The 72,089-nt window shown below is 46.2% G+C and overlaps 2 protein-coding genes across 2 annotated transcripts; both read left to right on the top strand.

Annotated features, from left to right (window-relative positions):
- Positions 1-3,605: 3,605 nt before the first annotated feature.
- Positions 3,606-16,993, top strand: LOC8039789 (papilin). The gene is made up of 6 exons (XM_040214178.3): positions 3,606-3,677; positions 7,659-7,844; positions 9,333-9,536; positions 12,292-12,459; positions 16,150-16,390; positions 16,829-16,993. The coding sequence occupies exons 1-6, from the start codon at positions 3,617-3,619 to the stop codon at positions 16,848-16,850; spliced, it is 882 nt and encodes a 293-aa protein (XP_040070112.2). The 5' UTR covers positions 3,606-3,616; the 3' UTR covers positions 16,851-16,993.
- Positions 16,994-36,314: 19,321 nt separating this feature from the next.
- Positions 36,315-54,073, top strand: LOC8039790 (cytochrome P450 2C28). Its single transcript, XM_042289673.1, has 9 exons — positions 36,315-36,347; positions 37,236-37,462; positions 40,533-40,657; positions 44,937-45,043; positions 45,538-45,842; positions 46,350-46,465; positions 47,300-47,558; positions 52,475-52,665; positions 53,889-54,073. The coding sequence occupies exons 1-9, from the start codon at positions 36,315-36,317 to the stop codon at positions 54,071-54,073; spliced, it is 1,548 nt and encodes a 515-aa protein (XP_042145607.1).
- Positions 54,074-72,089: the final 18,016 nt, after the last annotated feature.

Here is a 72,089-nt window from a genome sequence, read left to right as displayed (position 1 = left end):
AAACGAATGCCGAACTTACATGAATAAATAACTCAAGTAAACTATTTAGAATCGGGCGGTAACTTGCGCCCCCTAATAAAATTTCTGGCAGCCTATGAAAAAAAAAAAAAAATTACCGCGCCTGTTTGTACGCTGCAAACGATCACGAGTAGTCAGCAACCCTATATACATCGCAGACAACATGAGCATCCTATGTTACAAAGCACCGACGAAGACGTATACAGAAACACTACAACCGACACTGCGCCCGACACTTCCTACTCGACATTAATTTCTCCCCGAGGTGCACATAAGCTTGACATGTGCGGGTCAGCTCTTTGGTCGCTGACCGTTACAGATTTATAGAAGACACAAAACACGGCGCGATAGACAGCCGTGTGTAAAAACTGTTTGAATTTAAAAAAAAAGTATAAAGGCCAAACCTATAATGTTAGTCTGTTGCGACAAATAACAATGTATTAACAATAAACATTAAACCTGTCATGAAAAAGTGCAAATTTTTGTTATTTTCTTGCTTGGCCAGTGTTATGAGCAGTCCGACTAGCTTGAATCAGATAGAAAAACAAATTATAGCAATTTTGTCATTATGTATTCAATAATAAATGGAAATGATCCTTGCACAAAGCATTTTTTTTTATATATTCTTGCGAAGGACATCCGGCTGATGCGTTTTTTCTTATACCGCCACCACCCCGAACTTTGAAGCTTCACGGGTCCGTGGCACTGCATTATGCTGGATCGAGAGCTCCACCTCTGTTGACGTCGCTTTCCTGGTACCACTCGCGGAGAGTGCAAGCGTTTAAACAGTGTGCACGGTCTAGCCTACATCCCCGGGGACGTACTCGACCTCTTGAAACTTATTGCTTCCGTCATTTTGGAGTACGCAAGGTACTCTAAAAGGCTCTGGTTTCTCTGGGTTCCGTTACAAAAGCAAGGCAAAACGCTCGTAGTTCCCGCCCTCAGTACACTTTGGACGTGTTCCACACTTTGACACCGGATAACTGGATGAACGAGGATTTACATTTACTTCAGAGGTCACTCTCGCCGCTTCCTCACCGTCGAGCAGCAGAATCAGCTGGCGACAAGCCGCGGATGAAAGGCTTGAGCATCAACAGCCCAAGTGCACTCGGCGCCGATGCGGGCGATGCGAGTTTCTGTCAACCGGTAGGCCATCACAAACCCTGAGTCCGTGACTGTTCCAGCTCTTCGTCATGACACAGTGTTGCAGAGAGCGGGGTAAAATATAAAAACACGGACCATCGAAGCAAACGCACTGTTATCGTAAAATCTTTGCTTGTGATTGCGCCTTTGTAATCATCTTATTCGTTTTGCTGGAGAGACGTGAACGACCGGCATAACAGAATCGTTTGCATATTCCGCGTACCTCGCAAAAGCACTTACCCAATCACCTAGCGAAAAGCGGGAAACACGAAGTCCGCACCGTCCTGACTTCCAAGTCTTTTACCTACTTTAACTGAAACTTGAAACTAGGGGCAGTGCTAGAGAGAAAAGAGACAAAGTATGGATAGCTTGCTCGCTCTCCCCAATATCTCAACTCTCAAGTAATTGTACCAATAAATGTACCAACGCCTCTTCCCCAAATAAAAAAAAGCACTATGTTTGCACTATGCTAAAAAAGCACTATGCTAAAAAGCACTATGCTAAAAAAAGCACTATGGGCAGGGAGGAAATCTTGCCCTAATTTATTCCCACTGCATGATGAGCACAACAAACTCACACGATGTTTACAGGAAAATATTGGTGGTGACTTAAGTTTCCCTGATATTCTGTATAACCGGTCGTTTGCATGACCGAATCATCTAGTCGAGCAGTGTGCGTCGCTGTGCAAAAACGTCGCTGTGCAAACGCAGTTCAGCACGAAGCATAAAAACGCCCGATTAGGACAAAAATGCGGAGTCCATTGTTCAACTAAAAAGACGTAATTTTGTTGAAAACGCCCGCAGCTTTTTACTCACGGTATGCGTCGCGAATCTTCCATATTTTCAAACGGAACGAAGGAAGATTTACTTCTAAAAACGCTCGCTGCGTCCTCCCGGACCAGCTGGACCGGATCAGCTGACGACGACGGGGCTGAACCCGTCCAACGCAACCCCACAACAACCAATATGAGCTCCGTGTCAGTGCGGGTTTCTACCTCCAAGCACCGCACCACACACCACGAACGTTTCAGGTCTTTGTCGCATCGCCGTGTTGCACCAAACAGAACGAGATCCCCGAAGTCAACGCAGCGCTGTCGTGAACCTTGGCTTGTGGTTGCGCACTCGTAGACCCTGTGACTCCCTTCGCTTTCAGAGCACACACGACGATTACGGATGATACTTTCCGTCTTCCGGGAACATCACAGGGGCACTTCTCCGGTCACGTCTTCGCTACATGTGATCGCAAACCGCGGAGCGTCTCGTGTCCCGTCAAACCAAAACACTACCGGCGTTGTTGCCAGATTTTCTCCGACCAAACAAAAACAACGAAAGCAAAACCGGCTCTAGCTTCCAGCGTACATCGGCGTTGCGCCGTGACCAGATTTTTTCTGTCAGTTCTAACTTAAAGGTAACCCAGAGATGCAGCAACACTGATATAAAGTTTTAATATGGCGGCCACCACGGAGCGCCGTAAAATCTGAGTATAGGGTGCATGAAAAGCAACGGCACAGGTACACAGCACGACACTGCTAATGCAAGCATGCGATCGACTTTTTTTCTTTTCTTTGCTAGAACAGAAACGCTGACATCAAACTGCTCTAGTGTGACGGAAAGTGTTCACAAGTTATGGCACAAACGTAAGCGGTGAAGGCTTGTGACCACCAATATTATTTCGATCTAAATGTTCAGGGAAAACCGCCGATATCGCGTCTGCGCTAACTGTGGCGCACGGTGTACGTCGTGGCGTGAAGCAACTCCGAGGCTCAGCTGCGCAGACGCTAGGAGACATGCTCCTGTAGCTCCGGCAGCGAGGTCGATATCCCGCACCCACCCCGGAAATGATTGCGGCTATTTTCAGCGACCTTTGGCCGTACAAGAAAAATTGGGAGCTACGACTTCCTGATAAACCGTATGGCTTAAGAGCTTAGCTGCATGGTCCGTATACGTATACGACCACTTTGAATGGAAAAAAAAAAAAAAAATACACACTCGGACGTGCGTAAATAAAATTAAAAAAAAAATTAAATATGAGTGCACTAGGTCCCTTCACCCACTGACAGTGCGGTGGACGCTAGCGCGAGCCGGACCAACCAGCCGCCTCCTATTCGTACACCGGACCCCTCTCTCTGTGCGTGGGTAATTGCGAGAGCGTCATCCCTGTGCGAGCAAGCAGCTTTCACGTTCCACCGAACTGTCAGGTTATGGATGAACAGAGCATAAACAATGACATTAGGATCGGACAGAAGCTGCGACGGAACCACAAAGAAACTCCGCTCCAGCGTAAAAAACATAAAAAATAAATCAATAAAAGTAAATAAATACAGGTGTGAGGCAAGTTGCGACATTTCCCAACACGGAAACGGATCTTCTGTAGCAGACCACTCAGGTCGTTCCTCCCTCTGCTGGAAATATTTAAGGGCTGAGGAACAATTTTAATTTGTTTGCAAGAAACCAGGATGGAGATTTGGTGGTGTCGACTTTTTGTTTTGGTCATCGTCGCCGCCGTGCAAGCTAGAGGTGAGCCTTTTATGAAACGCCAGTATACTGTAGTGGAGTCGCTAGAGGGAGATCTAGAACTGGCTTATAGGTTTGAGATATAGCATAAATATGAAGTGGAGGTATGCAAATAAATGACGTATAGTGATATGCCGCCGCGATTCTTTTTGCTGGGTCGAGAAAGATGGAGATGTGCTTCATTCTAATTTTTTTTTCTCTATTAAAGAATGCGACTTCCTTCATTTCATCCAGTCTTGTACGCCCATTCTCCATCATTGGCTAAATTTCCTAGACGTATCTTGCCCTGATAATTTTTTGTATATTTATTCAGATCTAGAGATTTGGGCTGTACACAAGCAAAACAAAGCCAATTAGCCTTTGAATACAACAAATTGCTAAGCAGTACTCAGAGTTGTTTATTAAAAAATCTACAATGTTTGCAATTTGTTGGTAAAGAAAAACAAAACAAAACAAAAAATTCAAACGTGTATTTAATCCAAATCTGGTTTGCTGCAAAAAAAAAAAAAAAAAAAAAAACAAGGAATCGGTTATTTACGGGTTAAAAGCTTCGTGTGGGGAATTTTGAAAAGCAAACGACGAATTCAAGCGAACATAATGTGAACATAAAATAGCAAAATGTGAGAAGATGATTTCAAGCAATTGTAAGTAACACGAAAAGCTCTTTTTATCAACAATTAATGTTGTCTGGCGTTTAACGTTCAAGGAAATGCATGCTTTCTTCTTTGGCAGCCATGTTCAGTGATTTGAAGAAAGTGCTTCATATGACTGGCGCCTGGTCGTCAATTTGACGTTTGTGCATTGGCGTTTACATATGTTGGCGAGGATCTTAATGCACGATATTTGCGAGTACGGAGTGCCGTAATTACGTCAAACGGGCGACATTCTGCACGCGCGAAACCGCGCATTTGTCACTAGAAGTCTGGGATGTTCGCAACGCCAATGTGGCTGTCTTAACATAGTATATAGAGTATGTCTAAAATGCATATTGCGTATGGTCTTAATCAAGATATTAAGGCATATTTTTTTAAGAAAAGAAAAAAGTGGTAGCAGTAGGTTCCTGCTTGATGCAAATCTTGTGTCAGCAATAAAAATAACAAAATAAGTGGAAACATGTTGTATCATCTCAGAAATTTTCGCCACCCTCAGGAAAAAAGAACAAAAAAAAAAAAGAACAAACGTTTACTGCTGATCAACGGCGTAAATTGTAAATTCAGAAGCGCAACAGCTAAACGCACTGTACTAAAAGTACGATATTATAGGTTAAGTTTCGTCAGCTACCGTTAGTTGTGAAGAGTGCAACAATAAATTCATTCTTACAGAAATACTAGCACGAAGGGACCTGCAATGGGGCTTTTTCCGTGGCGCCTGCGCGTGTGCGCAGTTGTAGCAGACGTGTCTGTCCGCCATATTTGGTGGCGCCTACGGGACGGTATCGGTAAAGCCCCTCGATACCGAAAGTAGCGCTTTTTTTTTTTCCCTCGAGTTCCTCGAAAATCTCTCGCTCTTTCCTCCTGTACGCGGATCTCTCCCTATTTCATTCCGACGCGCCTCAGGCTGCCCTTCCGTCGAACGCTGCGACAAGTGACTGCTGGCAAACCCTCGCTAGATCGGTGTTTTCTGCATGATCTCTCAAAGGTATGAGTGGCCGACGTACCCCGACATCTAGGCTCCTTAGTTTTTGCATTGCTTGACGTCTGGAGCAGGCATGCGAGCTTTGTCGAGGCTTCGGCCGCGCATCTGCTCGGATCACTCGGTTCGAGATCAGATGGCATCTTTCGCTTCATAAACGTTCATATAATAAAATTGACCGGTGAGACAGATTGTCCTCATTTCCTCTTCAGGAGACAGGGGAGCCAGGGTGATAACCCCGCGAAATAGCACACGTTTCTGTTATGGAATGCAAAGCCGTGATCTTAAAGGGGCGATAAAACAATTTTTGCATTTTCCGCAAATACCGCTTAGAACGGATCCCCGACGTTAACCTATGAAACACGCGTTCGTTCCCCCCCCCCCCCCCCCCCCCCCCCCCCCACGCAATGGAAGTCCCAGAAAAAAAATTAAAGAAAACTGAGCAGCGTTCAGGCCCTCAACTCGCAGCCAGAACAAGCGGCCACGTGTTCTGAAGCCGATTATATGCCGCCAATGTTGATCATAGCTACGCGCTGGGGGTGGCAAAGCACGGGACACGCTCTGAGTTCCAGACATTGTTATGGCTCGGCTATTGTCGTCGTTGCAGCGATTGGACACGGGCCACTGCCCGAATTCTTCTCGAGCTATCGAACATCACGAGCCCAAATCGATTGCCACGCAATGCTCGGGTCGAATCTATGAACCGAATTCAAATATCGTGATTGGGGCGTACTGCGATCCCCACGTTACGTCATCAAATTTTGCAGAGAAGAGATTGAATGAAAATGATCGCTTTTGTCCTTGAAGTTACACCGCAACGAAGGAGTTCCTTGGTCAGTGGCGTTGCGTGCGAGTATCCTTGAGTCCCACTAGTGCTAGTAAGCTCGTGTAAAGTGAAAAACATTCCAGTTGAATATCGTTGCACCGGTCCTTTAAGGCTCGTTCACACAGTTGCGTTTGACTGCGTTAAGACCGCTTGCATCGAGCTGTTGCTATGGCGACCCTTACGACGGGCCAGTGGGGAGGCGCTCTGCTGAACGACGCAACGCAACGCTACGTATTCGACGCAACTGTGGGAACGAGCCTTTACGCTGCGAACGGAGCAAGCTACACCGCAGTTTCGTTGTCGCCACTGCTTGTGCCTTTTTGTTTCTGCCTTTACACACCGAAGTGACGGCGAGGTGAAAAACGTGAACCAGCTTTTTTTTTTTTTAATACGCGCAAGTGATTTAGTAACGCCTCGTCATGGTGGCAGTTCAATGTCGTTTCCAAAAAGCAAAACACGCGGCATACGCTCTACGGATAAAAAAAACAAAAACAAAAACAACTTCGATGGGCAACCTCAGCGTAGTATGTATTTGCATGCACGCCGTCGGAGAATGCAAGGCCGCGACACGGGAGGGCACAAATGACGGACGGAAGTGGGGAACCGAAATTGGACGGACAGCCGACAAATCAGTAATAGTGGCAAAAAAGAAAAAAGCTTAGGAGAGGAGGAGGAGGAGAATTTTTCTGGAGTGTGAGAGTGTGTCGGGCGATTAATCAGTGGCGCTTATTCACTGGCGGTCATAGCTGAGCTCGCTGCTGCTTTCTTACCACCGGGGAAGAGAGAGAGAGAGAGGGAAAAGACGCTTTTGTACGAATTTTGAGTGGCAGGTTAATCTTCTATAATCTTCTAGAGGGAGAATAGCGACGTTTGGGGAAGCCTGGGACCTACAAAGGAGAGTCCCGGTGGTAAGAGAATTTCTCCTTCCCCTCTTCTCTTGCGGTTGCCCGTGAACTGACGGGAAACTCTTCCCGGGCATGCGCTGTGAACAGTTACCTCAAATATGGCGTCCAGTGAATACCCCCTATAGAGGGGCTCTAGGTATTGGCAGTATAACCGTTTAAGCAGGAGTAAGCTCAAGGATTTAATCGCAACACGCCACAATTATGTTCAGTCTTTATTTGCAACCAACTCAGGCGTAATGGCATGTTACATTTGTTCAGAAGGCCATCAAAACGCTTCCCGAATTGTCGATAGGTGGCGCCGAACATTTGCGGAAAATGCCCATTACAGATCTTGTATGACACCGAATTAGTACTTGTAATAAAAATCTAGCGAAAATTTGAATATATATTAGAGAATGTCTGCGCCTAATAAAACGTCGACATTATGTTATTTGTATCGTTTATATTTTGCCATTTTGACGCATTCACATACTACGAATACCCAATATTTGCACCTGTTTTTACAGGTAAATACATTGCATAATTAACGTCACAAATACAATTCGGTTAAGTACGGTGACATTTTAGAGAAGCTCAATTTAAGTGTTGTAATTGTTTCACATCAACATTCTTACTTCTTAGGAGATCCAGGAGTTCCGGACACTCCCTGCGAAGATCGTTTGCCTAATGTCGCAACTTGCAGTGAAGGTGCAAGTGAGGCATGGTACTTTGACTTGGAAGAAAAAGTTTGCAGATCCATTATCGGTTGTAACTACAGTACTAATTACTTCGAAAATAGTACAGAGTGCGAGAGCGTCTGCACTCCGGGTAAATATAAAATCTTTTCCATTTACACCGCGTTTTGTTGGACTAAGTACCTTAATTCTTGAGATAAACCAAGTTCCTTTGAGGATGTGTTCAACGGGAAGTGATCATTTCGCTGGACATGTTCTTAGAGCCTCAGCGCGCATGAAATATAGCAGAAAAGAATGCATAGTAGTGTAAAATTTAGCTACACTATTTTTCTTCAGATTTTATTATTGACTTGAAGTTCAAGCAATAACCTTTGGATATACTTCCTTAACTTCTAATATGTAAAAAAGTTCAAGTATATAGGCGCCCTGATTCATTTTGAATTTCTCTATTTACCGCGTATATCTGTATCAAAACAACAAAGTTTAGGCTTGGCACCCTGATAAGACATCAACTGATTTATTATCACTCTTAGTTGTATTACTAAGTTAACAAAATAATTGACCAGTGTAGAAACCGAAGTAGTGCGTGCCGCGTCAGAAAAAAATAGAAAAGAAATTAAACGCCGCTTAAACTTGACAATCTGTTCTGCAGTGCACACCAATGGAGTAAAAAAATGGCGCTAAGAAAGGTATGATGCGTTTGACGACGTTTGTTGGGTTAATACTTACTGCGAAGAGAGCTAAACACAAACAGGAGAGAGAGGCAGACACGTACAAGGTCGTACATGTATGGCTCTCTCCCCTGTTTGTGTAAGAAGGGTCTACGGCGATCGAGTGTTCCGAGATGCGCCTTTGGCGCATAGAAACCCTAGGAAGAGCGGGCCAGTTCAAGAGTAACATAGAGAACGCCCAGGGACTGGTGCGACGACGAGGCAGCCAAGCGCCTGCTGTCATTGGTTGAGGTTGGGGAGAAAACAGAAAGCACGTGGGCACATTTGGTGGGTAAACAAATGCACGAGGTGCGCTTGGAGCAGACGAAGTTGCACGTCGTATACCGTCTGACAACCTAATAAGCTTAGGGCTGGACTTGTTACGTTCATGCTTTTTTCATTCGTTCTTCGGCGTTCTTATGGCCTAATGTCGTTCGGCTCGATCAAGCAGTTTCCGTCTCACGATGTGCGCCGGCGTCACGCAGGCACCTTAACAACGGTGAAATGTTTAACTTCGATCGGGTAACTAATAAACACGTATGTGATAATTAGTTCTATTTACACGATATATATATATATATATATATTTTCATATGTTCCCGAGAGCTCAGGAAACACAGGGCGTGACATGTCCTGAGTATCTCATGATCATCTCCGCAGCCAATGAGAGAGCTGCATTAGCCCAGAAGAGCGCCGAAGAACCAATCGCGAGGAGCCAGAACACTATCACACCTTTCTTAAGTTGTCGGTGATCATAGTGTTACTTGATCAATCAAGAGCTAAAAATTTAACGGGCTATAAAAAAAGTGTTGGGAGGATTTGTTTAGTAAGTTGTGAAGTGCAGTGGCGCAAAGCAGCCGTGAGACATATCATATATTGTTTCTAACATGGTTGCCTTTCTATTTTATCAGATAAATACTGTCTTCTAGAGAAACCACAGGAACCTGTAGATGCGTGCGTTGATCCAGAGAAGAAAACGGAACCGAATTTGGATAACCAGAAAAATTCTTCTCTGTGGTATTTTGATAAAAAGCTCCGAAAATGCGTCGAAACCGACGAGCTTTCAAGAAACACCTTTCCCTCGCAACGACACTGCCAGGCATCGTGCGCAAAATGTAAGTTCTTACAGAAATCACAGCTGCCGCTTCACTGCTGGTATTTTGCAACCTTCTGATTTGCTATGTTCGAAAGGTCCGAGTAACAAGAAGAAAACCCGAATGACTCCAGTTTAAGTGTGGGGATATAATGCATACCCCCAAAGCAAATTCGCCAGAAAAGACAGTAGTCTCAGGGTACCCACGTTAAGAAAACATGACTTTTTATGTTTATCGGGGGGAAACATATAGGAAAGCATTCACACAACTGTTGCTCAGCCAATTTGCATTCGTGGGCATGCCGTGAAAACAAAACAAAACAAATAAAGTTACGTTAATTATTAAATAATAAATGACTGAATACGGAAATAGCTATGATTATTATTTTTCATATTTAACTATAGACCTAAGGACGAGTGGGAAATCGTTACCCGAGTGTTTTAACGAGCCGCAGCTAGGACCACGTGGAGCGTAAGCTCACGCTGCAGAACCCAGGCAAATACTAGGGGCAATACAGAATGCTCTCATTTGCTTTAGACAAAACGACGGCCACGCCAAATCCTGCCCTGGTGGAGTGGTTTACCTGGCGTCTCCTCTTCCACCCCATACCTCCTCTCGTCGCCAGAGCACGTGATCGGGCGACGCCTCGGAACGCGGTGCGGTTGACGGGGTCGCCGATGCGAAGACGGTACCGCTGCCGCCATCGCGCGTGTTTCCGCGATTCTTCGTTGTCGTTCTTGATGTATTCATCCTCTTTCTCTGCAAAGAGCGTGTAACAAGTCACATGTTTCGTTACTTTTTTTGGGCAACGCTTATAACATTAGTGGCTTCCGATGGGCCCACTTAGTGACGCACAGTCGCGGACGATATTAAAAAAAAGCCTAGGCGAGCGCGTGGCTTAAAAGGCCTACCGCGCTACCTATATATAAAAAAAAAAAAAAAAAAAAAAAAAAAAAAAACTAATCTATTGTTGAGGTTTCAGCGGCTGTTGAATTTTTGACGCCACTCCCCGCTTGACTCTGTCGCTCAGTTAAAAACTGATTTCGCCGAATATGAAAGTGTTCCGCGAGAAAAAAAAAAAAAAAAAAAGGCCAAGTTAAGCTAGGCTGAGTCCACCGGGTCGCCAGGTGGAGCGATCAGTTTTCGTGCGCTTAAACTTCGCGGGATAAATGAGGAGAAACGGTTTTTGTTTTATTTAATCGAGCACTGGGAATGGGACATGTTCCTAATTCAATAAAAAAAAAATCAGGCGTATTTGTTTTTTGTGCGCACCAGTTACACAATTTTTTTTTAGATTTCTGTTTGTCTTTTGTCCCTCTTGTTCCCCTTCTCCGGGCATTATTATCGTTACACTACTATCATCGGTATTGACGCAGCAATTGTTTGCCGACCAAGTGGGGAGTGACGACAAAAATCGACCAGCTACTGAAATGCCGCTGCTCATTCAATAGTTTCGATGATAACTCAGTTTTTCTCGTTATATTGCGCTGGAGGCCATAGGAACTACGCGCTCGCTTAAACTTTTTCTTTTCTTCTTTTTTTTTTTTTATAACGTCCGTGACTGTTTTTAGCGTTTTGTCGAAGTAATCGTTTGAATGAGTTTTGAATAATTTTGCGTTTTTTTAGTGAAAATAATCGAATGTTCTGAAACAGACACTTACTCAGCGCCGTGAGAAAACCATTAAACCGTTAACTAAAAAACAAAACAAAATACATTGGTGTATGAACGTTTGTGTTACAGTTGCAAGATAGCGGAGTAAAACTGCAGATGCTAAACAGCAAAAGCATCACGTGGGTGCGTCAAAGTTGACTACATTTTCGGGACCCTAAAGAAACAAAACAAGCGCACACCAGGGCTTTCTAAAATTGATCGATTTAGTTGTTTTTTTATAACGTCCAGCAAGTTTCTGATTAAAACTATAGGTTCCTTTGTACAACGCTTCTTGAGAGCGACTGTTGCGATACCAATTTTATTTCTGTGCGGTGTGTAGTTTTCACATGCAAATTATTGTCGATATTGGGTGAAATACATTGTATATATTCCGCTCTTCGCTATTTAATATGGCAAATATTTTAATATTTTAATTAACAAGATTACTTTTTATATCCAATTCAGAGATTCAGTGTCGTTTGTCTACAAAAATGGCATAAATTTAAAACAATGATTTAAAAACCTTATACATTAATACCGATTTCCGGTAACACTGTTAAATATACTTTAATTAGAGAAAGACATCATACGAATTTCTAGGCCTCTAATTAAAGTGAATTACTTTAATTTGATTGATGTAACATTCATTATTTATAACTTTGAGTTGAGTGACGGTCCGAGTTGAGTGACGGTTCATCCGAACAACAAAGTATGTATATATATATATATATATATATATATATATATATATATATATATATATATATATATATATATATACTTTGTTGTTCGGATGAACCGGTGGATACCGTATAAAAGATAATTGGATAACGGCAGCGGACCAATACGTTCTGATCAGACAATAAAAAGTATTTATGGTTATTTATTATTGTTAATGCAGACATGCGACGTACATAAGACCTAGGTCTGTTTAACATGACACTGGCGAGTTTAAAACATATTTAGAGTAAATTTAGACCTGCGCGTCTGGACAGTTTTTGCCTGTAGGAAGCGTTTTATGTTTCATGTTTTATGCCTTCTGGGACCTTCAATGAACCAAAATACAGGTTCTTATATATATATATATATATATATATATATATATAATTGTTTTTTCTTTTGCAGATTCTGTGTGTTACGCTGAAGAAAGTGCATGGAATCAAAGACGGTGCAACCCAGAGTTAGTATGGTATTTCGACCCTATCAGGAAAGATTGTTTTTATGGAAAACGCTGCGGTAATTCAACAAACCGTTTCGCGACACGTGAGGATTGTCTTAGAGAGTGCCCATACGGTAAGAAGTTCTTCCAAGAATCTTGAAATGTGGTTTGAAAAGAGACAGCAAGAGTCATAATAACCGCACGTACACATATACGTCCAGAAAATTGGCGCACACGTGGTCCGTTGTCCTGTCTTTTTTATTCTTTTCTTGTACATCGTGCCATTGACACGCTTTTCAGTCCAATATGATGTCGGAACACACTAATATATGTTTACGTACGGTAGTGAATTGTGAACGAAAAACAACAACGCCGTTGTAATTGTAACTAGCGGGAAAATTGTTTGAAAAATGTTAGAGCGATCTGGAAATTTCTTGTTCGGATCACAATTATGCTTTCTGCCCCCAAGCTCTTGTTTTCTTTTATCTCATGAGTTAATAACAGCCTACGGTTAAAAGGGCAATAGCGGTTGGTGCGGCCGCTCGAGTTACCTTCTTATGCCAAAGTTAGCGAGAAAACTGCACTACGTGGAAAAAAAAAAGAATTTACTAAGGCGAAGTACACTATACACTCCGTGCGACGCGACTGGCGCGCCGCCGCGCGGCCGGTGCCGAAGGTAGGCATTGAGAACCCGAGAGAAAACGAAACCGAAACCACGCCGCGTACGTTGGTACGCATTAAAGTCGGAGTGGTACGGTTGCGCTGGGTTCACAGCATGAAGTGCTGCCGGTGCTGCGTCATTAAGTGCTTTAATAGTTATGCGTCGTATCTCGTGGAGACAAAGTTTCACAGTTTTTCACCTCGCCGATGTTTTGTGGGACGGCGACAACGATGGAGCCGTGCCGTACACGCGAGAAATTTGGTCTCCCGATCTTGTCTGCCATTGTATCGGCACGGCTGACATATTCTACACTGCCGCTTTGCGCTCTGCGTTTGTTTTCGTACCAGTAACGCCTACATGTGTCAGCGCCGATGGAACCAACTGAAATGCCATCCCACACTCGCGGGTATGCAGTGCCAATTTCGTTGGAGGAATGCCCTCCAAAGAAGTTTCGACCCCATCGTACGTGTCGATGATATTTCCGGACAAGTATGGCACGGAATCTGTACTTCATGAAGAAAGATTCGAACGGTAAAAAAAGTGACAAATATAAATCTAAAGAAAACAACAATGAAACTCGGAATCACTGGAGAATCGACGTTGGAGTATGGAAGTTTATGTGGTGTGCTTTCTTTCTTGATCAGCCTCCTTTTGGATGTGGAAACGCTGACACCCCGAGTTCTGTAGACAACAATTTTTTTTTTCTCGGCTTTAAAGCCACCTATCGCAAAGTGGTTCGAACTGGAAGTACCGTCCACTGGCCCCTTCCTACCTCTAAACTGTGCACCTCCCACGATGAGTGGTATTATCTGACAGCCTTTGACGGTCAAAGCCAGTTCCCATTTAGTTACGCCGCCCAAACTAAATTCCCACCTGGTTTCGCTGTGCCAACTCTTTTTGCTATAATAAGTGTTGTGCCAAGTGACGGTCATGTCAAAGTACCTGTGCGCCGAAAATCAGCACCTCGCACAACAAGTTATTACACACCAGCTGACCGCAAAAGCCCTTGGCGGCCAAACCGTGTGTTGGCCGACAACTTTGTTTTCTCGGCTTTGGAACCACCTTTCGTAAAGTTTTTTCAATTGGAAGTACAGTCCACTAGTCCCTTCCTACCTCTAAAGTCTCCACTTCCCCCAACCAGTGGTATTCCCTTGACAGCATTTTCTTGGTCAAAACCGGTTTCCATTGAGTTACGCCGCCCAAACCAAATTTTCTCGTGGTTTCCCTATGCCATTTTTTTTTGTATAATAAGTGCTGTGTCATGTTACTGTCAAGTCCAAGCACCTGTGTGCCCAAATCTGCACTTTGCACAGCCCGCTATAACACAACATTTTGGGTCCAATATTGGATATCCCGTACAGCTTTATTTCTTTATTCGTTAGAAACATAACTTTCACACCTGCTGTCTTAAAGAAACTTGGCACTCTTCGTGCACAAACTTAGTGAACATCTCACTCGCTTCCAAATATTATCGTTCCAACAGTCCTAGGTTTACAGCGACGAGCGAAATAAATTTCCCACTCAGAGCAATTATGGTGGCGGCCGTCTTGTTTTTCGGAAAATTGCTCCAACTCCTTTTTCGGCCGCAACTAGAGAAATTACCCCTAATAACGACTCAAACTCAATATATAAGAAGTGGAGAAAAGCTATATGCCCTTCTGCCCCAGCACTCGTGCAACGTCACCCTCAACTTATCGGCTCAAACAGCAAAAGTTTCGTCCGTGCGCGCTTCCGCCGCCACAGCTTGGCATGCGAAAAGGCGCCGCAGGCTGCTGAACGCGCCTCACAGTCGAACGCCAGCTCCTCCGCTAGCGGCGCTGCGCGCGTTTTTGAAAGCGCCCCCTATAGTTCCCGCACGGAGTGTATAGGCCGTTGCAGCTCAAGAAGGTTGGGCGAGAGAAAGGAAGGCCGTGGAGAAGAAGCAGACGGAACGCTGGAAAGAGGAGGAACTTTCCCCTTCTACTTTCCAGCGTTCCGTCTGCTTTCTTCCCTCCAGCCTTTCTTTCCCTCAACCTCCCTTCTAAGTACTCTAGCAGTTTTCTTTATGAGGCGTTGTTGTGTTTTTTCCCCCCTTTTCTCGTCATTTTTTGTCCTCAGTTCTTTTTTTTTTTGTATACAGGAGGACAAGGTGTGACCTCACTCACGTTGCTCACACATCATACAAAACGCGCGAGGTTCAGCGAAAACATACATACAAAAGTGTGTGCGCACATGCCTCACGCATGTTCGAATTAAGCGGGTTTTCGGGATATGTGCTTCAAACAAGTCTGCAGACATTTTTTGCATGTCCAATGTGACAGAACAGAGGAAAGAAACACGCCTCAGTCAGTGTCTGCAAGCTGCCTCTTTTTGTATGATGTATTAACAGCGTAACGGCGGCTTTTGTGTACTTCGCCAGTTGCAAAGCATGCACGCGAGGGTACATGCATACGCATTAACCGTTTTCAGCACATCCAAGCATGTAATATGCTCTTCACTATCATACGCGTTTCTCACCAAAAAAAGAAAGACAAGAAAAAGAGAACGAATGAGAGAGAGAGAGAGAGAGAGGGAGAGGAAGGAAGGAACAGATGGAAATAGAGATAACAAAACAAAGGCAAATGCTGAAAGTGGTTGGTGTGTTTGAATCAATCGGGCGTTTTTTTTGCATTTCATAAAACCAGCGAGTAATCTAACTTTCTCGGAACACAATCTATACGCCTCACTATCTAACAGATATTGCCCTGGGCGTGAAGAAAGCCTCAATTTTAATGGCAATTAAATCGGCGCTGTTTATCAGCGGCGCTATTTATCAATAGCAGAAGTGAAACATTTTTTTAGTTACTTTACGCCGTCATTTTTTCCCGTATTTATTTCAGTTGTTTTTAAGTTATATGGTAAAACATATAAAATAGCGCAACAGGAACAAGGACAAGAAGTAAACAGGACAGGCGCTATTTCTTGTCCTTGTTCCTGTTGCGCTATTTTATATGTTTTACTAAGATGAACCAACTAGCCCAACAACGTACCTTATTAAGTTATATGCTTTGCACAGTTCTGAAGAGCAACAGAATATTAGAAACACTTAACCTCACTAGAAATTTTGTAGGGCTTAGGTACCGCCATAAATTATAACGAGTTCACATCTTTTTTTTTTTTTTTTTTTTTTTTTTTTTGTACACAGCGGGTGAGATACCTGAATGCCACTTGGAAAAAGATTATGGTAGCTCTTGTCCTCCAGCTGAATCCGGTCGCGAATGGGGTGGGTCATGGAAAGCGTTCCCACTCGCTCGTGCCAGTCTGAGATGGTACTACGACTACGTCGACGGAGTGTGTAGGGCATTCATCTACCAAGGATGCGGCGGGAATGAAAACAACTTTCCAACGAAAAGAACCTGCAATGCAATTTGTAGGCACCGCACCAGGTAACTAATGTTCGCACTGAGGGTGCCTCGTGAAACGCTACCTCTTACGTGACGCTTGTTCTCTTAAAATGTGAACTAAAACTATCTCTCTTCTAACAAAATATCAACTAAAACTACCAGTCTCATATTAAAATATTCGCTAAATTATCAGTCTTGTACTAAAATATAAACTAAACTATTAGCCTCTACTAAAACTACCAGTCTTCTGATAAAAAATTAACAAAAACTATTAGTTTTGCGATTATCGCTCTTTCGTGAATTTCACGTTAAAACTACCCCTGAGGGGTTAAATAAAGCCCGCGTTTTCAGCTGCAATGTCACGTAATAAAAACTACAACATAAGTATCCGACCGTTTCTATCCGGATTATCAAATAAGAAACTGAAACTGGTATACTGAAATCGCTGTAATGAAACGCTTTTATTATGTGTTTTCTTAGCGTCATCACAGGTACTGCTTAATCTGCACTCAAAGAAAGGAAATTCCACGTCAAGTTTCCTGTCACATCTACGAAAGGCCACGCGTGGCCAGGGGGAGGCACGACATTATGTACTATTTGGTCTAGAGTAGACCACTCAAATAAAACTTCATGTCTACAACCAAATTTTCCTTGAGTTGATTATATGTGTATTTCGGTTGAATGATAAAAACTAATTTTAATAAAATAAAAACAAGCGTGTTTCAAGAAAAACAGCTCACACCAAGCAAAAATAATCATAGTCTCTAATGTGGATATTTGGTTTGTGGAATCCCGAGGAAATAAAACCAGTGCCGTTTATAAATGGTCCAGAAAGGTTGGTTACACAGTAGAGAGAGCGCGCCATTTTGAATGCTGTGCACTGAGAACACGTGCTACCAGCTGTAAATGCAGTCAATCTCAACAGTGTAAAAGTAGCAAGTGTTCTTGAAGGATTCACGAAATTTTGACGCAAATGAGGGAGTACATATATATACATTATCCAGTCCTACCCAATTGGACGCTTTGTGGTGCCACGCGGTGCCAGGAGCTGGCACTTGGAGATTAAGTTTCTTCGTATTAAAGCTGTCCCGTGGCACCCCCCCCCCCCCCAAATTGAAAAAAAAAAAAAAAAAAAAACTTCAGAGTCACTCGATGTTTTATAAATTATATATACACCACAAAACTGAATGAAAATTTCCTTATATCACAAGCTAGAACAATCGCCGAAAAGCATCGGCTAGCCCCTTGAATCAAAATGAACACATATTTTATACTTCGTGATGTTCATTCATTTATCAATATTCAGCATTGGTAGAGCGTTTGCCTCTCGGGTTCCAATCTCTGTGGTGTATGCTGAATACAAGTAACCTTACTTGCCAATGTCATAATAAAAAATAAAAAAAAAGCCAGAAGAACATATAAGAAGCCAGTCTTGCACTAGAGATGGATCCTGTCTGTCACGCTGTCACAAACACCGTAGATATAAACCGCCGTCAATCCTCTCCCTTTGTAGGCCTTGTTTGCATCTAGTTTTCGGAGCTTTCAGTTTTCAGTCGACGCCGTGTCGGTGACAATATTTTTAAACAATTATTGTTTATTTTTTAAAGGTAAAAAAAAATGAAAGACGCGTTTACAGATCTCTGTAATGCGAAACTAGAGCGCAGCTTTTGAGGAAGAGGAGGGGAGCGGACGGAGGGGGAGGGCTGCCCCTTCGCCTCCTCCGTACCCTCAACTCCTTTCCCCATCCTCCTCCTCCTCTTCTCCTGCCGCTGAATGTGTTCATGAGTGACGTGACGAGAAGTCGTGACGTCATTTTCCCTGCTAAGTTTAGCGGGGAAACTGAATTGGTGTTGAGGTCACGTGACGTCAATTTCCCCGCTAAATTTAGGAGGGGAAACGTTTCATAATGCAACGCGCGCGGTTACGCCGACGCGGACGTTCACGCCGCTCAACCCGGAAATGGGCGCCCAAGAGCTGCGCTCTAAAATAATTTATGTATGTGGAGCAGTTCACCCCTCAAAAAATCAAAGGTAAAAAAGACTTGGGCACATGTGGAACACATTTGCAGTAAATCGCTTGAAATTCAGGACACGCGAAAGTCGTTTTTTGTTAATTTTGAGAAACCAAGGTATTTATAGCACAAAAATGCAATGTATATGGTTTCGTTAAAGCCATATTTAAGGTTACATGCAGGTCGATGGATATCAACCCGTGGTTCATTTTTCAAATAGGGACTACTTTTATATCTCCCAAAATTCGTGCGATTTCCACATGTTTTTTTTTTTTTTTCAAATGTGTTTCCACCCGGTTTATATGGTGCTATTTTGATTGCAATTTCTCAATAGCAAAATCACTCGTGCGGCGAAAAGAAAACGTTTGGTGGAATCCGCGGTGTTTAACGCCGAAAGAAATATTGTCACGGGTGGTGAGTCGTGAGCAATAAACAAGAAATAAATGAACGTTTAATGTGGCGAACTTGTGCCAAAAATAAAGAAGGAAACAGAAGAAAGCAGAGCGTCGCGGACGTCGAAGTCGGCGTGTCAGCAGAATCGAGCGCTAGGGCGAGACTGACTCGACAAGGTCCCGGGCGGCCTCTTATCTAGAGTGCGTCGCTATCTCGAAGATTCGGCGAAAGCGGCTCGAGCGTCGCGTGATCGGGCGAGAATGAACACGCACTTTCTTGAAAACAAAAGCAGGAATAAATGATAGAAGTTACATGCGGTACATGAATAAACGAGAACTTTCTGGAGGTCCGTGACCGAGCGTTGCTTTCTCAGCCCTGGGCGCGGCATTATCCCCCCCTTTAAAGTGCATCGTCCCGATGCAGCACAAAAACGGAAAACAAAAAACAAAAGGACAGCAGAATTGCTAGCCGGAGTTCACAGTCCACAGTTCACTCGTCTACGACAGTGGAGAGTGCTATCGTTCGTAATACGGCTTCAGCCGGACGACATGCACCACCTCGGGTCGCGGCTGACGTCTTGCAGATGGGCGCGTTCCGTCGGGTAGAACTTCGTAGTTCAGATCGCCGAGGCGTCGGATGATCTTGTAGGGCCCAAAGTAGCGCTTCAGGAGTTTTTCGCTGAGACCGCGACGACGAATCGGCGTCCACACCCAAACTCTGTCTCCGGGCTGGAAGTGGACGTCGCGGCGGCGAAGATTATACCGGCGAGCGTCGACATGTTGCTGGTCTTGAATTCGTAGTCTGACTAGCTGGCGGACCTCTTCTGCCCGTTGAGCAACCACCTGGGCGTCATCGCTCCCGTCGTTGACTGACTCGTGCGGCAACATAGAGTCTAGCATAGTCGTCACCGCCCGGCCATACACCAGCTGGAAGGGCGTCACTCCTGTGGTCTCTTGCACTGCTGTGTTGTAGGCGAACGTGACGTAGGGCAGCACTTCGTCCCAGGTCTTGTGCTCCACGTCGACGTACATAGAGACCATGTCGGCGATTGTTTTGTTGAGCCGCTCCGTCAACCCGTTGGTCTGCGGATGGTATGCCGTTGTTCGACGGTGTTCCGTGTGGCTTAGACGCAGGATCTCTTGGGTCAACTGTGCCATAAACGATGACCCTCGGTCTGTGATCAGTACTTCGGGGGCGCCATGGCGGAGGACGATGGACTCGATGAAGAACTTGGCGACTTCGACAGCAGTCCCCGAGGAAAGGGCTTTCGTCTCGGCGTAACGAGTGAGATAATCGGTGGCGACGATTATCCAGCGGTTCCCCATCGTCGACGGTGGAAAAGGACCCAGCAAATCCATTCCAATTTGCTGGAAGGGCTTGGTTGGCGGGGTAATCGGCTGAAGGAGACCTGCTGGCTTTGACGGTGGTTTCTTGCGTCGCTGGCACTCATGGCACGATCGTGTGTAGAGGTGGACGGTCTTCGGAAGCTTTGGCCAGTAGTACTTGTCACGAATCCGGGCAAGGGTCCTGCTGTAGCCGAGATGTCCGGCCGTTGGGTCGTCGTGGCACGCTTGAAAAATTTCTTCTCGGAGGCTGGCGGGGACAACCAGTAGCCAGGGGGTTTCGCTGGTTCCGAAATTCTTTCTGAAGAGCACGCCTCGCCGCAGGACAAAGCTCGGTAGGTCCCGAGAAAAGACCCGTGGGACAGAGCCTCCTCGACCTTCGAGGCTGTCGATCACGGAGCTAAGTTCCGCGTCGTCGCGTTGCAGTGCCCTCATGTCGGTAGCGTCAACTGCGCCTAGAAAACGGGCGTCGTCATCGTCGTCCGCGCCGGAGATTGGAGGTTCGACTGGAGCCCTAGACAAACAGTCAGCGTCATTATGCTTACGGCCGGACTTATGCACAATGGTTACGTCGAATTCCTGCAGTCGAAGGCTCCAGCGGGCGAGGCGTCCGGACGGATCCTTGAGGTTTGCGAGCCAGCAGAGGGCGTGGTGGTCTGTGACCACGCGAAACGGGATCCCGTACAAGTACGGGCGGAACTTGGTTATCGCCCAGACGACAGCAAGACATTCTTTGTCGGTCGTTGAATAATTTTGTTCTGCCTTAGACAGCGCCCGGCTTGCGTAAGCGATTACTCTCTCTGCCCCTTCTTGTCGCTGAACGAGTACCGCACCGAGACCGGTATTGCTGGCGTCCGTGTGGATTTCAGTCTCCGCCGACTGGTCGAAATGTCCGAGGATAGGGGGCGACTGGAGCCTTCGCTTGAGTTCGTCGAACGCTTGCTCTTGCTCCTCTCCCCACTGGAACTGCACGTCGTCTTTCGTCAGATGCGTCAGCGGTGCAGAAATTTGCGCAAAATCACGAACGAAACGTCTGTAATAGGCGCACAGCCCAAGGAATCTTCGAACGGTCTTCTTGTCCGATGGCTTCGGGAACTCGGCGACAGCGGACGTCTTGGCGGGATCAGGGCTTACACCCTGAGCACTCACGACGTGGCCCAAGAATTTGAGCTCACCATAGGCGAACCGACACTTGGAAGGCTTGAGGGTCAGCCCAGCAGCTTTGAAGGCCTGTAGAACGGCTCGCAGTCGTCTCAGGTGCTCGTCGAATTCGCTTGCGAAGACCACAACATCGTCGAGGTAGACGAGACAGCTTTGCCATTTCAAGCCGGCAAGGACGGTGTCCATAACGCGCTGGAAGGTTGCCGGGGCTGTGCACAGCCCGAATGGCATTACTTTAAACTCATACAGTCCGTCCGGCGTGACGAAGGCCGTCTTCTCACGATCTCGTTCGTCGACCTCAATCTGCAGTACCCGCTCTTCAAGTCCATCGACGAAAAGTATCGGGCGTGGCGTAGTCGGTCCAGGGTGTCGTCGATGCGTGGCAGTGGGTAGACGTCCTTTTTGTTACGGCGTTCAGTCGGCGATAGTCCACGCAGAACCGAAGAGTCCCGTCTTTCTTTTTCACCAGGACTACCGGTGAAGCCCACGGACTGCTTGAGGGCTGGATAATGTCGTCGTCAAGCATTTCTTGTACCTGCTGCTGGATGGCTTCCCTTTCTTTCACGGAGACCCTGTACGGCGGCCGATGCACAGGGAGTGCGTCGTCATCAGTAATTATCTGATGTTTCGCAACCGTCGTTTGGCGCACTTTCGACGAAGTGGAGAAGCACTCAGTGAACTCGGCGAGAAGGTCACGAAGTTGTCGTCGTTGTGGGGCTGGGAGGGATGGGTCGATGTCGAGCTCTGAGGACGTGATTGTCTTGTTCTGCGTCGGAAAGGCGTCTTCTGAGATCACGGCGATCGCGGCTGAGTCTTCGATTTCCTCGACGTAGCCCACAGTTGTACCCTTTGTAAGGTGCTGCGACTCTTGCCGGAAATTGGTGACAAGGGCTACGGTACGCCCGTCCTGGAGCTCGGTTACGGCTCTTGCAATGCCAATCCCTCGTCCGAGGAGAAGTTGGACGCTTCCTTCGAGCAGTGCTACACCGCAGGTGGCTCCTTCGGTCCCGACAGGCACAAAGACACTCGACAGCGGCGGCAGGTTTACGTGGCTGGCGAGGACTCGCACTGCAGCTAACGTCGGTTTGGTATTTTCCACCGATGGGGCAGGCTTCCGAAGCGTCAGCTTGTTCTCCGCAAGGTCGATGATGGCGCCGTATTCACACAGGAAGTCCATTCCGAGAATGACGTCCCTCGAACAGTCTTGCAGAACGACGAACTTCACAGGGCACGTCTCACCGTGGATCTCGACGCGGGCAGTGCATCTCCCGACTGGTGTAATGAGGTGTCCTCCGGCGGTTCTTATTTGTGGTCCATCCCACGGCGTCATGACTTTTCGAAGGCGGCGGGAGAGCCTCCCACTCAAGACTGAGTAGTCTGCTCCGGTGTCCACGAGTGCGGATGCGTCGTGGCCGTCGATGACGACGTTTAGGGTATTGGACACCACTGCAGCGGCGTCGTTTTGGTCTCTGGTGGCGTTCGAGTGGGGGCCCCCCGACGTTCGTGGAGGATCTTGGCGTCGGTCGTCTTCGGCAACTCCACCTCCAGGGGTTGCCGCGCCTAGTTTCCCCGGCGAGGAGCGAGGGGGGACAGGCTTTCACGTCGCGGTCGGTGTATCGGCGAAGCTGGACGTCGCGGTGACGGCGACCGGAACTCTCGGCGGGACGCAGGCTCGGGGGACTGAGGTCGTCGCAGGTACTCGTCGATCTCGATAGGGCGTTCACCATGACGGGGGCGCGGGTCGTTCGGGTGGAACCCGCGTAGCCCGAGTCGTCGGTATGGGCATCGGCGGTAGGTGTGGTCCGCTTCCCCGCAATGGAAGCACAGAGGGCGTCGGTCGGGCGTTCGCCACAGGTCGGTCTTGCGGGGTGCGCGAGGCTCCGGGCAGGCGTACTGGACCTGGTCGTCGTGGCATCGGTCGTGCTGCGGCGCAGGAGACTGACGTCGGGGCGGCGTGACATAGGTGCGGCGAGGAGGCGGTGGCCGTCGGGCCACTGCGGCGTAGGTCAGGGCGGGCTCTTCGGGTGGTGCCACGCAGGCAGGAGCCTCCGGTTGAATTGCCCGCTGGACTTCTTCGCGCACCACTTCGGCGATCGACAGCTCAGCCGGCTGGTTGGCAGCAGGCAGCAGCTTGCGGAGCTCCTCCCGGACGATGTCGCGGACGATTTCCCGAAGGCCGTCGACACCGGTGGCGTTCAGGTCTAGTCGGCAAGATGCGGCGGTTCGAGGAGCAGGCACGCCGGCGAGTCGATGGTAATGGCTTGCTCGGGCCGACAGCGCTCGCTCGATGTTAGTGGCTTCAGCCACACAACCGTCGACGGTTGTCGGGGGATGGCGGACAAGGCCCCCAAAAATTTCAGCCTTCACGCCACGCATGAGGACGCGGAGCTTCTTCTCATCGGCTGCCTCCGGATCGGCTCGGGCACATAGGCGCATGACATCCTCTACGAAGCTTGTCACGCTTTCGTTGGGGCCCTGCACCCTTGTTTGGAGAAGGTCCTCCGCTCGCTGCCGACGGTGGTGGTTGGGGAACGTTCGCTTCAACTCCGCGGCGCAGGACTCCCACGTAGTGAAGGACGCTTCGTGGTTTTCAAACCAATGCCTCGCAGTTCCTTCAAGCGCGAAGTAGAGGTTGTGGAGGTATTGTTCAGTCGTCCATCCGTTGTGGCGGGCTACACGTTCGTAGTGTTGCAGCCAGTCTTCAACGTCCTCGTGGACGTCTCCGTGGAAAGGCGTTGGAGTCCTGGGTGCGATCGGCAGGTACACAACGGCAGAAGCGGCCGGGGTCTGCGCCTGGTTGGCCATCGTCGTCTTCGGCTTGGTCGTGGGTGGCAGAAGTCCGTGTTCCGGGGGTAGACCTCGGATGCGGCGACTTGACCGGGTCTCGATCTGGTCTTCGTCGGGTCCTCCGGAGCTGGGGTTTGGACTTGTACTGCGGGAACTCGGAGGGCTGCGCTGCACGGACATGCGGTACCCCGCACCTCCACCAGAATGTCACGGGTGGTGAGTCGTGAGCAATAAACAAGAAATAAATGAACGTTTAATGTGGCGAACTTGTGCCAAAAATAAAGAAGGAAACAGAAGAAAGCAGAGCGTCGCGGACGTCGAAGTCGGCGTGTCAGCAGAATCGAGCGCTAGGGCGAGACTGACTCGACAAGGTCCCGGGCGGCCTCTTATCTAGAGTGCGTCGCTATCTCGAAGATTCGGCGAAAGCGGCTCGAGCGTCGCGTGATCGGGCGAGAATGAACACGCACTTTCTAGAAAACAAAAGCAGGAATAAATGATAGAAGTTACATGCGGTACATGAATAAACGAGAACTTTCTGGAGGTCCGTGACCGAGCGTTGCTTTCTCAGCCCTGGGCGCGGCAATATCATACCATGTGAAGCAAGCGGAAACACACACGTGCGAAAAAGTATGCGGAAATTGAGCAAACATTGAAACATAAAGAAGATATATATACATATATTTCCACGCCAGGAAAAAAAAAAAAGCGAATGACGGGTTGGTGTTTATTGCGCAGAGACCTTAAATGCTTTCAACAAAACTATATAGTATTTGATTTACGTCCAGTGAAATCAAATTTCTCGCACATCCGTTCCAGCCTTTAAAAAACCGCATCAGCGAAAGACTGACGATTTGTTTAAACCGCTTACTGCTAGACTAACCCCTGTACCTTGACAAGAGCATCGCTCCAATCGAGATGTTGTAACCCCAAGGCCACTTTGCTAACCAACAACTCTGACACAAAGAACAAGTCGCGTGGCTTTGGCTAAAACGTGCCTTTAATAATTAGGCGGCACGCAACATGTACTGTGTGTCAGAGTTGTTGGTTAGTAAAGTGACCTTGGAGTCAAAATTAACATCTTGATTGGGACGACGCTTTTGTCAAGGTACATGAGTTAGTACGGAATTGAGTGGTTTAAATAAATAGTCAATCTTTCGCTGGTGCGGTTCCTGCTTGTTAAGAGCATATTTAAGATATCTGTGCGATAAACACAAACCTGTCATTCAATATTTGTTTTCAAGGCGTGGAGTTTTAACTTTTATTTCTATTTTCGTGCGATTTTCGCATGCTTTTTCACACATGTGTTTCCGTCTGCGTCACATGGTACGATCTTTCTTGCGATTTCGCAGTTGCGATGTTGAGGTCCGCAGCTTCCACCAAACTTTATTTGCAGCACAAGTGACTTCGCGACTGCAACCTCGCAATCATAATAGCACCTTATAAATTTAGCGGGAACATATGTGCAAAAAAAAAAAAAAAAAAAAAAACAATGCTGAAATCACACAAAAACAAATAAAAAAAAAAACGCTTTCTAATGATTAATTTTAGCCCAAACCGCGCGACATGCTAACACTGGGGCTTATTAACTTGCTTCGCGCCGTAGCAATAATTTAATGACACTGCCGTTCTGTCCTTGAAAACGTGGCGCGATTGTTATCTACATTAAAATGCTTAACGAGCGCGTAGGTAACGGCAGCGACAGCAGGAAAGAATGAACACTCACCGTTGCGTGTCTATTCTTTCCTTCTGTTGCTGCTATCTAGTTTGTAGAAACGCAATGGCACGAAGGAAACTGGCGGCAAACACCGCCTAACAAAAAAAAAAAAAAAAAAAAAAAAAAATAGAGGGGAAAATTAATTCACCTCATTAACTCATGAGCACATTAACAAGAGGTCATTGGACCCGATAATATTGTCCGATAAAACGATATAATAGCGATTGCAACTGATTCGCATCCGCGTCACGTACTTCTCCTTTATGCGATCATCACCACGTATACGTAGACTGTGGCAAGGAATTCCAGAGGCATTATGATCGAGGGTAATTGAAGAGTTTTCAAGAATAATAGGGGGGGGGGGGGGGGGGGGGATGGCATCACGGGCGGCAAAGAAAGCGTGGCCGAAGCACTCTCACTGAGTGCAGAGTCCGCTGTGTTTTCGTATTTGTTTTCATGGTTTTCCCGCATTTTCACCTCCTTCAACTTTTCTCTAACTCGCCACCTCTCCCCTTCCTTCGTACACGTGATATAGTGAGTTGACCCCTAAGCTGAGAGCGCGGTAAGAGCGACACGCTCGCCGCTACAAGCAACGCTCTACCTTTCATCACCTGACCCTGCTCTCTGTGCATTAGCATGGCTGGGAGCGAGAACACATGGCGAAGGATAGACGTACGACATGAACCAACGAGCAAAAGGGGTAGAGAACTGACAACCTTTGGATCTTTCCACGAGCTTTCTGATTGGCTGTCTGGGGAGTTCCTTCTCCTTTCCCTGAATTCCACCCTCCTCAATTACGGCGCTGCGTATTTCCGTCACAAAGCAACTTATTTCACGCTTGGGTGGACTGAGGTAAACCACTACGGAGGTTACCAGTCGTCTGAGCCAATCGGCTGCCGAGTGCGCCGTGACACGTGACCTTGCAGTGAGGCGCAGCGTCTCGTTGAACACGAGGTCACGCGAGACACTCTCGAGGTTGGATCGGCTGCGGTGGTTCGTTACGACAGCGGTTGTCCACTTGGGAATGGAAAACGAAACTGTTGATGCGAGGCGTCGTTAATTAGTGGGGACGAGCTGTGGTGGTTAAGTGTGTGGCAAACAACAAACTTCAAGGCAGTAGGAGAGGCTAACACAGTCTCCAGTTCGCTGTCGCAGAGACAGTGTATGACGGAACCGCAGGCCAAGGAGGAGAAAGCATGGAATTGACTGCAAAGTTAGCGCATGCTTGTATGGTACGTGCCGTTTTCAAATCTGCTTTGCTTGGTTTACGCACTGCCGCGGTTTTTAGATTCGCAACTTTCAGCGATGGGGGCGCCGCGGTGTGAGAATCACGCTCCTATAGCTCCTGGATGGTCGGCTTCAATTTAGAGGTGTTTGCTTGCACCTTCCTGACGCGGAAAATATGACTTAATTTGGCTCTCACATCGCTCGTATTTAAAAAAACTAGAATTTCTTACGCGAACTATAGTTGAGCCGTTCTTCGAGAATCATCCAGATGACAGCCATTTTGATAGGGGCTAGAGCGGCCGCTATACGGCGCGAAAGTTGCACATTGTTGGTGACAGGTTAAGAATTCGGTAGATTCTCTGCCTCCAGCGCTAGCTCTCTGCCTTCGATAACGCTCCTTCGCATGCTCAGCCAAAGCACGACGGAAGGCAGCCAGCGCGTGCTAGATATGGTGCTTCTACTCAATTCTTGGCCTGTCACCGAGTATTGGTGACGTGCGCGATTGAAAGCGTCGCTGTGGTCGACCTGTCACGATTGTCTGAATGCCGACTATGACGTCAGCAAAGGATTTCTCTTCGGCGGAAATGAGAGGAATGTAAGAACTTTAATTTTGACGGTGTTGGCAGTGTTGCTCTAAGAGCGCAATGATTTCAAGCTTTCACCATGCTAATTACAAACACCATCCAACTTGTTGTTCGCAAGGTAATGACGTCACGAGAGGGAACCACAGGAGGGCGCCACCAAAACATCTCGCCGCTAATACACAACTTGCACGCGACGCGCTGGTCGCCTTCCTATTTGTTCTTGCACTGAAATACAAATTCGACGCTGCGAAAGGTACGCGATCAGTAGTAAGGTCAATACAATGGTAGTTAATATTACGTCAGATGCTGAATTGAAAAAGAGGACCCCTAAGATGAATTTTTTGACGAGCTAGGTTAATTAAAAAAAATAAATAAAAATAAACTGCGTGGGAACATTTCGTTAAACGGGTAAACTTTTCAAAATTTATAATCGGTACTAAAGCTAATAGCGAAGTCGTTAGGTGAATTTTTAAGCCTCGTTTTTGAGGCTTGTCAGCTATTGTACATTTCTGACGATTGAGAGCCATTAAAGTATATTACGCTAATGTTACTGATCGAGGAAAGCAAAAGTTACACGGGGGCTTCCCACTTTGAACGGGTCTGCCACTGGACGTGCTTGCGGAGAACAGGCGACAATGAAGGCAAGATTTTGCTGTTTTTTATTGCGACTACCTTGCGAAAATATTACATACGCAAAGAAAGGAGAGGCTCAGGGTTCGAAGAAACGCCACGTAGTCGGGTTTAGATTGACCTCAAGAAAGCGCTTTTTGCGCTTTGAAGATTGTTAGTTTTCAACATCTTTTTCTCGTCGTAATGACTGTTTTCAAGATCAATTCTAACACTCATGTAGCCCTAGTGGACGATCTGAGGGCCGGACCTACATTTAGTGATAAGTGCACAGCTCAAATGAGATGCTTCGATGGAGTACACCGACAGTTCCACGTTGAGTCAGGCGCGTCACAGTATGCCACAATCTAACCAGGAAGCGTTGCGAAGAATAAATGAAATGATGAACAGAACAGCGCACACAAAGACAAGGAACATGCAGGACACACAAGCGCTGACTCGCAACTGAATTTATACACAAAAGAAAGAAGAAGAAACCTTTTCTCTGTCCTTGTCTTTGTGTGCGCTGTTCTGTTCATCATGTCATCATACCAACTCGCCCAACTTACAACACTTCTGGAATAAATGAAAGCTGGTACTCTACACATTGCATAAGTGAAATTAAGGCTTCGACTCATTTGTATTTACGTTATAATGTTTCGGTTCCGCCACCGCTCTGAAACAAAGTACCCGCCGTAGCAAATGCAGCGGCACGTGCCTCAGAGCTGGCGAGTCACTCACAGTTCCACGAATACCTTATCGATAACCCAGAGCTCGAGGAACGCCACTGTAAAGGCCTGCTCACAGTAGCGTTTTAACTCCGATAGTCTACAATGCTCTTGCGGCTAACGTCGAGATCATCAATATCGATATCGATCATCAATATCGATTTGACGCACGCGCAAGTACACACGCACGCAATCATGCAAGCTCTTGCACGCCTGCATACACACACAAGCACACATAATACACACGCGTGCGCAGACACATACAGACGCACCCAAACAGATACATGCACTCACACACAAAAAACCTTAATTTTAGAAGGATTCTCAAAAGGTGACTGATTGAGCCGAACACATAATGGGTTCGACTACCTGTCAGCGTCAACTTCACTCGACACTAATGTGCAATAAAACAACATCACGAAGTACTGATCACAAGAGTTATCTGTTACGTCCCCTGCGTCGAGGAATAAATCACGAATACTTTTGATTGCCGCCGTGACAGTAAATCCTTCCAAGTCGAGGTGTGGATCTTGATTGCATGATATTAAGTAGCCATGTCTCGCTGATACGTACCCTGTTAATATGGGTACTCCGTTACAGAGACGTTTCTGGGGACGAACTGTACAAATGCATGCATTTTTGCCTCGTCATCATAAAAAAACTCATATTATGGACGTTTTTTGGGGGGAGCGGAGGTGTTTATATTAAAGAAACGACACCGTAAAAGCAGTTTCTCAAGGGGTATTCACGCGGGGGACGCTTTTCGGGGAAGGACGTGCATGACGTCAGTGATCGGCGAAACCAGCGGGACTCCCTCCCCGGCTCCAGCATTCACACGAACTGCGGGGATGGATGGATGAATGAATGCTAACGGCTGTACTTTTTATAACGGATGGTAGCTTGCGCCACCTAGGGGACACAAGAAGGAGGTCAGCATTAGATGACGAATTTAACGGTGGCACTCTCGACAACTGGGAACGTATACGCTCAGGGAAGTCCAAAAATGGAGGCGTATACATGAAACCCCGATACGTGATTATGACGGCAGGGCTGTTAGATGGAAAGGACAAAAAAAATACTTTCTGCTACTTTTAGCAGAAAGCATTTTTTTGCTTTCTGCTAACTAAGGACGTGGAATCAAAAACCAGTGGTGCGAGGAGCGGCTTGAGGCACACCGTGGCTTGAGGATAGCATTGATGAATATCGAAGATTCCTTCGGGTGCCTCGTGTGACATTCGCACTAGCGCAGGCCACAACAAGTTAGACGATCCTGATGCCACTGCCGGCATCTTGTTGAACAAAAGTTGCCAGACACGCAAAAAAAAAAAAAAAAAGAACAACCGCCAATTGCAAAGAGGTTTCACGTTTGTGCAGCCCGAGCAAAAGCTCCCTCATCCCCCGGGGATGTCTACGTCAGCACGGCTCCGCGCAAAAGCGTGACGTTGTTACCACGTGATGCGCATCCCGGAAAGCAAAGGAAGGGATTTCTTCCTCGCGTGAATACCCCTTAAGGTTCGCGCTACTGCATATGGTGATTTTTGTAGAACCAATTAGCTGCTTACCTAAATAAATAGATATCCAGTCAGGCGCTGCTATTATAGACACCACACTACATGTAAACAAAACCTTTCGGGACCGACGTGTCCCTATACAACTCTGCCTCGTTAATGAAAAAAAAAATTAAGGTTTTAATTTACGCTAACTAAACCAGTGGTTGAGCACACGGGGAAATTCGATGACTTGCCCGCCACGTTTTTGTCTTACCTGGCGAGGAACGCATAACTGAAAAGCTTCATCACACCTCGCAATGCTTGATTTAGATTCAGAGCGCAATATTCAGACCCGGCACGTGTCTAAGAAACTTAATAAGCCGTGCAAAGCAATGGTTCGTGAATCCTAAGGAAGGTCACACGTAACGAGACCCAGTAAACAATGACTTCGTTGAGCTCTCTATACCCCTCTCTCTTTTTCTCTTTCTCCCACATGTAGACAAACATAGCGGGGATATTTTCCTCACGGGCACTTACCAAGAATGTCACTGCCGTTGGAGGAACTTCTCTCCCTGTTATGCTGCGCTAACGACCTACCGGCTTATTTACTTTAATGATACGCCTCGCCACTTTTTAAATACCTGCTTTCGCTGACTAATTCTCTTTGGATAATTACATCTTTTACGGTGTCTTAGACACCCTTAATAAGAATTGAATAAGGCCAACGTACCGTTTACAAAGAAGCCGCCACCAGGTGTGGGCACATGCGCGTGAGCAGGAACCAGATTCGCGTCAAGTAGAGCGTCTGCGCACGTCAAGGCCGCGTGTTAATGCATATAGTGCCAACCTCGTAATAATTAGGAATGTCACGAACCTACCCAGGTTCGATTTCGACCAAGTTGGAATCTCGATTTTTCGACCATGTTCGAACGAGCTGGAACAATCTGGAAGAGAAAATGTGCAATATTTGTGCTTATTGGCTGCTTATTGGGTGCTTATTGGCTGGGCGAATGCGCCCTTCTATCACTGTTTCACATTACTAACGAACGAAATTATTAAAAGTGCGTATTCTTTCTTTTATACATTGTGTAAACATTAGTAATCTATTTATAAAAGATAAAATGAACTACTTTCTAACTTGCGTGTTTCTCAAAAATCGAGATGTTTGTTTAGAAGCCGGGAAACCCTCTTCTTGAGTCGAACTTCGTCGAATTTTGCAAAGAGGTTGAAGGCTCGGCGAACAGGTCGAACCCCAATGTTCGAAATCGAACCTCGGGTTCCGCGAAAGTTCGCAACGTCAAAAGCGCAAGGCCTTTTCTGTTTAGGGTATTCACACGAGGGAGAAATCCCGAGGATTTCTCCCCGGCACGCGCATTCCACGACGAAAACGTCAAGCTTTGCGATGGGCAAAAGCCTCGCGTTTTCATCTCGTGATGCGCGCGTGCCGGGGAGAAATCCCCGGGATTTCTCCCTCGTGTGAATGCCCCTTTATTCGCTTAGCGATGATAGACAACGCGCAGAAACATAACAAACACCATGATGGTGTGGTCTTGACGCTGTCTGTTCGTTACCATTAGCTCGTAGCCTCGCCTGCATCTCAACTTAAAGGCCAAAGACTAGACTCGACATTCTGCAAGGCAGAACATCCTCCTCACCATTGGGGGAAAATTGGAAAGCGCGAACTGGTCGTTGGTCTTGAAGGTGAAACGTAGTAATATTGTCTCGCGGTTCGTTCTGAAGCTTTGGCAGCTGGTTCAGAGAGCGAGCTACATTTGGGCGGGGAATGAGCGTTAGGCAATGCTCCTTTAATTTTTGCAGTATAAAAAAAGAAAAAAAAAAAGAACGCGCTAGTTTTATGGGACCAGCTGTACTGAAAATGTAGATACGTACATACAGTATAGCCACATTTATACGTAATCATCGGACCTAATTAGGCACTTCTAATAACCTCGCGCGTGCTTTCGGATACCTTCTTTCAAAAACGCTCACACCCGATTTCTCGGTCATTTCATGAGGCGTCAGCAAGACCGCCAGTCGCTCGCTCCAGACGTACACAATGTATGGAGGAAACGTCGCCAAGTAAAGACGCACAGACGACCTTGACGATGGGGGTCGGGGAAGAACGCCCGTGGCAACTGACAGTCTTGGTGAACGCGTGAAGGAATGATTGAGAACGCGGCTAGGAGGCAACATGTTTTAAAGATGTAGTCCAAGCGCCTGTGCCAGGTCACAACAATTGTCCAAATTTGTGCAGTGAGTGCGAGTAGACGTAGCTACTTATGTCGATAAATTTTGTGTATACTATGTGTTTCTACCTCAGATCGTGCGGTGAGGGTCCGGGTTATATTGTTATCTTTATGTAAACAAAAATATATGTTAAGGTCATGTACTTGGCAGGAGCATTCAACTGTACGCGAACGCCATATGTAATTTTCTTCCGAAGGTATAAAATTTCGAAGCTGGAGGCGTGGACATCGCCATGGTTTCGCCGCGGTACTTTGCACAGCCGTCAATTTCACACCGAAGCATACACGTAGTAATAAATATCTATACTTATTTCATGAAAGGCTTGCGGTATCTGCACAATATAATAAAAATTACAATAAAAATTTATATGCAAAACAAATTGATGAAACATGTTGAAGGAATTTGTTTCAGAGTCATATTAACAAATTATTTAGTAACAAACTACTTCATATAAAATGACACAAATATATTGAAATAATCACCTTTTGAAAGAGGTTTACAAGTATATAATAAAGCTGTGCTTTGCAAATATTGTAGCTGGGTTACTTATTAAAGCAAAAATTCTGCTGACTTCAAATCTGGCAAAAATTGGACATCAATGTTAAAAAAAAAAAAAGAACACGACATAACTTTTTTTTTTTTTTTTAACTCTTTTTAACCGTTTACAGCGACTTTAACAACCCTCTGATTTCAAAATCTTCAGTAACAGATGACCTCCTTGAGAAAAAAAACAACAAAAAAAAAAAAAAAAAACGACAAAAAACCTTTACTCAAATTGAGTTAGCTCGTCTTCGTTGTAGGGGCTCCAAGGATACATTTTTTTTTACAACCGACATAAGCTCTGCAGCTGTGCTGCTCTATCGTAAAGCGTAAAACGTTATGCTGTCCATAGTTTCGTTTTATATGTGTTTTCTTGCGTTGCCTCCTACCGCCCCTTCCCTTTAAAAAAAAAAGAAAAAACACGATCTATCGGAGTGTATTTTACGAATCACAGTAAAAAGCTGCGCATGCCTTATATATGAATAATGTCGATGGATTTAATAGTTTTCAATTATGCACACCATATTTGTAATTGAAATGGCACCTTTGAATTGAATACTTATAAAGTTAATTAGAAATTGTAATTATTAACGTAATTACATTCAAACACTTATTTTTCGTCTAAATTTGCCCTTTGGCAGGAACCATTAATACATCCAACTCTAAATTTGCCCTTTGGCGGGAACATTTATTACATAAAACACTTTTTTGTGCTATGCGTACTTTCACATGAACGATTGAGCCCGAGTTTCGAAACACATACTGAATGCCTCTGCCACGGACAGGCCTCTCTTATAATATGTATTTTACTAGAATATATATCAACTGACATAGAAACACTCAACAAAATTATTGCGGTTATGAAGTTCTATCTGTATTCCTTTGGGCGCGTATGGATACAGAAAGGTTAAGCTGGCTTGTATGTCGTCACACAATTTTGAACACCGAGACACCGAGTCGCCAGATCCTACTCCCCTCGCATTGTTTTCGCGGTAAGAGTAGACCTTCCTCGTGTGAGGGCCTTGGGCTTCGCGGTAACGACCCGTGGAAGAGGATGTGGGGAGACGTATTCTTAGGAGGCAACGCGAGGAATCCCAAATATAAAACTAACGAAGCGAGAGACGGCATGACTTTCTATAACCTACGATAGAGCAGCACCGCTGTGCAGCGTCTGTCGCTTGTAAAAGATGGCACCTTTCAGCCGACGTGGTGCGGCAAAGCCCCTATCACGAAGACAAGCTAGGTCAATTTGGGTGAAGGTTTGTTGTCGTATTTCTCTTAAGGAGGCCGTATGGAACTCAATGTTTTGCCATCACAAGTTAGTTCAAATCACTGTAAGCGGTTAAGTATAACTAAAATAAAAAGGGAAGTTTTTTAAACAGTAACGTGCGATTTTGCCCCATTTCGTGAAATGACCTGCGTCTCTGCATCAATAACAGAACTAGAATAACGGACAAGCATATTTTTTCTTCTGTATTCGTAAAATGCATTGAAATATAATAATTTTTTTTATATTGTGCGTTGTTTTATTGAAATAGTTTATTGCTAAATTATCTGTGAATGTTTCTCTAAAACGAGGCTATTTGACGTGTTTCGTAAACATTTCGCATAGAAATCTTTTTTTTTTTTTTAATTTTTAACATTTCGTGTTTATGTCCTAAACCTTTCATAAAATATACAAACAAAAATGACTACTATATGCACGCTTCGGTGTGAAATTGATGGCTGTGAAAAATACCATAGCGAAATCTTAGCGACCTCCACGCCTGGAGCTTCTAAATTTTATATCTCCGGAAAAGTATTAGCTACCGCGTTCGCATATAGCTGAATGCTCCTCCCAAGAATATGGCTTCAACATACATCTTTTATGTAAATATATAAAAACAATTTTGACCCGGGTCATTATTGCGCGACATGACGTGGAATCATTCTTTAAACAATTTTCACCATTTATGTCTTTTTCGCCTAATTCCTCGGAAGTTAAAAACAAAACAAGACAACCCTCAGATTCTAAGCCCTCTTATGATCGATCTGAGAATACTGCAAAGTGGCGTGCGCAAAAAACACCAACAAGGTTGCAAGCCTATAACTGATATAACACTCACCTCCAAGAGACTCTATACCAGGAGGGCCGAATAAGGCTCTTCGCAGGACCAAGTGCGGCACACGGTTCGCTGGTAAGCGTGCCCCCCTTCCCCTCCTGTGTCCCCAAGACAAAAAAAAAAAAAAAAAGTAATTAAAAAAAGTACAATTTTGGCAGTCTTGTATTACGCTACGTTTTTGAGACATGGATGCGTTTAGTGACCCTGTTTCTTTTACTGATCTAGAGAGAATTTCGAAACGTGTATCCAAAATGCACTCTGAGAAAAAAGTAGTATATTCTTACACCCATTGTCACATATATTACATCCTAAAAAAACTTCAATTCGACGGACAGTGCATTGACGCCTAACCGACTAAACCAAATTTCACGAGCTGCTTGATAGCCGAGTTCAATAATTCATTGAAATAGTAAATCCACGTGTGACTGTTTTGCAAAAAAAGTAATGCGGATTTTTTTCCCCTACTGCAAATGCAAATCCTTAGTGTTTTTTTTTATTTCTGTAGTTTGTAAAACGAACTTTAGCTGTTTAATGTGTTAGATCGCACCTTTATGAAATTCTTAGTAAGACGAAATGAAGTTCCGGGGTGTATTATGTGACAAAAAGCGTAAGGCTACACACTCCTTTTTTTAAAGAGTGCGGGCGTCAGGGGCAGTGACTGGATAGCGAATCATGCATTCATTTTTGCTTAGCGGTTGAAGAAACGTTCTACTGCCTGGTGTTATTTCTCGTAGTCGACAATTATACTTGTCCCACTTTGGAAAGGACTGTTCCTTTCACGTAGTTACTTACTAAATTTTAGCACCCCCGCCCCCCCCCCTTTTTTTTCTCTTTCTTTTTGTTATTTTCTTTTCTGCGGCTTTCTGAACTTTTGTGGTTTTACCTGCGGGTCTAACCCCGTGTCCCTCTGGCCATCTCTGCAGTATACAGTTGGTATATTTTCCAACTTTATTGTGTCTTTTGCGCACGCCACTTTGTATAGTATTTTCAAATCGACCGTTAGAGGTTGTAAGTTTCGAAGAGGCTTATCAATATGGTAAAGTCGGCCGTAATTTGTTTCAATAAGGTAAGCTTTCTCTTTTTCTTGTCCCGTTTTCCTCTTAGACTAGTTCGTGAATTTCGCGGGATTCGTATTTTCTACGTACGAGTTTAGCGCTTCAACCTTAAAGTGCACCGTCCTAATTACTGATCCTCTCTCGGCCGCTCTGACGAGGGCTCGTCTTATTGCACTCGGAACACAATTCTGCGGCATTTCAAGAGCCTAGCTTTAATCGGAGCTTTAATGCGCGCTCTTATACAGCAAAAAAAGAAAAAAAAAAGCGAAAACAAAGCAATTGTTTTTTGGTTTTAATTTGGTCGTTTCGGACATCAGTCATCATATCGAACGATTTCGCCTGATGACGATCAGCGGCTGGTGAGTGCTTTTAAAGTGGTGGGTACACAATATATGGACTAAAAGCAAGAGCGCGAACGAGCTGGCGCAAATAGTAAATCTACTTCAATTACAAAGAACCCATAGGCATCCTAAACACGAAGACTCAAATGTATCTGAAATTTAGACGACCAGAAACTGCTCAAAGAGTATCCGAACACAGAAGAAAAGAAATAGAAAAAAACCTTCCCCTGCCCGTTTTAATCTGGATGAATTAGCGCATGAGTTCTTTATGAAATTGTGCATGCATACTGCCTGCTGCGCGTTCAATACCCTAGGCTGGTCATATCGTACTGCAGCGGTGAATTTCTCATCTACGCTGAGGACACCAAAGGCCCATTGGGGCAGACCAACTTCACGACGTCTAAACATACACACAAGACAATTCTTTATTAGAGTAAGCGGGGAAAAAAAATTTTTTTTTTTTACACAGTCGGACCAAAATCGGCCACTTCAAGCCGTACCTTCGATGATTGAAGGGCTTTACATCAAATTGATTTTTTTTTTCACATTTTTTTGCAGGTTCCTAGCGTAACGGCAGGAAATCCCCTGCGTGTCGTTGTGGTCTCCGTCCTGGCATGTCTGCTCCTCTGGCTCGTTTGGTCGAGAAGTAGAAGGCACCCTAACTGGAACAAGCTTCCGCCAGGCCCGAAGGGACTGCCTCTAGTTGGCAACTTGCCGTTCCTCAGCAAGTGTTTCGATCCCGCTCAGTGCAAGGCATGGGCCGAGAAGTACGGGCCGGTCTTCAGGTGAGAATACTCACATTCGTTCGGATTATTAACCTTCTCACAAACTTTATAAAAAATGATGTATTCTTGGGCACCGTTAATCACCACTTGTGGTTCAAAAATTCCGGAAATTCCTTATGACTAGCACACAAAGTTTCCTTTTCTCCTAAACTGACGTTACTTTATAAAGCCACGCTCTCGTGCCCGTATCTTCTAAAATCCTACAACGCTGCACGCGACTCTTGGAATAGCGCCCCCAAAAGAATGAGCGTACACGTTTTCACTTCTCTAACAACGAACCAACCTTTTGCTGCAACATTTGAACTATCTGTTGCCACATCAAAGCAGCGTGAGGGGCCCCACGCACAAACAAACAACTCCTCTCAATGCCTAAAGGCCCGTTCACACTCTTGCAACCGAGTACGACCGAGAGAGACCAGACCGGTTTTTAAGCCTTTTGCGACTTCTTAGGACCGGGTGCGATGCAGCGGAGCTGGTCCTAAGAGATCGCAAGAGGCTTAAAAACCGGTCTAGTCTCTCTCGGTCGTACTCAGTCGCAAGAGTGTGAACGGGTCTTAATATTCAAAGGCTCGTTGGGAATTAAACAAAATCCAGGTTTTCCGCGAAAAAACAGGGTATATATTCGGGGCAGTGTAGGCTTCAGAAATCCAAGTTAGGCATTGGTCGGCAGAAGGGAGGCCATAGGTATACGCTTTACGCTATAGTCTTTATCACAATAAAAAAAGAAAAAAAGAAGAAAACAAGGACAAACAAAGCAAACTTCACGACTTCTCGCCGACTGGTGTGAGTGTGACTACCGTTCTCTCACATCTGGTCCCCAGATTTCCGCCTGATGACGTCATAAACGTGTCACGGTGTTGCCTGTCGCGACCCTGCATGACTGTGCGACAGCAGAGGAGACGGAGACGCTGCGACGACAATGACTCTCCCGTTCGCTCACCTTTCCTGGCTCAAACCTCCACAAACCACACCGCAAAAAAAAAGAAAAAAAAAAAGAAAACAGCAGGAATTTTTTGTTGCTGTGACGTCATTTGTTGCCACTCCGGGACCACTTTCGACGAGGGGGCGGTACGGACGCCATAAACGTACCAGTCAAAAGAGAGTTTTAGCGAATCGTTTTTGCGCATCCGATAGGGTACGATATACCCTCCGGTACGAACTGTGCACATGCGAGTCTTTTGGGGTACAGCGCATGCGCAGTTCGTACCAGAGGGCCCATCGTATTCTATCGGATGCGCAAAAACGGTTCCCTTAAGCGCGATCCAAACCAACGCTTCTTTTTGCGCCTGTAGGTCGTGCGGCTGCGGATGTGACGTATTTTCGTGACGTCGCGCCGCTTCTTCGCTCCTTCCGGGCGCGCACAAAAAAGTTGGTTGATTTCAACTTCTTTCTCAACGCGCACAAAAACGCGCGGTGACGTATAGGGCGCTCCTGTGTCCCGGCCAATCGGTGGAGGGCAAGCTAGTTCCGGCTCCGCGTTTCTCGCCGTCTGGCTGCCCTCTCCTCCCTCCCTTTTATTCTCTTCCAACATGACAACGCGATCTCTCTTTCTCTCTTTCTCTCGCCGTCTGGCCGGCCAGTCTGTCGCAGTTGCACTTTGCTTGTGCGCTCGTGCCTGCGTGCGCGCTCGCCCGAAGTTTCGCCCGTCCAAACCAAAGCGCACGGTTCTGACTCAGAAAGCGCGCCCGGAAACAGCAAAAACGCCACGAAATGCGTCACATCCGCAGCCGCACGACCTACAGGCGCAAAAAGAAGCGTTGGTTTGGATCGCGCTTAAAACCCTCTTAAGACGCGTTCTCGGCACCGCATAGCGCAACAAACTCAGCAAATGCGGCTTATTTGTACTCAAGGGCGTATCGCCGTCGCGCAGCAGGAGCAACTGCCAAAGGGCATGTTCACGATGCGGTACATTCAGCATAGTTAAGAAAAAAAAAATCGCCAGTAACGTCTTTCTTCTTTTCGAGCGTTTTGTTCTCGCGGTTTTTACTGCCTTCTCAAAAATGCGCTCCGTGCTACTCAAATTTCAGAGCACATCTAAATGGAAGTCTTAAGCCGCGCCGTCACACTGATAATGCAACATACAAAAGATCGTCTTCAGACATTTTCTGGGGCGTGTTTCTTACTTGGGGCCTGTCACATTAATAATTAAAAAAAAAAAAAAAAAACTGCCTAGAGACATGTGCGAAGCACACATATGTTAAAAAACTAACATGCTGCAAACATATGCTTGAGATATGTTCGCAGGGAATTCTGTCATCATGTCAGCGGCAAACATGGTGTCTGTTGCATAACGAAGGACCGGTGCGACTTGGGCTTTACAAGCTTACTATGCGCGCAGCGCACATTTTGCATAATATGTATATACAAAAAAAAGCGCCTATGATGAACAATCGGATTTTTGAGAATATTTCGCCCGAGTTAAGGCTCCTTCACACTGCCCCATTATCTTACGTTAAGTTACGTTACGTATGAGTCACCGAAAGAGTCGCGTCTCGAATGTCGTGTGTCATGATTTTTCCTTGAGCTGGTAGCCTCGCTTAATAGGAAGCACAGAGGTCCCGGTGACCTCAACGTAATATTTCGTAACGTAACTTAACGTAAGAAAGTGGGGCAGTGTGAATGAGCCTTTACACTGGTCCCGGCAAAGTGGGAGACGTAGATCTAAAGTATGATAACGTGCCGTCAGTCCAGTACGATCTCTTCACACAGTGTCTTTGATAAAGATCATTCACGGACCTGGATGGCCCAGATCGCTGCTTGAGTGGCGAGCCTTGCGACAACGGAATTTTGCAGCCGTCATTTGTATCTTTTTTTTTTTTTAGCTGAAATTAAAAAGAAACCCACTGAGTGTACAATACGTTGTCATAATATTATGAAAACCTAGATAAATGCAGGTATGCCCCCGGTCCACAGCTGAAAAATGTGGAAAAAAAGAAACAAGTACAAAAATATGGGGGCTTTGAATGGCATGATGATGAGAGTTGGCAAGAATTTTGTATATATACTATTGAGTTTCCAGGTGAGGTATTACTTTGTCTAGACGATTTCAGAGACCCAAAATGTTCTTCAGGATAAACATGGGTCCGGGGAACGTGGTGATCCTGAACGACTTCAACTCCATCAAGAAATACTTCTGCAAACCGGAAGTCCTTTATCGACCTTCAGACTGGATCCTGACGCATTCAGGTGTTGTCGGTAAGTGCCGGCTCTTTCCGATCGTGCGTCCACGTCCCTTCCCAGCTCCGGAAGAGCCAGTGATGGAAATGTAAGGGAGGAAGACCGGCGAGTGACGAAGCCGATAGTCATCCGTAGATTTTCCTTCCGTGTCTGAGGTTCGCTCACTTTCAGTTCACGTATCTTGCTTTGTGATTGGCGCTTCCGCGTTCTTATCGACCAACGCCGCAGTGTCATTGACTTTTGAGTCAGTGGCGTACCTCTATGTTCACCCTGCACTTGCAAATATTGCAAGACGGTAGGAAACGAAGTTTGTAAAAGAGAGTAGTTACACGTGACAATTAAATATATAATTAAGGCTTCGATCTATATTCTTCTTCCTTTGCCAGGTAGAGTGTGGGTTGAGACATCGGTGAATAAGAAAATAAATTCTTTTCGTTATAAATATTATTTATAAATAAAAGCACCTGGATACCCCTCAAACAATTCCTTAAAACGTAGGTGAAAACAAGGTAATGTAAACACACGTTTGCCAAACGTTCCTTTTTTTACGCCTTTCACAAAACGCACACAACACGGTCCAGCGGTAGTGTATACGTGTTCACCAAATAGACAACCGCTGAGGCCACGAGCAGCGAAGTGCCGTGGCCTCACCACCTAACGAGTTTCCCTCTCTTCAAACCTGAAATCTCCAGCCATAGTCTTTGCTCTATTCTACGTCAGCTACCAATTGTTTTATTAGACTAAAAATTTGTTTTTGAGATAAAATGTGTCCAGCTCGGGTAAAATCAGGAGAGAAAAGAAAAAGACTACCATTTCCGAAGTGCTGGCAAAAAGCTGACGCACGAAAAAAAAATAATAAAAAGGTCACTGAGATGCAGATAACCTGGTTGTAATTCACAAATGAAGTGGGCCAACCCTAGAAGTTGAACTACAAAAAAACAAAACAACAACTAAGTAGCATTTAGATCCCAATCAAATAAAGTAAAAAAAAAAAAAGGCCCGTGCGAGGGCGTACTGTGGAGACCGGCTATAACGAAGCGAACGGGAATCGCAAATCACTTCGCTATATCCGCCATTTCGTTATAACTGACTTCGGTAATAACGAAGTGCAAAAGGAAATGGGAAATCGTGATTACTTCGCTGTAGCCACTGTTTCGTGACGAACCACGAATTTCCGTAAAACTACGTGTGGGTGGCACAAGAAATGAAAGGGGGTGATGTATATGAGAGTCCCAGATGTGTTGCTTGTGACAGTTGGAGATACGTCAACGGGCTCGTGCCGCATGACGATGGCGGGTGGGGAAGATCAGAGCCTTGTATAGAAAGAGTTTGGTCAATGGGAGGAGCGGGCAGAGCCAGGGCGTGCACCAGACGCAGAAAGAGGGCGTGACATGTTCTCTTGGCCAACCAGAAGCCGAAAAGAATCCCCTAGTGGTGGTAGCGGGAAAGGGTTTTAATCATCGGTATATCTTGGTATATGGTTTGAATAAGCGCGTAAGAGTGAGGTGCAGTAACCCTTTCTGGTTGATTATAGGGTGCACGTGATGTTTCGATCATGATCGTGCAGAAAGATGTAAGAAACGTTTTTGCTCGAACAGATTGTGACCGCTGGGACGGCAAATTCCTGGCGCTTTGCACCTGGCGTACGGATTATGTCGATCGTTCCGCTAGTCGCGGCTTTCCACCATGATATTAAATGACCGTGATTGAAACATCACGTGCCCCATATTTTCAGTCATCAAGAGCTACTCTGACGCACTTATTAATTTATTTTCTCGCTACCACCGCTAGGGTATTATTCCCGGCTTCTGGCTGGCCACATTAGAATTTGTAAATACGCCCTGGAACGCGCCCAACAAGCTTTCGGCCAATGGCGTCTCCTCATTTGACGCCTATACTTCACAATGAATCGCCAAATTCTCTGTATGTACGGCTCAGGGGTAGAGGTGACTGCCGTGGCTCGGGTCAACGTTACTAGAACCACTCAGTAGGGAAACTGCCATAGAGGCTGCTCTGAAAAAGTGGCACCGATCCGGACTCCAGAACCGAGCTAATGTTGATCGGAACGCCGCCATTTTTCCTGCAGCGGCAACTCATGGAACTGCACGGCTGCAATTATTCGTTCAGGTCGAGCCGCGCAAGGGCCGGTGGCGCCATCTAATAGTAGTCGGGGTATCGCATTCGATAGCGTCGTCTATTACTCTTCAATTTTGGCTTTGATCGACCATTTTGGCGCCGAAACAGATGCAGTGGAGAGAGTTTGAGGACTGCTAATTCCGTCTACCAAGCGGACGCGCCGCAAATAAGCACGTCTCCTAAGGACGTACCCAAGTCGGGAAGCGCTACCTGAAACCGCCGGTGAGACATGGCTGTATCAAAACAACATTATTGGTGCCACAAAACAATGCAAACTAAAATGTTATACAAGCATTACACTTCTGTGATTTTGTACTAATCTTCAATACATTTTCCTACAGAAAGACCTTTTTTTCGTTTGTTTTTACGCAAAAACATGCTTTCTAAAAGCTCAGGGTGAGCACAGTAAAGAAAAAAAATTGAGTCGCCATCTTGGCACCTCAAGCCTGGGGGTGTCGGTACTCTGGGAACATTCAGTGACTCTAGCAGAAGCCATATAAAGCAACTTTCATGTTTCAACTCGTAGCTAAAAGGCGGCGCTGTTATCGTATTTGACTCGGTCTCGGTGGACGACAGCAGTCTAGGTTTCCAGGGCGAGTTTCCCAACTGAGTGTTTTAGTAACGTTGGCTCGGGTATAGGCGAAGTCACGTGACCTGATGTCACGGGAGCTACAGACCAATTCAGTTTACCCGCAAAAAAAGAGAAAAGGGAAGAAAAGGAAACTTTCTCGCTAAATTTGGCCAAAAAATTTATATTACCTGAACCTCTAAATTTAGCGAGGAAACTAAATTTGAGTATAATTCACATAACGTAAGGTCGCGTGACTTCTACAGGGTGTCACTAAAGAAAATTTACACTTCTTTTTTTTTACCGCAAAAATAAACAAGGCCGAACGCTCATTCTCCGCCCAAAGGTAGCGCTAGAGGTCACAACCAGGTGCCCAACTTTCAGCCCGATCCTATAACTTCATCAAAAGTTATAAGTGATTTTCTGAAAATTTCAATGGGAAAATGGAGCCCATTCTTGGCCCGTTTTCGGTTTCTGGTGCCATAGAGCCCCATCTGTTCGAAAACGCCGTCGGCCTCCATTTTCCCATTGACATTTTCAGAAAATCACTTATAACTTTTGATTAAGTTATTGGATCGGGCTGATACTTTGGCGTCCGGTTGTGTCCTCTAGCGCTACCATTGGGCGGAGAATGAGGGTTTGGCGATGCCTAGTCTATTTTTGCGGTGAAAAAGACCGCGTAAATATTGTTTTGTGACACCCTGTATTTCTTTGACAAATTTAGCTGGAAACTGAATTGTCTTATAGGTCACGTGACAATAATTATCCAGCCACATTTAGTGGGAAAACATAACGCGATTAGGTCAGGTGACCTGAAGTTTCCCGCTAAATTCAGCAGGGAAACTAAATTTGTGTAGAGATCACGCTAGGCCTGGTCACGTGACATCAATTTCCTGGCCATATTTACCCGGAAATATATATCACATGACGTCAGGTCACGGGACAACAATTTTTCTGCTAAATTTAGCAGGAAAACTAAATTGGTGTATCATTGACTCCGGTCTCGAGCTCGAGACCGGAGTCGATGAGAGCAGCCGCGGCACGCCTCAGAGTTGGGAAAGGTGTGCATAAGATGGCGCTACCTGTCCAACTTCACTCGTTGCTTACTTTCGTTCGGGCAGCGAGCCTTGCTTTGTACATATACCCCCTCTCTCCCTTCCTGTATCTTTCTCTCTGTCCTTTTTGTTCACTCTTTCCTCACCACGTCACCGTCTTAGATGACTAAAGTAAAAAAAGATGACGGCTCATTTAATTCCTTATTAAATAAAACGTTTCAACAACATCGCACGGTTACTAAATGACGCACATTAAAGTTAAACCTATCGCTTTTCGTAAGCAGAACTCCCGCAGTTTATATACTGCAACAGATTTCAGTGCAATTTCAATACACTCTTTTCACATAAAGACGTTGCCAAGCGGCGAAACCTCAAAGTGCGATGAGCGTCCTGACGTAGAGGTAGCGCAACTCCCCTTCCGGACGCCAACCGTAGTTCGAGCTTTCGCTGCTCTCTGAGCAGGGCCTGCAGATGGATACGAAGGCTCAAATCAGCAAGGCTGGTATTGTACTCACACTCCTTTTTGTTCAAACAACAGGGGTGGCGACTATAAATGGCAAAGCCTGGGTCGACAACAGGCGGTTTTGCATGCAAGTGCTGCGGGATCTGGGTGTCGGCAAGAAATCAATGGAAAAACATATTCAGGTAAGTAATTTGCAGCAATGGAAGTTTTTCTTTTTTAAATTCATACATGACTTAGCGAAGCAGGACCTTGGCAACAGTGTTGCACTCAACGAAATTGATTTAAAATGAGTTTTTTTTTTAAATTGTGCAATGTTTTTTATATTACTGGTTATTACGATCAAGTTGCCTTGGTTTTCGCGTTAGTGCACAGTGTTAAGTAAAACATATTAGAGCACGCCATAAGCAGTGGTCTTTTTTAAATAATTATGCTTTATAGTTAATGTTTATTATGCTTTATAGTTAATGGGAAAACAGTTAGGGGAGAAAAAATATTTAACAAGCTGTCATAAATAAGGATCTAATTTATACTCAGCAAAACCAGAGGTATAAAAGATCTAATGTTGTTCGTCAGTTTTTCAAGGAAGAACTCACGACAACGAACAAGGTCCAAGCAGAAGCAAACCTTCTGAAATAACTTCCATCCTCTAATTGTCGCCGCGTTTCTTGTAAAACAGGAGGAGTCTCAATACCTGGTCGAAAAAATAGCCGAGACCAAAGGACGTGCCACCGACGCGCAAGAGTTCCTCACGCCGAGCGTGTCTAACAACATCACGGCTCTGGTGTTCGGCCGTCGCTACCCGTATGAAAACGCAAGCCGCAAGTACATGGACGACCGCCTCGAAAGAGTCATCAAGGTCCTCAGCAGGGGCTCCATCGTGGGCATCCTGCCAGCCTGGGTCTTCAGCATCCTCGTCCGCATTCCTTCGACGACAAGCAACGTCATCAAGACGATTGCTGACGACCTGCTTGGTTACGCAAGGTCAGCATTTTCGATTAGCGCTGAGGGGTATGCCCGGCAATACTAGCCTAGAAGACGACACTTGCGCGTGACGTCAACGTTGGAGGATCGCCGGTCCGCTCTAGATGACAAACATGCTGAGTCTTGACGATATTCACCGTAAAGCCATGTTCTAGCATTGGGCTCGTTATCAGACGCTGCAGGACGCGGAGCTGCATGAATCTACTAATGACGACGTTTGGGGTGGGGAGGGGGGAGGGCGGGAACAAGCTAAGGCTTTGTCTTCAAGGTGGCATTTGCCCAGAGCCCAGCGCTTTACTTGCGAGTCAGGAAGCTGTCGAGAACAGTTTCGGAAAGGTTGAATCAAATAGTGCTGATGACACCCCAATGACTGTAGACCCATAGCTTTCAGGTACGGGGTTTTTGGGCTCTTTTTTCCCAGTAAGAGTTATAGGGACGGCAATGCCATTTGATAGGAGCGTTTTTGAAGCAGATTTCACGAAATCCCCTTCCTTTCTTTCTATGCAGTCAGAAAGTAAAGGAGCACCTGGAATCTTCAGAACTTCGAGCTGAGCGAGACTTCATCGATCGATACCTGAGTAAAATCAAGGAAAACGATTGGAATCCTGACTCCAGCTTTACCAGTAAGTGAAACGGGCGGCCAGGGCGAATATCCACTCATCACGTAATAGATAAACACAAGGTCACAAATACACGTCCTTTCTAATGCATGGCGTGCATTGACGCACGCCAGATCAGCGGTCATTGTGGTGGCATTGCTGCTGCGCGAGTATTTTCTGCAGCATTCATTTCACACCATCGAGTTTGTATTTCTCCATAAAAACAACTAAGAACGACCACCAGCAGGATGCGAAGACGTCATGTGCAAGTCAGGCTTTAGAACAACCAAACTGATGCACATCATTTACGAGCACAAAAATTAACTATCTACGGTTGACTGAATTCAGTTTTACGAGTAGCTGACACTGATGGTGTGCCAGAACTAAAAGTAGGCGCTAGCGTGGTCGTTGTCCGCTAATTTGATTACAACAACAACAACAACAACAACAACAACAAAACAACAACAACAGCAAAACAACAACAACAACAATAACAACAAGAGCAACAACAACAACAAAAGCAACAAGAACAACAACAACAACGAGAACAACAACAAGAACAAGAACAAGAACAACAACAACAGCAACAAGAACAACAACAAGGACAACAACAACAACAACAACAACAACAACAACAACAACAACAACAACAACAACAACAACAAACAACAACAACAACAACAACAACAACATATTTTTCTAAAGTTTATGCCAATGCACGTATCCCTTGGAAAGAGTTCTATGAATGGACACAATATATTTGGCTTCGATGCATTGGTCGACACTCGCTCAATATTGTTTCACATCTCCACGAGCGTCAGTCCTCTTCCAACGCACCTGCTGGTATTTTCGTTGCAGTGAATCATTTATTGGGCAACGTGCTGAGCTTCTTCATAGCCGCGTCCAACACAGTCCGCACTTCGGTGCAGTGGCATATGCTCTGCCTGGCGGCTAACCGGGACACTCTTCAGCTGAGGATCCAGCGGGAGATCGACGAGGCGGTCGGCAAGGACAGGGCACCCACGTGGGAAGACCGCGACAAGATGCCCTTCACGGTAGCCTCCATCTGGGAGATGTACCGGTGGAGGACGGACTCGCCCTTCGGGGTACCCAGAGCGTAAGCGCAGTCTACGTATTTTGCCGTTTGTCTTAGGCCCAAAGCCACAGTTACACTGTTCACACATCGCACAAAAGACACGGTCTCCGCTCCAGACATGATGACATAATTATTTGGGAACAAGCCTCGAGCATCTTCGAAGAACGTTTGCTTCGTATTTACGAACGCTTCTGACATGTTAGCAAAGAGTGTTTGTATGGCCAATATGACCATCGTAGAAAGAACAAACATGCCTCAGACAGTGTCTGCGGACTTGTCTACTGTATGATGTATTAGCAGTGGGACCACGGCTTAACAGCTCGGGGTACGGCGGAGGAAGGAGGCCAGAAAGAGGGGGGCGGGGGGGGGGGGGGGGGGGGGGGCTTGGCTTCAATTGCACTAGGGCTTTTCAGATCTTCAGAGAGGAACACTTTCGGTTTGGGGACCTAGCGCAGATGTGTCGCGGCGTGCGGCCTTGAAAACGTGCGCACGAATAAAGATAGTTCTCCGAGCCCCTAATCGCGATGTATGGATCTCACCCCGTTTGCCAAAAATGCGAGTAAGACGTCGACACACATGTTTCATGGCGAGGCGGTGCCTTTCACTTTGGAAACTTTTTTTTTTCCTTCACTGTGGCCCAGGACTTGACAAGTAAACTCTCATGGTCACAGAAAACTTAAGATATGCGGGTAGTGGCGAATCCAGAGCATCTTATTATTTGCTCCACAGCCAAGGGGATTGCGGGAATAGCCAATAAAAAAGCCGAACAAATCAGAGAGCAAGAAACGAGAAATATAATAGAAAACGCCTTTCTGTCTGTTATGCTGCCAGTACCAGGGATGAAAGCGGCATTTGACCTTTTGAGGCAGGTTCTGCAGCAGAATAGATATTCATTCGGAGCAATTACTTACGCTTTTGGAGCCGATGCTATCTGTTAGCGCATCACTTGAAAAGGAATGCATCGCTACATGAGTTCATACTTGATGATGATTAAGGGTTCCTCTTTGAGACTGAAGCATACCCCTTGTACCATTTCGTAATAAGAATAGATAGGGCTCGAAAGTTACACAGAACCTTTGTTTTAGAAGTAAGGCTCTGGTCAGTTGTAGGTTCCAGTTACAATGGGTACTAAAAATGGTAGAAATTGAATCATGGCACAACAGTTGAGTTGGAATAAAGCCTCTCTCCCCTTCTACTTTTACACCGGCTAGTTCGTTTAGACTGTAAGCATAATTTCTGTGAAGTGCCAGCGAAAACGAGTACATCCGCTAACAGGTCGATCAATAAAAATGCGTCCCAAAGTTTTATGAACCGACCAAAATAAGAACTATAATATTAAAAACTGAACAGAAAACTGCCCTCCACAAGTATTACGAAAATTTGCACGTGTGCTTTAAAAGTGACACATTTTTAGCGGAGTCGGAACCAGGGTGAAGTCCAAGTTCGCTGCTCTCCCGATCGACAGCGGCATGGGAACAACATTGACTACCGTATTTATTCATTTTCCCTTTTCCTTTTTTTTTTTTTTACGCGGGCTTTTAAAATTAAAGATTAGCCTGCAATCTAAAAACAACTTAAAAAACAACAACAAGGATTTGTAATATTGGTGAGCAAAATTTCCGAGCCTATCGCGCTAACCCAGGCGTTCACTTCTGTCAGCCACTGCTCCTAGCACTCCCTAGCACTCCGCTGCAACGCGGTGAAGCTCGACGAGCTCGCGCTGGTGAGAGGCACCACGGGGGCAAACACCAGACATGATAATCAAGTGATCTAATCAGGAGTACAAGACCCTAGTTCTATAGTATGAAAGTAGTCGCGATCATACTATTATGAAATGTTCCGGCATACTATTATGAAATGCTCCGGCATGCGCCCACATCGTCGGGACATTTGAATGATATTGGCGATCAGCCCGTCTGCGCATCAACCGGCCAGCACGGTTGACGAGCAAACCTATGCTTCGTGTAATCTTATTTCAAAGCGCAGCCGACGCTACGAGCCAATGGAACCAGTGCCAAAGCGCGACATAATGGCATTCGTTCACTTTTCTGCCCGTGCTTTTTCATTGACTAAATCAAGCGATGCGAATGTCTCGTGACATGCCACTTTATTATGTGCGGTTGTATGGGTTCGAACCTTCCACTGTGCTCTGACCTAAATGAAAAACACTGTACGGTAAGTTGAGACGCCGCGCAATACATCTTTGTACCATTTTTATTTGCTCCTACTTCTCCACATACTAAAACCGACCAGTATAAAACAAAAAAAAAATTGAATTCCTTTTGCTTATCTCGGCACAGGTACGTGGAGCAGTGGTGAGCGAAAATGGCCCTTCGGCGCAAGATGTAGCACACTTTTGTTAATGGCTCATTTTGGCTCAAATTCGCGTTACTGCATCGTTACTGCATCGGCGCAGTGGCTACAGTACGCCCTTCCGTCTTTTGCTTCGCAGAACACGAGGAGAGTTAGTCGGTGAAGTCTAGAAAAGAAGGCAACGACGAGGTCGTAAACATTCCGCAAACCTAAAAATAAAGCCTGCGACGCGACGCCGAACATTGCGTTCCCGCGTGAAACGTCTATGGCCACTGACACGCTTAAAATACGCAGGGCGTGTCTCATTATGGTGAAGCTTAATAGCTTCATGATTCGTAGTTCGGCGTTCTGATCGGCTAATGTAGAAGGCTCAATGGCTGCGGCGCTTACGCTTGAAACTCGCCACGTCCGGCTTTTCGAGGGTTTTCAGCGACTTGCAGAGCTGAGTTTTAAAGCGCGGAATTCGCTTTAACGTCTAAACGTACTTTTTGTTCCATCACCCGCCGAGCCTCTGCAGCAAATCGCAGTCGCTGGCTCTTCAAGTACTATGCGTGTGAGCAGACACGTGGGTGTTCTTAAGAACGTGCAATACTTTGCTTCACCTTAAACCAGCGCACAACGAACGCTACACCGTAGAACGTTAAACAAAAGACCGTAGAACGTTAAACAGACTGAAATTGCTTCACAAACTTTTTTATCACTCTCCATCTCGTAAGTCGATCTATTGTAAACCTGCTCCTTTTATCTCACGCCGACTTGACCACCCCTGCAAATTACACCTTGACATTCCCAGAACTAACCTTTACAAGTTCTCGCCTCTTCAGCTTGCTATTAGTGACTGGAACCAACTACCCGAAGCCATTGTCACAATAATAGACCCACAGAAATTCGCCGATAATGTTGCCGTTCATCTCCATCTGTGATAATTTTCTTGTTTTATATTACTAGCGTTCTTTTGTTTTGACACTGTCCTGCCAAATGTCCCCCCCTTTGTAATACCCCTCGTGGGTCTTAAGGGGAACCAATAAATGAAATGAAATAAATGAAATACACTCTAGGAAATGCCTGCACGTCTACTTACCCGCAAAACACTTGAAGAGCCAATCTCTGCGATCTAAGAAATCAGGTGAGCGAACGATGAGGCGGAACATCTGTTTAGACCTCAAAATGAAGTCTGCGCTGTGGCATTACGCAATACAAGAATGGCGCATTGCATCGGGTAATGACACAGCGCAGACTTCATTTTTAGGTCCAAACGGATGTTCCGCCTCGTCAATCGCTGACCTGATTTCGTCGATCGCAGAGACTGGCTCTTCGAGTGTTTTGCGGGTAAGTAGACGCGCAGGCATTTCTTAGAGTATAGGAGCCGATGGGAGGTCAAGAACGTCGAGCCGAAAATGAAACGTCACGGTGCTGGTTTTATTTCGGTGCGTATACGTTAACAGTAGCTAAACCAACGAAAGCTCGGGGCAGACTCCACGATCTTCCGACTTATGGCGAAACGAGCCATAAGTCGGAAGATGGGAGCTCCGTCCGGGGACCACTCCTGGGGCTCCGATCGATAAGTCATAGTCCCCGCAATACGGCCAGCAAGTGTTCCAAAAAATGCGCCCTTGGCGCATCGGAAAGCAAGGAAGGGGGGACACCACGTATACCTATCAAAGAACAAACTGGATAACGCGTAAGAAACGCACGGTGACGAGGCAACCAAGCACAGGCCGTCATTGGGTGCGGTCGTGGGGAAGGTAACAAAGGCACGTGGACTGATTTGGAAGCAAACAAACGCACCAGGTGCGGAAGGGGCGGACGAGATTGCACGACGTATGGCCGCGTTTTCTCCCGCGCTCTAAGTAATCTGGGTTCGTCTGCTTTCCCGCAACGCTCCTGGGCGAGCCAATCGCTGCGTTCTGTGGAGGTCGCTTGGCGAATGACGGAGCGGATAATGTGCGTGAACCTAAAAAAGAACTTTCAGCCTTTCCACTCTGGTGAAGAGGGAAGACCAGCGGAGATGTACAATGGAAAGTAATGGCCGGCCGCAAGTTGGCAGGCCAGAGTGGAAGGGCTGCCGCCATCTATGAGCGCCGGCGGTAACCAGGTACGTGGCTTGCCGCCGTCGCTCATAGATGGCGGTAGGTATCTAAAGTTCGATGTCTTCATTTCTCTGCGGGGGACACGATTCTGGAAAAACTAACCCTTAACTCCGCTGTAAAAAAAAAAAAAAAAAAAGAAAAAAAAAATCATGTATTGTTTGCGCTGTAGCACTGAGCTTGACGTTTTCCATGCTCACTGTCAAAGCGGAGATCGTTTCTTGAGGTCTAAACGTATTAACAGCCCCCTCATTCATCGATCGCGTTCCGTTGATTGCAGCGATGGGCTCTCCCGAATGCTTTGCGGGAGAACGGACACTCATGATTTTGTCAAGGGGCATGATCGCAATGTTTGAGAACAAATTAAAAATAAGTAATGCCACTTAATTCTTCCTTCTCTCAGTGAAATGTTTATTTAGGTTGCTGAAGACTCGCTAATAAAGTCATTCCAAGTTCTTTTTTTTTTAATAATTTTTGCTCCAACACTGTCTATGGCTGCGGGAATGTGGGAACTCATTGAACGTCACATTGTTCCAGAGCCGGTGAAGACACCTTCTTCGGCGAATACTTCATTCCCAAAGGAACCATCGTCATGGCTAACTTTCGAGCGGTTCACAGCAATCCGAAACTGTGGAAAAATCCGGAACGCTTTGATCCTACACGGTTCTTAACCGAGGGAGGTGCGCACCTGGCTCCAAAACCGGATTATCTCATCCCCTTTTCTGTCGGTAAGTGTCACATGTCTATGTGCATAACATTTACAACGCAGTGAGCGTAGATAATCTATCTATCTATCTATCTGTCTATCTGTCTATCTGTCTGTCTGTCTGTCTTTCTGTCAGTCTCTGTCTGTCTGTCTGCCTGTCTGTCCGTCTGTCTATATATATATATATCTAATGAATGTTTTCTTATTAAAGTCATACAAGCGGTATCAGGTGCTGTCAATTTAAAGCAGAACATATGAGAAAATGTTTACACAGCGGAAAGTGATTACATTTTGGAAGGTGGCGACTCATGAGAAGAAGTGTTCGGCAAGGGCAATATGAGTTTGATACAGCGTGCCCACGAATCCGGTGAAAGCCTTTAAAGGGATGCTGAACCAAACATTTCAGTGTCTATAATAAGTGGCGCACGATCGTTCCACGAGCCAGCAGCCGCCAGTGTGCGCGAGCACACGCATCGAAATTGACGTCATCATATCCCCCATTCACGCATAAGCGTGAATGGGGGACAGATCTGTCGGTGGTTGCGCCAGTCAGAGGGTGCATGGACAGCAGACGAGTGCCGTAACTAAAACAAATGAGGGATCGTTTTTTCTTTTTTACTTTTTACTCAGGTTAGTTTGTCTTTTGAAATTTTGGTGCGATGCTTCCATCTCGTTTGGGCACCTCCATGGTAAATCGTAGCGCGATACGTCACCAAGCCGGTTTTCGCGGTCACATTAAAGGCTTCCCCCGGAATCGTGGGCGCGGAGTATTCACGGATAACTTAAGATACAAAGGGGCGGGCCGAACCTCGAATACCTTCTTCTCGCTCTTCAAGCAATGAGATTACGTCATTAGCCGATAAAAACGCCAAATGACGAATCAGAAAGCAAGGAGAATGATCAAAGTCAGCCCCGCCTTACGTTTCGTAGGCTATCAATGGACATAGTGACTACCTTAACCCTCAACTCAAAAAGAAAGAAAGAAAAAAAAGTGAAAGCCGTTTACAACTCCCGGTAACGCCGAATTAGAGCGCAGCTCTTGAGGAGGAGTATGGAAGGATACTGAGGGGGAGGGGGGGGGGGTCACGTGACCTTGGGGTGGGTAACGTGACATTGGGGGAGTCATGTGACCTCGTGGTTGCGCCGACGCCGACGCCGACGCCGCTCAAGCCGGAAACGGGCCCCTAAGACCTGCGCTCTAAAAGGAGAGAGTGATTAGTGATTGCATGTATTTTTGTCTCGCAGGCAAACGGATGTGTCCAGGCGAGACGCTAACCACAGTGGAGATCTTTCTGTACCTGACGTCCCTCTTGCAGAGATTCGACATTCTTCCCGAGGAAGGAAAGGCCATCAACCTTGCGCCCGTCAGCGTCACCTTCAACATTCCTTTTCCTCAGAAACTTCGTTTCGTACCTCGTTGTAAAGACTGAAACTTTTCGTCTAGCTCTATATATAGGAAGAGAGTTCAAGTAACGCACCTGGACGACGATCACCACGTAATCTGCGACAACATATGAAAAAACGGTTAATGTGCAGGCCAGCTGGTGTAAGTTTTAAATGATGATTGTCATGTCATGTGCATACCAGTCTCAGGTTTAAATCATCATGTGCAACATATCAACCGCCGCGAAATTCCGCTTCCCATTTCCAGAAAACAATGCGGAGAGCAAGTCGTCTGATTCTTGCGCAGGAGTTGTGGTGACGTCAGTGGGACGGCAGGCTCTGATCGACTTTGATAGAAAAGATAGTGGGTAGACCTCATTGCTATATGCATTGAGGTCTACGCACTATCGTTTTTCAAACAGCCAATAAGAGCTCGAGGTTCTGACATCATCGCAATTCCCGTGCAAGAAGCAGACGAACGTTCACTCCGCATTGCGTAGCTACGCAACTCAGGACGACAAACAGACCATTGTACGGAGGGAAATCGAGGGAGAGGGGGTGACGAGAGCGCGAGGGTACGTCGGGGCGCCGAGCTCTGATTGGAAGGATTAGGGGGTAGACGCAAAGGCTAGCTGCATTAGTCTCGATCTATTTGGCTTTTGCATAGCCCGTCTGCAGATAGGACGCGCGAGCGCCATCCAAGCAAACAGGGAGACACTGTTTTCGCAAAACTGCTTGCGGAACTTACCTGCGTCTCCGGCTGTCTGCAACCTGCTAACATGTTGGGTAGTCAGTGGACTCGCCAGCACAGCGCATAGCAATTGTTGAGTCCGTATAGTCAGCGGACCGCCGATCTGTGCACTGCGTGTGACGTAAGCTCGCGATTGATCGGAAATAAACTCAGGGTGATGAGACCGCATGCCTCTCAAGTGCTGTAGCCACGAATACTTGGTTCTCTTTCACAACAAGGTGGCCTCGTGCGGATCACCAAAGCATCCAAGAAATGTTTAAGGAAGTAGTCCACTTCCGCTTATACACTGACTCAGTCGTTGTTCGTATTCCGAGACGAAAAAGAAAATTTCTCAGCGCGTGATAAAGAAACGGCAGCTGTATTTCACCTAGGACCTGCTCTCACCACACCACAAAACTCATATTGGTGCGACGTAAACAAACCGGGAACTCATCCGCTGCCCAGTGAACCTGACAGAACTAGCTTTTTTCCCCACTGTTGCGAGACTTTTAGAGCGCAGCTCTTAGGCGCCCGTTTCTGGCTTGAGCGGCGTCGCCGTCGGCGTAACCAAGGTCACCCCAAGGTCACGTGACCCCCCAAGGTCACAGGTCACGTGACCCCCCAAGGTCATCCCGAGGTCACGTGACCCCTCCCAAAGTCACGTGACCCCCCAAGAACACGTGACCTCCCGAGTTCACGTGACCCCCCCCAAGGTCTTGTGACCCCAAGGCCATCCCAAGGTCACGTGACCCCCTCCCCGAGGTCACGTGACCCCTCCCAAGGTCACGTGACCCCTCCCAAGGTCACATGACCCCTCGAGGTCACGTGACCCCTTCCAAGGTCACCTCAAGGTCACATGACCCCCAGAGAGAGAGAGAGAGGAGAGAAAGATACATTGCAAGAAATAACTGTGTAAAAGGACACAAAAGAGCTGGGCAGCTCTTTTGCCACACAATATCGGTTTTCGTCTGCTTCTCTGCTTCCTTAATGTTCGTGAGAAAAAAAAAGAAGATATCTTTTCAATTTTTTTTATTCTGTAAAATGACTTAATTTCTGTTGCCCAACCTAGGAAAAAAAAGTTTTTGTTTTTAGATACGTGAAACAAAGTTTTTGTAAAAAAAAAAGCGGATTTCTCTTTTGGCAGTGTCGGGAGGTTCTTAAAGTACATTGTACTCAAAGTACTACTCCAAGTAGGTTTATTAAACTTGTACTTTACTTAAAGTACATTCTCTGGGTATGTACTTGTACTTTACTTAAAGATTTTTTTTTTCTGGTACCTTTCGAGAGAGTACAATTCCCGATTTCAAAGTATATTCCCCAAATTTGATTTTGTAAAATTTGTATCACGAAATGATACTTTGTCAACTCTGAAGAAATCCTGGGAGGGATATCCAGCTCTCACCAGAACCGTGAGCAGACGACGCATCGCTCTGTTTGTTCTGGGGGGCGGCTTTCCCGTAGCTTTTTGAACTCTCGCTACTTCTGGTCGGTCAGCGCAAGCAGTAGCAACTTAAATATTAGGAAGACAAAATTAGTCATAATGTAGCACCTGAGACTGTGTGGTGCGGAAAAATTAAATTTTCAAGCCGAAGCAAAAGACAACAGAGGAGAGCGTCACAATGTTTTGAGACATTCTCTTTTGTCTTTTCCTTCTATTTGAAAGTTCCTTAATTTTTCGCACCTCAATCTCAGGTGTCAAATTATGATTAATTATCACCAGCTCGCTTGCACACTCCCTGCTTTTTTTCTTTTATTAAGGAGGGGGCACTCCTTTACAAGAGGATTGCTTGCGGAAGCTACGGGGCTGACGTCATGCTCTCTCCTGGTACATTTAACCCCCTTGGGTGCAATAATCCAGTGCAAAGGCTGCCAAATTCAGAAGAGGGACTTCTGAATTTGGCTCCATTCCTGAAAATAACTACTGTGGCCACTTCTATCAAATACTGGGCCGCTGTTTTTGAAAATAGGTCATGCACCCCTGATTACCCAAGGGAATGCACACCAGTTAAAAAATCACTGTATAGGGGGAATGAAAGGGGATCATGAAAGATTGTGTTAAAATGCTTGTACTTTACCTTGAAAGTACATTGCATTTATAGTACTTTACTTCAAGTACATTTCACCCAGTGTACTTAGTACTTGGCTTAAAGTACATAACGTCTCATTTACTTTGTACTTTACTTCAAGTGCCTTTTCGATCTCCTTTACCCAACACTGTCTTCTAGAAGTTTGTGAAAAGGAGTCTGTTTTCCCCAGGTTGCAAAAATGTTCAATACCAGCGAAAAGCACCGCCTGGTGTTAACCTCGTTATTCAAGCTTTAAATACACTACAATGCAATAGCATATAGCAGGGGTGGCTAAACTGCGGCTCGCGAGCCGCATGCGGCTCTTCGCGAGTTCAAGTTTGGCTCGTGGCACCCTGGTATGCGCGCCCCCCTCCTCCTCCTGTATCCCCAGGACGATAATAGTTTTAGAATTAAAAAAGTACATAGTCTTAGCAGCCTTGTACTACACTGCGTACATACAGATGAACTTCATTTTGACACAAAGATGTGCCCAGTGACCCTGTTGTTCTAGAAAGAATTTCGAACCGTATATATATGCGTAACGTGCATGTACGTGCATATATGCATAACCATGCATGCATTAATTTTTGCTTAGCGGTTGAAGAATCGTTTCGCTGCCCGGTGTTATTTGTTGTCGACAGTTACACTTGTCCCCTTTGAAAAGGACAGCCCTCCATATTGTTTCTTGTTAAAAGTATCCCCCCATCTTTTGTTTTACGCCTGTGGCTCTCTGAACTTTTGTAGTTTTTTCTGCGGCTCTCACCCCATTTCACTCTGGCCACCCCTGGCATATAGAAACAGAACACACGAATAACAGCAACAAAACAGCCACACCAGTGACGCGCCATCCTCTACGAATGCCCATTCACCGATCGCTATATATGGCAGTGTTATTATTGAATTCGACTTGGCCGATTACCGCGATATTGGTCGCATAAAAACGTAGGGGCTGACCACATATTACTCCTACTTAATTATTTCTTTTAAAGCTTTCCGAAGGAATGATTTGTATCTCTTAATTCAGCGCCTTCAGAAAAGTCATGGTAGATTAATTAACTAAGATTCATTACACTTTTAATATTGACTCGACGAATCGTGTTAAAAATGCAGTATTGATTTTCTATACGCCCGTAGCTCACAAGTTTTGAGCAGCGCCCTAGGCGAGCAAACTAGAATATTTGGCTCGCGTTTTGAACGTGCGTCATCACGCTTCTCCACTACTGTTTCTTATAGGAAGTATTCACTGGCGGCCATAGCTGTGTGCGCGACTGCTGAGCGCGTGCTGAGCAGTCGCGCACGCAGTCGCGCATCTTGAGGGTGCATTCCGCACCCTCAAGATTGCCGGTCTTAGCAGCCTATTAATGTGGGCTCGTTCTGAGCATGCGCTCTAAACAGCACCCACAAATATGGCGCCCAGTGAATACTCCTTATACTCCGTTCCATTCGAAATGCCAGCGTAGCAGAGGCTTGAAGAGCGAGCTCCGAGCTTGCAGTGTCCCTTCCAAGCACGCGCCCTCGTGCAGTGCGAGCATCGTTCGGAGGAACATGATTTTGGAAGTAGCTTCAGCTTCGCTATCACGGAAAGTGAAACATAGGGGCTCACGGAAGCTATAAAAGAACGCAATAAAATATGAATGGGACGATGAGGCCACGAGCAGCATAACTCGTTTTTTTATTTTAGTCTTTTTTTTTTTTTAGACGTTTTGTTATCGCGCGTCTACAGATGCTGACAGATGCTTGCATTCGAACGTGGCACGTGCGAAATCGAACGTTAGAGCGCCGACTGGATAGTGCTGCCAGCATAACATGGTCGCGTCTTGCGGACGCGCCCGCGCCCCCTGCCCGAGAGCAACAGGTCTATTACGAATTATTAGATTTTAGTTATTTATTCAAGCACCGCGATACGATTATTCTCCCCTCTAACCTCATCCGAGCCTCAAAACACACGAAGAAGAGACGGCACTCGTGCAACCGCATTACCCTATTTGTATCTTAATTTGCCCGTATATTGCCGTAAATAAACACGCACTTCCGGAGACCTGCAACGGGCTACGCGTATACCACAAAAGTAGAAATCGCAGCTATCGCCGTGATTGTAATGTGGATTAACACCGGAATGCTCACTTTTTATATACTACACCATGTATGGCGAACAGACATTCCTTCCTGAAGTAATTTCTTTTCACTACGACTTCGTTCACTGATTCAATTATCATCCTTTTTTGCAAAAAAAAAAAAAAAGATTTAATTTTTTTAATCAGCGGAGTTGTTAAAAGCTAACTTCCCAAGTTTTGTGTCCGTGGACAAATAAATGTCGACACAAAACTCTGGACAGCTACCGCCGTCTATTAGCGACGGCGGCAACCTTTCCTGCCTATCCACTCTGGCTTGCCGACTTGCGGCCGGCCTTTATACTTTGTTTTATCCTATCGAAGTTTATCATGCTGCACCCATAACACGCCTACAATTGACTTATAACCATTTAGAACAGATTTGTGCGAATGCTAGCCTCGATATATTTGATGAAAAGCGTAAATTTCGACAGTGTGTTGAGGCTATTGTTCTTTCCTAACGTTTCGCTTTTATCCTGTTTAGCGTTGTATTTCTGAAGGAATAAGTGCACCACTAAGGAGGCGTCAAGCTGTTGGTGGGTCACTGAAAATAAGAATAAACATAAACATTACTTCATTCCCACCATAGTACAGCTTCGCTGGTCTTCCTTCTTTACCAGAGTGGAAAGGCTGAAAGTTTTTTTTTTACAGTAATATGACTTTGTTTGCTCTGTTTATTCACAGAAAGGTTTTTGTTTTGAAATGTGGGAATAACATCAGCTTCGTTTTCTTGCAGATAGTGGGACGTTTTGTAGGGTGTCGATTTACGGAGAGACGACTTTTTCTTTTTTATAATAAAACTCTGTTTTTTTAAACCGATAATACGATTATCTTCAGACTGTGTATCTGCAAAAAATTGTTTTTTTACGAGTAACATAAGCTCTATTTTTAACCGATAAGCTTCTCTGTATATTAATTTAACAGAACCGTTTCCCTATTTTGACCGACGTTTTCCGGATATTTTCAGTTACATTACAAAGATGTTTACAGTGTAGCGTAGGCGAACATGATGAGAAAATATTGCAGCTTTTTTGTGTCTATTTGTGAAACGTCCCGAGTTATGTGGTGCTTACTTTTTGATTACTTTATTATTATTTTTTTTCCCGATGGCAGTTGATAGCTAGGACAATTTGAAGTAAACCACATTCAGCGAGAAGCGGATTACTCCAAAATTGCAATTGCGGCCGGAACCCACACAAGGTTCACGTAGTTACCCCCCAAAAAGTATTAACGCGAGAGAAGTAAAACCTGCCCGTCTTTCAGAATCGTGCGTCCAAATCCACGTGAGGCAGATAAGAAACAAGTTAATTCTCTATCTCTCTCTTTCTCTGAGCAACCTCCCGAAACTACCCGAAACCGGTTGCTCTCTCACGACACGTGGACAATATATGCGGTGTTGTTGTATCCGCGGTCGTCTTTATTTCGTTTAAAAATAGGGTAATGAATACTTCCTTTTTTTTTTTTTACTTGATGTGCGAGAGAAGCCGAAGTTCTAGGCACGAGTGTGTTGCCCTGAACGATGCTTGCACTCCACAAGCGCATGCGCTCGGCAGGAATGCTGATACAATACCACCTTGAAGGCAAGGCCTGAAGCAATACCACTTTGAAGACAAGGCCTGTGCATGACGCCATCAGTAGTGGCTACACCTCCCCCGCCCCAAGCGGAAAACACGCTAAAACTCACAAAAATCAACGCAAAAAGAAAAATGATGATCGTGTTTATACAGCATAAAGTCGGTATGCCTTTGATACGCGGTGACACTGGCTTACGCAGCGGATGTGCAATTTAGCCAGTGCGGTACAACCGTTAGCCTGGGTTCTTTAACGTGCATCACGCAGTAGTGTTACACGACCGCACGCAAATGCGATGCTCATGCAGGTCGAAACGGGAAGAGCTGGGGATTGAACCTAAGATCCCCAGGTTCTGCCACCCGAGCTTCCGCTTCACGTGCTCCGAGCTGGTGGGAACTAAAGTCACTAGGTCTGGAAAGAAGCGCCATTGCCTTCCCGCCTGCTAGCCCGACACAAACACATACCAACATAAAGACGGCAAAACCCCTCAAGGTGATTGGCTCATTGCAGTCGGTTGCCATGGTGGTCGCCATTTCGGACCGATTCAAAGCTTCAAAGTTTCGAAAGGGTCTTCAAACCAGTTGCACCGAGATCGCTATGGAGCATCATCGCACTGAAAGCGTTTCTGGGCCAATATGAGCGTCTTTGGCACTGTGCATTCAATATACTTATCACTCATGCCTATTTCCCCATATCTCTTACAGTTATGTTCTTCTTCTTGCGTGATTCAAGACAGTAAAATTATTTTTCAATACCCACAAGCACTAACGTCGCGTGTGGTACCGTACATCTTCGTACCGCCATCACACGCAACGTCAGTGCTTGGGGACTTGGGAGCCAGTGAGAGCTCGGCGTACTGTCGTCACCACAACTTATGCAAAAGAATAAGCAGACGAGCTTGCGCTTCCCTAGGCAGTGAAAGTTTCGAAATCTCCCCGTGAGGGACTGCTGTCAGCTGTCGGCATCGGGCACTGCAAAGGATGGCATCGCCCTAAACAGAAGGACGTTGAGGCACCCTATAGTGTGAGCTAGACCACTTGGTGGGCTACCGTCTGTCGCAAAGCGTCAGTCGCCTACCTCTTGATGTCGCCACGTGTTAGTGTCGCAATCGTCAGGAGACGCTGCAAGATTTACTGGTGGTGATGCTGACGCAAGTTAGTAGGCGCTGCGTGAATCCACGAGCGATGGCGCTCGGAGGGGAAAGGCTCAGACGTCGGCTTCTACGTAAAGTCGGGCGGTGGTGACCCCCAGAAACCGGCTACTTTCTCAGGACACGTGGACCGCGTTGGTTGTCGATCCAGGTATCCGCGTTCATCCGATTCCGTCCGATAGCAACCGGCCTATATATTTGTTTCACTTTATGCGCATGCGAAGCCGAAGCTACGGGCAACACATGTGCGGCCGTAAACGATGCTTGCACTCGCTTGAGCGCGCGTGTTCGGCAGGAATGACGAGAACCGAGAGTTCGCCCTCGTATTTCCTGATACACTCGCATAAAAAGCCAAACGGAGTTTATGTAGAGGGTCTGAGGGAAAGGAGGAGATAAGGACACTCTGGGACGTCATAGCAGTGAGTGATCCCCCCCCCCCCCCCCCCCCCGCCCCCCCCCCCCCCGGTTTGATGACACCCCCCTATGAAATGTACCGCTGAATTCGAAAAACATCAACAACCGTAATATATATTCTGCGCGAAATCGTTTGCCTTCCCGAGCGCGCTGGCTCAAAACTGGTTCCTATGGGTAGTATTAAGTGGCGGCCATGGCTGTGTGCGCGGCTGCTCAGCTCGTGCTGATGGCCAGCTTACGCTATTCTTTTGCAACGCGCGTTCAGCACCATCATGATTGGCGGTCTTCATAGGCTATTGATGCGAGTTCGATCTGAGCGTGCGTTCTAAACATCGCTCTCGAATATGGCGTCCGGCGAATACACCCTGTATGGAGCCGGGATCCGGAGATTTCGGTGTAGGGCGCTTCGGTGCGGTCTTTTCGGTGCACGGCCTTTTCGCTGCACGGACCTTTCTTTGCACGGGCTTCTTGGTGCGCGGGCATTCGTTGAACGGACGTTTCGGTGTGGGACTTTTCGGTGCACGGACGTTTCGGTGCACTGAAATCTCGGTGCACGGTCAATCAAAATTGCGAGATTTTCTTTTTGTTTGGTTTTCTCTAAAAATAATAAACACTAATTTAGCCAAAAAATTTTTTTTTGCACTTCCTAATTTTGTAGATTCGGCCATCCATTTACGGTCCCTTTCTGATATACGACCTAAGGGTCTTTGTTAGGCGCAGCACTATCCTGCGGGAAGACTGGAGGTGTTGGTCGTTATGTTTCGTTTGCCGGTGTCTGTTTTCCAACGTACGCACTATTCGCATCACATCGTGTTTACGCGTCGGGTCGATAAAGGCGTTCTGGGCGACTTGTGTAAAAATATTGGCTTTATCAGAGGTATCTGTGTAGGAAAGACCCCAACAGCAAGGAGCTTGAGAATGTTGAAAATTGCCCGAGACTGTGCCACCCAAGCAGGGTCTAGTTAAAATGTCATTGGGCCCCAATGCATTCTTGACCAATCGGACGGAAAGTCACTTGCCTTACCGGGAAGCCAAAATGTTAGGTTCCAAAGCATAGTATTTCAACAACGAATCGCCAATCTTGGCTTGTGTATACGCGAAGATAGACTGTCTCCGACGAATCCGACGAGAATTGCCAAAACGTGCCTCACCAGGAATCCTCTTCTGGCGATAGACGGAAGCGTTTAAGTAAACGAACGACACGCCAGACACAACACGGAAACGTCTGGCGAAGGCAAACGTCGCGGAGGACATTCGGCATTCTAAGAGTATAGGAAAGTGATTCCCACGATGCTGTCTGTACAGTGGCGCATAATCATCGGTCACCCCCGGAGCCCCTCCACCTGGCGTTCTAAATCATAGAGTTATTACAATGTGCGCTAGAGGTTCAAATGGCGCTAGTGTGCTGCGGAAAACTAAGTAGACAGCCAGCAGACAAATATTCACTTCCGGTAATGCATTTCTATGGAAAAAAGTAAGGGAATTGTCTTTTTGGGCTCGGTATAAGAGCAAATATCCGCAATAATTGGTACGTACTAGGTAGTTGGGAACATTTCTCGGTCAGGCAGACGAAATAATTGGTCAGTTACGGCATTTTTCTTTCAAATTCATTGCACAAAAACGGTGCTAAAACAGCGTTGTACATGTATTTATGTGCACTGTCGGACAATGTTAGCGCCAACTTTACTAAAACACTCAGTTGGGAAACTCGCCGTCGAAACCTGGGCCGCTGGCGTCCACCGAGACCGAGCTAAATGCGACAACAGCGCCACTCTTTATCATTTGTCTATACTGTGGTCACCTTGAGCTTTTAGAAAGCATGTTTTTGGCGTAAAAACAAACGGAAAAGATTCTTTTTGTATGAAATATATTGGAGTTTAGTACAGAATGATGGACGCGTGATGTTTTTAAAATTTTTCGTGTGCAAGGTTTTGCGGCACAATTAATATTGTTTTTATACAACCATGCCTCAGCGGTGCTTTCAGGTAGCGCGTCCCGACCTAGGTGCATTTTAACTTCGACAGTAAGACGCGGCGCGTCCGCTGGGGGGACGGGGGTGGCACCCCTGTCACTTCTTCCGCTGCATCTGTTTCGGCGCCAAAATGGCCGATTAAAGCCGAAATAGACGTCACGTGCAGTTCCTCGAGTGGCCGCTGAGGGAGAAATGGCGGCGTTGTGTTCGCCATTAGCTCGGTGCTCGAGGACAGATCGGGGACACTTTTTCAGAGGAATCCATACGGCAGTTTCCCAACTGAGTGGTTCTATAGTAACGTTGGTTAGCGCGAACACGACGTCGGTGCTTTTCAGCCATGGGGGATATACGTGCAAAAGAAACGAAGGCATCTGGAGAACTAAAAGAGAAGGCAAGAACTACGCAGTAACACTGGATCAAAACTCCTTTTGCATGGACGATCAAAACTAATTGAAGGCCACGTTATACATTCCAATTTTATATGAGTAAGTACTGTTTTATTTTTTCTGATCTTTGCGAAGATTCTTGTTCTGCGTTCAAAACTTCACCCATACGCTCGAAAACTTTAAGAACAATAAGACTCATAAAGGCTGCCCCGCAAAGAAAATAATAAAAATAGACACCTTTCATTGCCCACATTATTCTTTTTTAATGTTTTAACCGCTCGCAAAGGTGCAAGACATCCAGATGTCATTTTCATATAGTGGCAGGACTGGCATATTAGCAATATATAAGCGTCACCGGAGTGCTGGCGAGCCTTGAACAAACCCGCTATTCCTTTAGATTGTGCTTAGAATCCTCGCTTGTTTTACACTCCTCTTGTGGAACAGAGGTTTGGGCCTGAAATATAGCGAAGTTAAACATCGTTCACTCATGTAGTTAAATGCGCTAATTAAAGCAATTCCACTTTTACGATGTTGATAAACGTACATACCATTTGGTACGACCCAAACAACAGAAGTGTTCCATGCTGCTTTCCTGCGAAGAGACAAAATACACGCGCGTTTTCCCAGAGGAATGCACAGGACCACCGCAAAAGTACACTCTAAGAAAAAATGGAGGAAAAAAGTAGCAACGGCGCGTCTTCCTCCCTCCTACCGACGCGCCCCCGAGCGGACACGAGAAAAGGGGAGGAAAGAAACGTTTTTCTCCTTCTCCAGGCAGACGGGAGAAAGCTTTCGCCCTCCCGACTCATCTTCTTTCGGTTTCGTTTTTCGAGCAGGTCGCGCACGTTGTTTAATAAATAGCTGATGAGTTGATTGAGCTTCAGCGGCAGCGAAGGCCGCCTGTAATTCCGTCTTCTAGTCTAAACGTGCAGAACATTTCGGTTGCATTGACGTTTTTATCACTATTTTTATCAAACGAGCAAACGAAGCCGCTAGAAACAGCGAAGTTCCGGAGCAGTGCCAGCAGCGCCACGTACACTGGGGGGGGGGGGGGGGGGGGGGGTGGCCGTCTACGGATTGCGGGACTCGCGCGGCACGGAACTACAGCACTACTAGCACTACAGTCACTACAGTAGCGAAACCAGCGAAACCACGCGGAACTGTGTCGACGTTTTCGACGTTATGGAAACCGCAGGCACTGCGTCCAAGACAGGCAGGTTTTGCTGCCGGCTGCCTGGGTGCCTTCCCCCCTGAGTTCGGTTCTGTTTCCGATGCCGAGTGCAACCGGCGTTCAACGTGGTTCTGTGTTCGTGAATGTGAGCAACATAGCTGCAACATCGTGATGGCAGTGTTGTGGGCTGTGAACAGAAGACTGGAATTATCGCCGATGTGACCGTGTGTTCGCGTATCAGTGGTGTAACAAGAAGATGAAATCGTAAACTGTTGGACATTGATGCCGCTGGTAGGGCCGTGATCGGAGGGGGCGGGGTGTCGCAGGTTGACGTTCCGCTTTACAATAAAAAGTTTAATACCACTTGAGGGATTACGTGCAATCGATCAACGTGCGGATAGTCATGTTGGAACGCATGGTCTGAACAGTAGAAGCTCCTACCGTACAGTGGCCAATGTGACTGTCGGAATTGTCTCGTCCCCGAGAGCGATTGCGCTCTGGGTCAAGGACATAACAGTACGAAATCGTGACGGAAAGTACGTATATTTACAGTATGAAATTTAGGCATTAAAAAACAATAGTAGGTAAAATCGAAAAAAGAAAAGAAAAAAGCTACCCTTTATTTTGCTGTTTAAATATACTACGGTTCCGGGAGAAACTGCCCTGCGTGGCGCGCTGGGATGAGCGCTAGAAGTTTTCGGGCTCGCCACGGCGTAGCTCCGTACACTTGACACCTGCCGCAAGTCGCGGCTTTGACTGCATTCAAGTTGATCGAAAAGCGATTTCTCAGCCCGTGAAGCATCACTTCCAGCTGAGGGAATATCCGCTCTACAGATATTAATTCAAGACGGCCATTGCAGCTTTGCGCGAACAGCACAAATAGAAAAAACAATAGAAATACAGGCTATGACGTGCCGTGTGGGGAAACAAACTCATGGCTTCGAACGCTTCGAACCGCATTAGAGCGGCTTGATTTATTGGCTTTCAAATAATTACGGCATGATCGAGCGTTTACTTTTTAATAAGAGATTCATCCCCTGAGCCATTCAAAATACTCTCAGAGGTATGACATTGCTGGGAAAAAATCAACATGCTGGGAATAGTTTTTATTGCTTAGGGGGTCACCGAAAAGTTCCGTAAGTTCAAAACGACCAGTATAAAAACGGAAACGCAGAGCATGGGTGCAGTGATCGGGTTAGTGTGGTGTCCCGTTGCATTGATATTTGTGTGTGCCGTGTTTTCGCTCAATGTATGTTCACCTGATGCTTGTAATAAGCGTAATGTGTGTATAGTAAGGATCTCCAAGCGCAGTAGGGGCCTGAGAGAAGCAAATTATTTTTTGTAGAACATGAATTGGGCGGTACCTAGCGCCACCTAGCCTAGCTACTTGCAATTACTCTGCTTGACCCCGCCATCTGGTGGCTAGCGATTTAACCTTCTTTCACGCTACGCGATACACAGCGGCTTCGAGTTTGTTCTTTCGAGAGCGGTTTTTGGTTTCGCGGATTGAGTTTGCCCTTCTCCGTGATGTGCGGTTGACGAAGGAATTGTGATTCGAGGTACACCAAAGGTAAGACGCAAAGTGCGCGAAGTAACTGGGTATCGGTTGTCTCCGTTTAACATCGCAGTGCTGTCGTCGAGAAGACTGAGTAACTGCTTTCGAAACGCAAGTTTCTGTACCTGTGGGGAGAATCTGGCTTCGGAAATAAACACAGTTTGCGAAAAGCTCGTGTTACGCTTCTATTTGCTGCTCCTCTCGTCCCGTGCAAGAGACGTAGCGTCCTCGTCAAGCCTTATTGGGCTCGATTTGCTCGATTCGAGGCCGCCATATTGAGATGCAAGCGACGGAGGAACATTGCTCCCCTGCTTCAGGGACGAAAGTTTCTCCCTTTCTAAAGGAACATAGGTTACAAGACCATTCCTCCCCTAAGGGAGGGCCATCCATACCCTTTTTTCTAAGAGTGTAGACTGGTTGCTATCTACTTCAATTTGCGTCCCGGAAGTCGCATAGACACTAGCGCCAGTTGAATTTCTAGCGTACATTATAAGAACTCTATGTTCCAAACTATGGCCTCCGAGATCCCGAATGAAGCGCGCGAACGCTTCTCTGGCGAACGCTTCTCCGAGAAGAAAAAGAGGAGAACGCGGCGTCTCTCCGCGGGGAGGCGCTCTCAACCCAGGCATCGAATTCGTCATTTCAGTGGTTTCAGTATTCCGTAACGGAGAAGAGTTCACGAGAAAGTCATATTCCGTCGAGTTACTACTGCCCAGATTTTTGTGTTTTTTGGTAGAACGGTAAACAGCTTCCTTGAAGAAGTAGGTAGAGGGGTTGTGATGCTTATTCAATTTGAGCTATTTATCTGGACATGTCGCTGCTAGCGCTACAAGCTCACCTTTTGATATATTTGACTCCAATCTTTTGCACGTATGTTGCGTGTGATGAATCCTCGAGGTTACCGCAAGTAGGGCAGTTAGGATTCGCTTTGCGATGCATCATGTAGAGTCGCTTCGCAACCAGCTCGGGCAACCGGCTCAAAGCCTGTGCAGAAGGCTTGCCTCAGCCCGTGTGAGTTCGCGGAGAATAACAGGGAGAGGCATGCCAGCCGTAACTCTGGGATGTGGATGTTGTTCGATGATGACGTCGCGGATGAACCGACGGGCCTCGTTGAGACGGTCCAACAGGAAGGTTGGTATCGGATCGTCGTGCACCCTCGCATCTAGCTGGTCTGCACGCCCGTTTCCTGGAGTTCCAACATGAGACGGGATCTACCGGAGGGCTAGGCGCCATCCCATGTCTTCCTCTGTTGCGGCTTCTAGCGCGACTCTCGCCAGCAGGGGAGGAATGGACACGAAAGCTTCCCGGATGGCAGAGGGCTCTGCCGTGGTTGATGACGGTACAAAAACTAACCTTCCGAAAGCATCACAGTTTATTTCGGGTACGGTGATTACCACGGTGGCACTCTGTTTGGTAAGATTTATCGAGGCGTCCGTGTAGGCCTAAATCCAATTCGTATAACCGTCGTCCAGGCACTGGAGAGCGATTGATTGTGCGACAGGCTCAGGAACAACCGCCTTGTGCTGTGGGATTGGAAGCGCATCTTCCATTGCCAGCGGAGGGCGTATAGAACGTGGCAGTGGAGTAGGAAGAAACTCAATTGGAGCTCCCACCTCAGACTCAAATCGCTTGGTCTGGCGTCAAAGGTGAGAGTTCGGGCGTGCGAGGAAATGGGTGCCAACTGTATCCACAAAGGGGAGGCTTCTGATGCGAGCGATGTTGTGCAGTGCTATTTCTTCTAGTCTCAAGGACGGCCATTCTTCCGCTGCAGTAAGAGTCCCAACGTTTTCTGCCGAAGGGGGAAGTCCCACGTAAATCCGTAGCTCTGATCGGTGAAAGACATCGATGTTTCTGAATGGTGTTTTTCCAACTGCTAGGAGTGCCAGCGAGTGGAACAACCTTGGCATGGCGAGGCCCTTGTAAAATTGAAGGAGCGCGTGTTGGGAAGCACGACAGGAGGAGCTGCTGTATGACGAGCTGCCGTATGGCCCATAACACTTATCGACATCGTTGAGTTTTGCGTAGTTGTGGTCTCCATGTCACCCTCTCATCAATAATGACGCCGAGATACCTCTGGCTTCTGACGCTCTTTACTGGCGTTCCAGCGATTTCGTCGGTGCTTGGCATGCTGTTCGGTAGAGGACAGAGGCAGTGTTCCTTGCGAAAAGTGTAAGGCCTAGTTGAAAGATAGCGAGGGATGTAGAATCGACAGCCACTTGCAGACGATTACGAATGCCGATGTCGTTCCTGGACGGTCCAACACAGCACTGCGCCTCATCATCCGCGTAGATTTCCATACCAAGCCGTAAAGTTCGACCACTAGCTGGAAGGTATCGAGGGAGGACACTCATGGGAATATTGAAAAGAGGGCTCAATACACTTCTCTGGGAACACCTTGAGCAATCTGTCGAGGAGTGCTAGTTGCGCCTGGTAATTTTACGCGCATGGACCGTCCAGAAAGGGAGGCCTCAATAAAGGTTGTGAATATGCCGCAAACCCCATATAACTTCTGAGAATGAAGGATGGTTGGATGTGGTAGTGTATTAAATGCACGGCTGATGTCGAAAAAGACACAGTGCACCATACGTACTGTGGACCTGGCTTCCTCTAATCATGTGACACGACACAGCAGTGTACCTCTTCATCATGAAGCCGGCAAGTTCAAGTAAGAAGGCACCCACCCTGTACAAGAGCCAGGGTAAGCGACATAGAACTATTCGCTTAGGGACCTTCCCAAAGCAGCTTGTCAAGGAAACTGGTCAGTATGATGACGCCTCTCCCGCTGGCTTCCCTTGCTTAAGTATGGGAATAACCGCCGACTTCCTCAATGCATCCGGAAGTTTAACCGTTCATCCTACAGATGATGTTGAGGTTTTCTTGTATGGCGGCATGGTGAACAGGATCAAAGTTCCTGAGCGACTGGTAGGTTATTGCATCAGGATTGAGGGCACTTTTTTTTCGACAGTGATCAAGTGGATGGGTGAGCTCCACTAGGGTGAACTCCGAGTGCGCTGCAACGACGCTTATCTATCTGGAGATTGTCTAATCGGAATTTGTGGCAGGTTTTTCAATCACTCTTGTTACTGCTTTGGAGTAATTGAGAAGCGGGAAAATTCGACCGCTAAATCTCTGCCACCTCCTCTATGGATCGACCGTACTTGATTGCGAGCCCTGCAACAGGGTGCTACGGAATCTTGGCCCCAGAAAGAGCTTGGGCGATCCTCCATGCGTGCCCGCCTCCACCATTTACATCGAGTAATGTACAACTTTTTTCTGCATTGCCATAGCTCTCGTGCCCAGGTGTGGCGTGGTATGCTAAATCCAGGGTTCACCTAGATATGGGGACACACGGTACAGACAAACTTTCTAAAACAAAACACCGTCTCGGTTGCACGCGGAAATGTGACCACCTCTACATTTGCTATGTCTGATCACAAATTGCAGACAACAGTTAAACAATAGAGATTTCTAGAAGAATTCTTACAAAGCTGTTTGGCGACTCACTGTGCACCACGCAGTGCGGGACATTGTGGGACCATTCCGATGTACGCTCGGGCTGTCCTGTACGCTTGGTACAATCTGGAAGCTGCGCGATCCATTCTTTCTTGCCACTGTGACTTCAGAGCACAGAGAAAACAGGACGAGCACACCACAAAAGCCGATGTTTTGTTGCTGTCTCGCATTCTTTGCATTCTGAAATCGTGGAACGCGAAATCATTGTGAACCGTCCCTTCTATAAATGGGCACTATTTCCTGCGCCGTAGATTTGATCGCTACAATGCGCCTAAAACACGACGGGTGCGCTGCATTTTTGCGGAATGGTCTATCAAAAAACGCCGTTTTTTAAAGTCATTAATTCCCAAAATTTCACAACTTCCAAAGCTATTGCCTGAGAAATAAAAAAAACAACAACACCAAAATAACAACAACAACAACAACAACAAGAAAACAACAACAACAAAAGCGAACAACAACATAGTATTAAAAATCAAACAAGTATGTCAAAGAGTTGGATGCGCGTCCGTAAAACGTAACCGATGGGTCACTGAGTGAATTATGAACCAAGAATCGCTCAGCTAAAAACTTCATTTCGAAAATATTCTTGTAGCGAACACCCTGTAAATGCAGTAATTATTCATCTTCAACTAACTCGCGGAAACTTTAGGGTTATAAGCCGATAAACACCAATAAATATCCGCCAGGGGAAAAAATGCAAAACTAAAACAAACGAACAGTGTCAAATGCTTGAATGTTTGTTACGTATTCGCACTTTGGACCGTTGAGACTCATTGCACTTGTTTTACAAGTGTCGTATTATAATAAACGTGAAGCTCTATGAGTGCATACACATTGCTAATTGAGCATGGACTCCCAGTTCTTTCTGATTTTTTGAAAGGCAATCACCGTTTGTAGCGTCACTACAAAAACAAATCCCCAAGATACTAAGATTTCTGAAGAAAGAAAACAAATAGCCAGCGAAATATGTTCGCTGAGTCTCCTGACAAATAATCACTCGATGATATACGGCATATTTGTGACATAATGAAAACGTAAATTATTCGGAAGTAGCTGGCTATCCCATTTCTCACTGTCAAGCGCAAAACAACCCCCTTGCTACTGTCTCGCCATATCTTTTCCTGGTGTCTACACGCGAAAACATAAGTCACGTGATCGTACTGGTTTGCCGAGTAAGAAAAAAAGATTTAAGCTTGACGTCTATACAAAACTTGCCACGATAAACGCGAGGGCAATGCAGGCGAGTTGGTGCTCGATTTAATAAATAAAAAGTTGCGCGCAAAAAACACAGGGACAAAGAGTGAAGAACGTGGGACCGAACGTTGAACTATCAACTGAACATTTATTGAAAAAACAGCTCGAACAATTTGATAGTTCAACGCTCGTCCTGTGTACTTCTCTTTTTGTCCCTGTCGCTTGC

This window comes from Ixodes scapularis, unplaced genomic scaffold (assembly GCF_016920785.2).
Source record: "Ixodes scapularis isolate PalLabHiFi unplaced genomic scaffold, ASM1692078v2 PGA_scaffold13__105_contigs__length_92229423, whole genome shotgun sequence".
Classification (NCBI taxonomy): Eukaryota; Metazoa; Arthropoda; class Arachnida; order Ixodida; family Ixodidae; genus Ixodes; species Ixodes scapularis.
This window is presented reverse-complemented; position numbering and strand designations above follow the sequence as displayed.

Excerpts from the sequence above, each read along its gene's own strand:
- LOC8039789 (XM_040214178.3), top strand. The coding sequence starts at position 3,617 with ATGGAGATTTGGTGGTGTCGACTTTTTGTTTTGGTCATCGTCGCCGCC. Across the intron at positions 7,845-9,332 it reads CGAGAGCGTCTGCACTCCGG|ATAAATACTGTCTTCTAGAG; the intron begins GTAAATATAAAA and ends CTATTTTATCAG. Across the intron at positions 9,537-12,291 it reads CCAGGCATCGTGCGCAAAAT|ATTCTGTGTGTTACGCTGAA; the intron begins GTAAGTTCTTAC and ends TTTCTTTTGCAG.
- LOC8039790 (XM_042289673.1), top strand. The coding sequence starts at position 36,315 with ATGGTAAAGTCGGCCGTAATTTGTTTCAATAAG. Across the intron at positions 37,463-40,532 it reads AAGTACGGGCCGGTCTTCAG|GATAAACATGGGTCCGGGGA; the intron begins GTGAGAATACTC and ends AATGTTCTTCAG. Across the intron at positions 47,559-52,474 it reads CCCTTCGGGGTACCCAGAGC|AGCCGGTGAAGACACCTTCT; the intron begins GTAAGCGCAGTC and ends ACATTGTTCCAG.